Below are 72,089 nucleotides of genomic sequence, written 5' to 3' on the forward strand. Positions count from 1 at the left end.
GATACCTTTAAGTATCTCCAGGATTCTTCCAGGTATACAACCTTCTTTTATGATTCTTGAACCAAGTGTTAGCTATGATTAAGTTATGCTCTGTGCAAAATTCTACAAGGCGGCTTCCTCTTTCATTTCTTCCCCCCAATCCATATGCACCTACTATGTTTCCTTCTCTCCCTTTTCCTACTGACGAATTCCAATCACCCAACACTATTAAATTTTCATCTCCCTTCACTATCTGAATAATTTCTTTTATGTAATCATACATTTCTTCAATTTCTTCGTCATCTGCAGAGCTAGTTGGCATATAAACTTGTACTACTGTAGTAGGCATGGGCTTTGTGTCTATCTTGGCCACAATAATGCGTTCACTATGCTGTTTGTAGTAGCTAACCCGCACTCCTATTTTTTATTCATTATTAAACCTACTCCTGCATTACCCCTATTTGATTTTGTATTTATAACCCTGTAATCACCTGACCAAAAGTCTTGTTCCTCCTGCCACCGAACTTCACTAATTCCTACTATATATAACTTTAACCTATCCATTTCCCTTTTTTGATTTTCTAATCTACCTGCCCGATTAAGGGATCTGACATTCCACGCTCCGATCCGTAGAATGCCAGTTTTCTTTCTCCTGATAACGACGTCCTCTTGAGTAGTCCCCGCCCGGAGATCCGAATGGGGGACTATTTTACCTCCGGAATATTTTTCCCAAGAGGACGCCATCATCATTTAATCATACAGTAAAGCTGCATGTCCTCGGGAAAAATTACGGCTGTAGTTTCCCCTTGCTTTCAGCCGTTCGCAGTACCAGCACAGCAAGGCCGTTTTGGTTAATGTTACAAGGCCAGATCAGTCAATCATCCAGACTGTTGCCCCTGCAACTACTGAAAGGGCTGCTGCCGTTCTTCAGGAACCACATGTTTGTCTGGCCTCTCAACAGATACCCCTCCGTTGTGGTTGCACCTACGGTACGGCCATCTGTATCGCTGAGGCACGCAAGCCTCCCCACCAACGGCAAGGTCCATGGTTCATGGGGGGATGTAAGCTATAGAGAGAGAAAGGTAATATACACTGCACAACAAAGTTTGGAATACTGTATCGCAAAATGTTGTCTACGATACTAGAGGTCTCACAGAACTAGGCACTTCATGAATTACCCAGTTATAGCTTAAATATTGGATAGTGTTTACCACTGCCACGTTTTGTGGCCATTTCCCAGTCATGTAAACATATCGCTGCCGCAGCGGCACACGAAGAGCTCCCCTGTACCAACATTAACTTCATTCAGTTCGTGTTCAGCACTGCAGTAACTTGCCACGTACAGGCGTGCAACACTTTTATAGAGTTACAATAGTGGCTTTACTTTCAGCATATCATGCACAGCAAGATGTTTCCGGTCGGTAACATGTCACACAAAGTGGTGTGTCTAAGGTGATGAGAATGTACAGAGAGGCGGAAAATGTGAACGACAGACCTCACAGTGGTCTCCTCGTATGACATCACCTATATAGGATCGTTTCGTCCAGTTATCAGCTCGCAGGCGCCCAACATTAGTTGCCAAAAATATTGGAAATGTCTTTTCCTGGGCAACAAGGATTCGTATCTCAGACAAAACATTGTCGTCTTCATTCCAGAAGACCAATGCTCTGAACCAATGGAACTGACGCAATCGAAGCACTTGGAATCTTGCACATCGACATTGGACCATTGCAGAATGGAGTAATTTCATGTTTGCTGACGAGACAAGGATTGGTTCGCGACCGAACCATAGACCTGTTAGAGTGTTTTCAAAGTTGCAACATTAACCGAATACACTGACCAGCAGAGCCCTAGACGTGAATGCAATTGAACATGTATAGGACCTGTTGAATGTGGCTCTTGCACAGTGTCTGAATCCACCTGACAAAATTCAGGAACTCACTCAAGCTGCCGTTGAGGAATGGGACCTCACCCCCAAGACAAAATTGATGGTCTCATCCAGATCATGCTTCGCGGAGTGGAAGAACATCCGTGTGAGGGGAGGACATACTAACTACTAATGACTGATAATCATCGTCATCAGATAAAGACTTCCATTGTTTTTGTTTTCAAGATGTACACTTAGGAGAGAGATTTTTGTAACTAACAACAGTCGTTCTTGTTTTCAGAAGGAATTATGCTCATTTTTTTAATAAAGCATTGTATAAGCCTCAATGGGTGTACCAAAAGAAGTCATTGTAGTAAACTCTATGATCTTCCCAACTTTTGTTGAGGTGTATACAATATGTACAAGATCAAAGAGATGTAAAGGCACATTTGAAGGATGGGCGTTGATCTATTGCAGAAACCTAGATATAAGTTGAGAATATAAATAAAGAATTACTTAAGATATTAATTGGTATAAGCGGTTGTATTGATTGTGCCATGAAACCACTAAAACATGAGAATAATTACGCAGTTCAATTGTCTTGCCGACAAGACGGCACATTTTTTGTTCACGTAGCGATCCAGATTGGACGCATACTTGCCATCGCTGCATATAATTATTTGGCACACCGCCATTCTTACTATTACTATTTTATTGAGACGCATTCTCACTAGACGTACTCGTAGTTGTACACAGCAACGGAATCAATGCAAATGTCTATGTATTTTAATTAAGTGTAATATTTTGTGAATACAAAGATATTATTAATGTTGTATTTCATTTATGTTGCAGGCTGTTGTTCCAGTTAAACGACTTCTTGACATGGCGAAAGGTTCAGTGTTACAAATCATATGAATGGTCCAGCACGAGCCAATGCTTTGGAATTATTCAATCTACGAAGTCCTATAAAGAAATATTTTCAGAGGTGTCACTCACGGTTAAACTTACAAGGAACGGCCCTTACGCAAAAAGCCATTGTCAAGCGCCCACAGTTTGCATTAAGCCCATTAGAAATGTATACTCTGATCGCATACTATTAGCATTATCTATTATTATTTGTCTGTTGTCTGATAGTCACAAACCAGACTGAAAAAAGCCAATAAATTAAACTGGCGACTTCGTGTCTGGACATTTTACTGTATTTGGTACACTGTTTTTCTTTGTCACATGGAAAATGGTATTATATCTGATAATAATAATGATGAGCGTATGGCATTGGTGGCCGGGAGACCCCTCGCGGGCCGGTTCGGCCACCGCTCCACAAGTTCTTTAACGCCACTACGGCGACTTGCGAGTGAATGAGGATGAAAGACACACAAGTCATCTCGAGGCAGAGAAAATCCTCGACCCCGCCGAGAATCAAACCCAGGACCCCGTGCGCGGGAAACGAGAACGCCACTGCAAGACCACGAGCCGCGGACATTGTTTCTGATAAGCCATTGCCACTGAATATTTGTAAAGACCAAACAAAACGACGAACCATTGGAATTGTTGATGAAATCTGGAATCTACACTGCATACTTGGATCCAAGATAAGACAGCGAATTTTTATATTAGCACGCTAGTCTTAGCGCTTTCAATAATAGTAGCTCGCTTCCTAGCTTAGTAACCGTGTCCGTATCATCTTTGCGCAAGATCGCGTTTTCCAAATTATTTTTATTATACAGTTTATTACAACAACACAATCATACCGTTCCACAAAATGGCCGAATAGGGTCATGTGCAACGTAAAATGGCAAGCAGCCATTAAAGTTAATTATTTCACTATTATTTGCAATTCTTGCTCAGTTAAGCCAACTTTGTTGCCATACGAAATTAATTTCATGAATTTATTCTCAAACGAGTTTAAAGATATTTCTTGCAATCTACATTACGTGTAGCATGGCGGCAACACGTAAACAAGTAGCAAAAATGGAACACGACAGGCAGTAGATGCAAACCGAATCCGACTTGGACATTGAAAAAAACCTTGACAATGACTCCAGAGTTGACGCCAGTACTCACGATCAATCAGCTGTTAACATGCCTAGTGACGGAAATTTCGTAAACATGCCGACCAGTAGTCGAATAGCCAAATACATCTCAGAGCCCATTCTTGTCCGTGAGATCACATCAAACGAGGTGGCTTGGTCGGAGCAGTTTCAGTTGACAAATGTTGCCAGTACGTTTGACGCTATTATCAACCAAACGACTGAAAACAAATATCACATGACATCAGTACAAGATGAGATCACTAAAAACAAGGAATATATAATCAGATGACTGAAAACAAAATAGACATTCACGAACACATGACAGTTTTAGAAACGCGACATGACGAAATTAAGGCTGAATTAATAGCACTGAAAACTTGTAACGACACTTTGTGTCAAAGAGTGGACGAGATAAATACATGTTCACATGCCATTCCCATTTTAACAGTTGTGTTTCAGACTACTGTCAGTTGCCTAATTTCAAATGAGTGGAGCGATCAGTTTCCAAAGTTTTCATCTCAGCAGCTGTCACATGATGAAAAGGTAAGAGAAGTACTAACCACGCTGACGCAGATTGCTAATGCAAGAAACAGATACTGATCTAGTACTATTAAGGGAAAGCAGGAATTCAAGGTAGGCCTGCAAGTACTATTGCGTACTCACCACATATCTTCTGCACTAAAGCGGCGCAACGCGAAGTGGTGTCTGCTGTATGATGGTCCACATGTAATTGTCAACATACCGCATCCTGATGCATACCTGTCGGAGAACCCAAAAACAAATAGACACATTGGGCTTTACGATCATCGAGACTTGGAGTATTTCATTAAGCAAGAAACATACATCTATAAGTAATGCGTAAGTAAACTGTGTATTTATAAAACACACGTCCTCTAAGTGCTACTGAAAGGAAATTAGGTAGCATTAGAAATTTTATTTCAGCTGATCCAGCCAGCAGTAGAAGAAGAAAGATGAGATTTCGTCTTCGAGGGACTAACATAAACATCAGCCTAAATTTTAACGCAAGTTTATGATAACATTTACGCAAGTGTGATAAAAATATTTTTGAGACAACGTGATTTGACTACTTAGCGTCGACCAAGGAATATTCATGACTGATTCATGTGTACACAAAACTACACGACAACCAAACACTATCACGTAGGAACGGATTATATGCACATCATACTATATGTGAAGCCAAGGCCACATACACACTCTATGCTCACTCGTAACGCGAGAAATCTGTAGGTTTGATTTTAGTGTGTTGCTGTAGACGTTTGTCCATATACTAATACGTGCACTTGGGCTTGTTTTCTGATGTAACCAGACCTTGTGTCTAATGTTTCCAAAGCCAAAATGTAATATATTTATGTATAATTATCTGTATTGACGTAAAGCAAAATGTAATATGTTTGTATCTGAATGTGTCAGAATTTGTAGTAAGTATCAAAATGTATAAAACAACGAGATGTATGTGTAAGAGAATGCTTTAAAGACATTTTACATACATCGCAATGCCTGTAGCCGCGATGAAGAATGTTCGGAAAATTATTAAAAACTATTCTTCACACATCTCCATGGGAATGATCGCGATGAAATATTTATGTAAAAACGTGTTAACAAACATACTTTGTACATCGCCAGATGAATTGTGAGCGCGATGGAACTGCATGTGAGGTGGAATAATATTTGTAGTGCATAGCCTAATGACATTTACCGCGATGCAGCTGTGCAAAATAAGGAACTGGTAAAGCACTGGACCTACGGTCGCGACGCACAGAAACACTGAAGACAACTCCATGGGTGGAGGGATTTTGGATGGGACTTCAGGGAATGTAATGTTCTCGCGATACGACGACTACTCTGACCTGGACAAAACGAGGATTGATGCCACCATTTTGTAGTCTGAAGTCTTGCAGCCATGCCTTCACGGTACTTATGTTGTGGAATGGAAATCCACAGGTCTTCAATCACGCGACACATGAGCTAGGAAAAACAGTGCAACCAGTGAAAATAAACAGTGCAACCGGTGAACATGCTCCGTATCGGTTATCAAATCTGTGAACAGTGATGTCGCTATGCAACAACATTTATATTATGCAAACTACCGAAACAATGCTTACCTTTGCGTTGTTATTATATATATTATGAACATGAACTGCAAAAGACGACACGTCGTGCAAAGACAGCTGATGTGTAACAGAAAGACATTTTAAATGCAATGCTGTCCGTGAGATACAATGACCAATAATGAAGTGTATTTTGCTTTAACATATGTAGTAGTTTTCAGATTATTGTACCAGTTTTAAATGTTAGCGCATATTTTTTGTAAAATCTTCATGGAATGTCCTGTCATAGTGATGCATATACGAACTGTATTATAACCTGTAATCACCGGGTCGCGAATTCAACTAACACTGTAAAGGCTACTGCGACACTGAAATGCACATGACTGCGCATGCACAGCAGTCGGCATACCAACATCGAATGTTCTGGGCACACGCGCCTCATTCAAATATTGTATACCATGAATTTTATTTGGATATGTATGTAAATATTTTACTGAATGAGCTTTAGGGTGAATTGCTAGCTTGCAGGTGCGTCCTTTCGCCTCGCAATTCAGGGGGCAATTTAAAGGCACATTTGCAGGATGGGGGTTGATATACTTTAATGCAAAATCTAGATATAAGTTGAAAATATAAATATAGAATTACTTAAGATATTGATTAGTATAAGCGGTTGTATCGATTGTGCCGTGAAACCGCTGAAACATTAGAATAATTACGCAGTTTACTTGTCTTACCCAGAAGACGGCACATTTTTTGACTCATAGCGGTCCAAATAGGATGCATATCTACCATCACCACTCATAATTATTCGGCACACTATTTTACTGAGACGCAATCCCACTAGGGGGTATTCATAGTTGAACACAGGAACGAAATTAATGTGTCTATGTAATTTAATTTAGTGTAATATTTTGTGAAGACAGTGATTTTATTTAACGTTGTATTTCATATATGTTGCCAGCTATTGTTCCAATTAAACGGCTTCTTGGCATGGCTAAAGTTTCCGTCTTACAAATCTTGTGAATGGTCCAGCACGAGCCAATGCTTTGGGATTATTCAATCTATGAAGTCCGATAAAGAAGTATTTTCAGAAGAGTCACTCACTGTCAAACTTACAATCAACGTACGTTACACAAAAAGCCATTGTCAAGCACTCAAATTTTTTATTACGCACCGTTAGAAATCTATACCCTGATCACTTACTATTATCATTATCTATTACTATTTCTCTGTTGTCTGATAGTCTCAAACCAGACTGGAAAAGCCATTAAATTAAGGAGGGTACAGTAAGTAGTGGTGCTATACCACCTTCTGCACTTCCCTGACTTAAGCCCTCGTGAGTTCATCTCGATTTCTAAACTGAAGGAAACACTTCACGGCAATCGCTTCAGAACTGCGACAAATCCGTCGGGCAATAGACCTTACCGTTTGAACTGTCAACACAACTGGGGCACTGCCAAGAGTATACGACTTCCACATCGCTGGCAAACGGGTTATACACACTGCTGGTGACTACTTTGAAGCTCAGTAAAACACTGAAACACGTATCTATTTTGTACGAGCTGAAAATAAATAGTTGCCCCTATTAGAATTCCAACCCTCGTACAAGTTACAATTCAACCACATGCAAAAATTAAAAAAAAAAGTTTCCTATGTCACAATACTGAGCCTATCTTTTACATCCCTCGCAATGAACCCATTTTTTTGATTGGTTTCAAGCAGCAAACACAAAGGCAATATTCCTCTTCTTCATCAGACTGCTGCAGGTTATAAGAGAAGAAGAACTGAAGGACATTCGTTGCTAACAGACGCTTTGGAAGGACTTGTCTGTGAAACGAGATGGAGTGGAAAGAGGAGATACAAGATGATAAATAGCGTGAAGGGGGGCGCGAATTACGTTGGCCTGAAGAGGATGTCAGGAAACGGGAGAGCATGGAGATATACCACGTGGAAACCTGCCTTTGGGCGGCGGTACGCTAATGACGACGTCAGAAGTAGACCTGCCCATTTTTCCATCTTCTAGCTTTTGGAAATGTCTGTCATTTATCAGTCCTTGCTCTCGTTGAATAAATTATTTCTGTTTGAGGTTTATTAGGTCGAAATAGCTTTGAGCAGTTTCTACCATTTATTCTCTTTGTCTCCAATTTTTAGATTCATTTTGCAACTGTTATTGTCTTACAGTTTCATTGACTGCCCCAAGACAATTGCGTAAACATGCCCCATCATCACGTTTGAATTACTTTCGAAATTACTGTGGTGGTTATAAAAATATACTCTGTGAAGTAGAGTAAACTTTTATAACCGATCATACGTTTATCTGTTCTCAATTCTAGAAGGTATGCTTCCTGGGAGCTGGCCGATGTGGCCGAGCGGTTCTAGACGCTTCAGTCTGGAACCGTGCGACCGCTACTGTCGCAGGTTCGAATCCTGCCTCGGGCATGGGCGTGTGTGATGTCCTTAGGTTAGGTAGGTTTAAGTAGTTCTACGTTCTAGGGGACTGATGCCCTCAGAAGTTAAGTCCCATAGTGCTCAAAGCCATTTGAACCAATTTTATGCTTCCTGGGAACTTCGATATTTGAATTACATAATATAGTCACCTAGCACAGAAACGAAAATATTTTGTTGGCGCTAAGACACTCACTCACCTGGTCCCGTTAAGCTTGTGAGAGCTCCCAGTAGGTGCCGGCCGGTAATAGTATCCCATTGTCCGTACCGCTGCGACAAGAATGACTCCCGAAGAAAGTTCTCTGCCTAAACGTGCAATGTGCGTAAACGTGACCCGGTCTCCCCCAGTTATCAGGATTGAGGATTCGGTATGTTAAGGGTTGGTCATACTCCTACGATCTGATGTTATTCATATTGTCGGATGACATGAGTGACGTAAGGAAAATTTTTAGTTAGTGTAATGTTTTGGCTTGTCCTTCTCTGTGCCTGAGTGGTCAGCGAGGCTGACTGCCGTGCGGGAGAGACGTGTTCGGTTACTGGTATCACCATTTTTCCTTGTTAGGGAAGACTGGAACAGGGTGCACTCAGCCTCGTGATGCCAGCTGAGGAGCTACCTCACCAGTAATGGCGCCAGGTCTGCAAAACCGGTCGTGCGGTAGCGTTCTCGCTTCCCACGCCCGGGTTCCTGAGTTCGATTCCCGGCGAGGTCAAGGATTTTCTCTGCCTCGTGATGACTGGGTGTTGTGTGGTGACCTTAGTTTAGTTAGGTTTAAGTATTCCTGAGTTCTAGGGGACCGATGATCACAGATGCTACGTCCCATAGTGCTCAGAGCCATTTGAACCATTTTTGATAATGAAGGTGGAAGTATAGGATGGCTGAATTGCTCCTACCGATGTCGTTTTATGCAAACTGTAATGTCATATCTGGCCTTTAAAAACCACCTTTAGTTCTACACTAGAAACTAGTTAAATTTTGTACTGAGATACGTTTTCGCTAGAAGCCGTAGTTTTCGAGTTATTCGAGAAAATCGCACGAAAGTGACCTTCAAACGCATCCCCACTCGCACTCTCAGCCCCCACTGGTCAGAATTTCTAGTATTGTTGTTCGTGGCACTCCCTCCCACAACCATGCAAAATTTTGTTATTGCGAGAATTATTTTTCGCAATCGACTCTTTTGGTCTTCATTGACTGGCCTTTTTGCGCCATCAGCTAAGTCGACCATTTACAAATAGCAAAATTGACGTTTGTGTGAGCTTTACGTAACAATTTTGTGAATTTTGATAGCACAAAATAATTACGTCTTGTATTCGTCAGGGCTTTCAACTGCGAAACTATTGTGTTTCTAAGGGTTAAGTTTGCATCGAATTGTCAACGTAATTAGTTTCAGCGTGACGTGTACAAAAGTCGCTTTTCCTTAATTACCGTCTAGCGCACGTTTGCATCAATAACGCTAACATAGTAAGCGACTTTGGTGATAACGTAATAGCCCAATCAGTAGCGGTCAAAAAAGGTCGAATATACGAAACAGCAGGTGTAGTCAGAAATTTTTGTACAGTGGAGGAGCGAGTGCCACAAAGAACATACTGGTAATCATGACTGGCGAGGGATGAGTGTGGGGTTGGAGAGACGTTTGAGTCATTTTTGTACGTTTTTCTTGAATAACTTGAAAACCGTGGCCTGCAATGAAAACGTATCCTATTAGAAAATTTAACTACATAAAATTTCCTATAGAAAAGTCCTTTTAATTTTTTTCTGTGGGACTAATAATTTGTACATAGAAAGTGAGAGAATAAGAAAATCTAACACTTTGTTTTTGAAGGCCAGAACTAACATTGAGGGTTGCATAAAACAACACCGGTAGTAGTAGCTGAATCACCGTGTATAATCATTGGTGTTACAGCTGAAACACAGAATAAGTTAAAAGGGTCTAATGATCTAGAGTTAGACGGTACTGTGATTTGCAACAGAGTACCGCAAAACAGAAGAGCATGTTGTGGAATAGTTACACTCAAATCAAAAAGAAAAATAATGAGCTATATCTGCTTTAATGAAAGGATAACGGTTCCAACCTTAGAATGGTGGGAGCCCTGGGGAAAGTCGAATGAACGACAGATCAGATGAGCTCAGATAGATCACAACACCCAACAAATTAAAATTAACTGGCACTTTCTTCCGGAAATAAGATTATTATAAATACAGCATGAGGGCGAGTGGGCGGAAATGTTACAGACCATATAATCGCAAACAGAAAATGTAAAACATCTTGTTCAAGATGCACAAGTTCATAGAGGATGTGACAGTCATTCAGACTCCCATCTGCTAATGTTTACATTCGCATTACTATCCAGATAAAACATATGGAGGCATTAATATGTAGGATGTTGCATACAAGATCTACTCACAGTTATTGAACAACAGAATAACATTTCTAGCTGAAGCATTTCTCCAAGAAGTTCAAGAATTAGGAAAGAACGTTGACTAAGTAAAGTAGTGGGAGTTAGATAAATAAACATGAACTTGACAGAAAACACAAGCTGCAGAGATGAGATTACTGAGGAGAGAGAAGGACTCTACCAGAAGAAATTTAATGAAGATTGAAGTTGTTAGAAATTAGCTGAGTGTAGACTATGAGAAATGAGAAAAAACCAGAAAAAGGAAGAGGTGGAGTCACCATGTGAACAGAATGTGAGATAACAGACCTTAGGGTAATTTAGATTAAGTAGTGTGTAAGCTTAGGGACTGATGACCTTAGCAGTTAAGTCCCATAAGATTTCACACACATTTGAACACAAGGAAGAACCGTTTGCCTAATCTGTGCATGTAAGACAACGACGGCTACAGGGTAGAAACATGTCATGTCCATAAATCCTCTGAAATGTATGATCTCTTCCAAGACCAAAGCGGCGCAAAGCCTCTATAAAGCTAGGAAGGTATCTAGATAAGTGAATAACCTACCTTTAATTTGAGTCGAAGACCTGCTCAGTTGGTGTGGGAATGAAATACCCGATAAAAGCATGAATTCTGGATCGAGTCCAGATGTGGCACAAAATTCAATGTTGTCGCAAATATGTTTGTGCTGCTAAAAAGCAAAAATATGTGCTCTGTAAAGAAATCAATAGTTCCGTGCTTTGATGAGTCTAACTTTATGATTTGTTAACATTACCTGGTGCACTGACATATCTAGTTGCCTTTTGCCGCGTTCATTTATTTCAGAAAGTGGCAGAAAGAGATTCTTTCATTTTATTGTTTTCGTTTTGTTAAGAATAAAAACGGATACATGTCCGACCGGTTGAAATGCTTAAGCAATAAAAATGAAATCTGACACGGGAATTAGAATCCCGTTTTTAACTTTCTAAATAGTTCGGCTTTTAGTCCAAAGATAGTGGCACGATTTCGTGATACACAATAAACTTCCTGGAGTTTGCTCCTATAAGCCAGTTACAATTACTTTTGACAATGACGGCAAAGATGGACAGTGGCTTTCCTGAATAAGGCTCTGAAGTATCCAGGTGACGAATAATTGAGGTGATGTTTTGTATGGATACTATTATGTATCTAATTCAGAATGTGATGATTTTAAAACTGACTGCTTTCGAACATAATTAGTAGACAATTCTCCTGATGGAACGTTGCGTTATCTTCAGCCGAACGTTGGAGTCCTCCTGAGTGTTAAGCATCTGTCGATCCAGATACAACTCTGCATTACTTGTAGGTAAATGACACGGTTGAACTCTAGCGAAAGTCCCACAGTTACAGAAGTAGGAAATTGGTAGTCAATTAAAATTCATAAAATTTTTCATTGCTCAGGTATGCTTTAATAATTGTGAAAGAACATATAATGTAAACAGATATAAGAAAAAATAAATTAAAAGTCTATACATCATAAATAAATAAATAAATACAAAAAATACAGCACGTGTCCGTATAAGTGTCAGTTTTGTAATATGTCTCCGTTGTCGTCTTGTTGATGGTGGCTTAGAATTGTTATCTTTATGTGGTCGTTTTCCGTCTCTACCGCTATTTTCTGTCTCCAGTGCATGTTGTCGCAAACGATACTAGGTAAATAAGTCATTCGTCATTGTGTTCTTGTCGTCTCATTATGTTACTGCTCTGCTCTCATTATGTAACTGTATTCGCGGTAGGCGTGTAAATTGTCACAGTAAGGGCATTCATTTACTGTCAGTGTAGTCATAACTGTCTTCCGCCAATAGGTGTATCGGCATGCATCGCCACTGTACTTTGTCAGTCACTGAGTACGTCTACAACAGGCCCCTTAATTGTCATGCGTCTTTCTACACTCGGTACTGAGCGTCGCTGAAGCCCTAGAGCTATGGGTCGTAGTCGTCTATCAGTCGTCTACCAGTCGTCTAGCAGTCGTTTACCGGTCGTCTAGCAGTCGTCTACCAGTCGTATAGCAGTGATCGAGCAGTCGTCGGTGTTCGGCCTGTGGTCGCTGTCTTCAGTCGTTAGTGTTAGTGGTGTCGTTGTTGCGTGCTCGCTGTCGTTATGCCCCACGGATGTTGTCCACGTTGCTGCTGTAGGCCCTGTACGCCATTGGCTGCGCGTCTGAGTTGCCACTGTAGTAAGGGATCCCGCCTGGTACGTACGAAGAATCACCAGTGGAGTCGTACTCTGTCGCTGACTTGTTGATCGCCTCTGCAAACAGACAGAGAACATGACTTGCTGGATGCCAGCACTATAATGCTAACTTGATTTAGCCGGAAATACCATATACTTCAATATTTTAATATGAAGACTATGCTACAAGTGAACTTTCAGCAAAGATGTGATGTTGAGTATTTACATTTGTTTATGAATAAACCACAATTGAAATGTACCCAAAGTTCTTATTGCAATATTCTTGTTTAACATGGTTTCACCCTCTTTGAAAGTAAAATGGAGATTAATTTTAGCATAGTATCTAGTTTCCACGTTTCACCAGATGTCTCAAACAGTACTCTCTCCGACTGATTGTTTTAAGGTACCGGCCTACTTTGTTCTTACAGAAATATTGTTATTGATGGATTGTTAACCTTTTCCTTTTTGAACCACTAATAGTTTCAGACTTTCCAAATTACAATAAATGTCTATTAAGACAAAATGTTGATAGAATCAGGAATGAAGCTGTAACATCCAAAACGGTACAGCATCAAACTCTGCTCAATAATGCCACATATGTGGACAAAACTGGCGGACTGACAGTTGTAGAAGATTGCAGAGTCGTAACACAGGAACACTGTTTTCGTTAAACTGTATCCTTTAGGTCTTAGGAAAAAAATTAGAAAATAAAAACACGCTCGGGTTCGATTCCCGGCGGGGTCAGGGATTTTCTCTGCCTCGTGATGGCTGGGTGTTGTGTGCTGTCCTTAGGTTAGTTAGGTTTAAGTAGTTCTAAGTTCTAGGGGACTTATGACCACAGCAGTTGAGTCCCATAGTGCTCAGAGCAATTTGAACCATTTTTGAAAAACACGCCCACCTGTGGTTGTTTTTGTCTGTGTGAAAGAGATTTCGCGTGAGGGTTTGTGATTAATTTAAAACAATATGAAAACTACGATTGCAGACAGTGTGGATGCCTTTTTATACCAACAACTTTCTTTTACAAAATGAAAAGTTCCCAACTCGTTTGGTCTTTCTTTGCATTCATTTTCTGAATTGAAAACAAAAGCACACTCTAGTTTATGCAAAGTATATTGTTATAAACTACATTTGGCATTTTGCTTTCGGGTGAAAAGATGAATGAATTTTACTACCTCGAATGTTTGTTATTGATAGTCATACTATACACTCGTCATGCCGGAAAGTAGAACACTTCAAAGATGAATGCTTAGTTAACTGAAATGTGCCTGAATACCGCCTTTTTCCTTTCTGGTTACTGTTTCCGCATCTATGATATTTAAAAGTTACTTTCTGAGGACACAGCTGTAACATTGAACGAATTGAGGAATTATGTTGGGAAAATTAAACTTTAGTTTTCGTTCATTAATGTACCAGTAGAATAAAATATTTTTTCTTCCCACTGGACGCATATTCTGTATTCTCTTTTTGTTTGGTGAACTATGTAATTATTTTCAGCTAAACTCGCTGGCTCATACAAAATTTATTTGTTTATGTACTTTATCTTTTAAGCAGATATAATTTTTGGATAAGGTATTCCTCTGTCTTCAGTAAGTTGAAGTCATCTGTTAAAACGATTTAGTGCGATATGTTCGTTTTCAAAGTTATGTTTATGTCATTCTAGAACGTTCTAGAAAGTTATAAAAAAATTCGTCAACATTCTAGAATATTTGCAGAAGCTCTAGAACGTTATAGAACACCTTACATGTTCTTCCCTTGAAAACACATTGATGTGGAACAGAGGGATAATGTCACGATGTGATGCCCGCCTCTTCAGACACTTATACCCCCACATCCACAACAGCTAGTACCGCACAGCCACTACAGTGCACAACAGGAGCACTAAGTGCGGCACAAACACAAAATCTTGAGTTTAGCAGTAGTTGCTTTCGAAGGTAATACTTCAAATTCTCCGTAATGAGTTTCATTATTCGTTGAAATAACTTCCTATGTCTGATTGGTTTTCTTGTGGCGCTCATGCATCTCGCTGTTCAGATCTGTGCACTTCAATAGGAATAGCAAGAAAGATTTTCTAATAGAGGGTGTACGGTTCACGGGTACGCAATATGAATATCCCATATTTATTAGTAACCAACTGACGAACTGTTCACACATGAAACGCTAGTCATAATGTCGAAAATTAGTCGGAAACGGTAGCATCCTATTACTTTTTATTGGCATTTGTATCCTAGATTTGTGTGACATGGCGTATTATTAAACAAGAAAACCTCAGACTGTTGCTGTGAACTCCTCTTGGTTGTATTCCGACACCTAATTTACTAAATTGAACATGTGTTAGGTAGCCAGACAGGGAAGGGGTTAGTGTAAAAAATTTTTAGCTCCATACTGATAGCGGCAAACAACTCAGAAGGTATTTCCTGCTAACGATCGTTGGCAAGAGGAAGGGAAGATTACCAAATGATATAGATGCTGACTGCTCAGTCAGCCAGCTAAAATATTGAGAAAATCGAACGTAGGAGGATAATTCTAGTCCCTGATTGGATAAATCTACTTTTGAACATACGAACTTCTACGACAAACCTCTCCGTCACCTGCTAACTACTAGCGTTGCAATTGTCCCATCCTTAAATTTTTATATTTAGAAAGACTACAACGCAATACATTTTCAAACAAAGATTTCGTATAGCGGTTCTTACATCAATTTTATGCTTAAATGATAAATTACTTGAGAGGAATTGTATTCATGGTTGTTACACGTTGGACGATAATTACCATCGCTCTTAGTGACATTCTCTTTGAATTACCTAAGATATTCCATTCATTGAGAGGATGTTGAGCTTATGTTGTAGAGGGAACAAATTAGATTCCATGTTGATATGTACGACTCCGGTGAAACAAAAAAGAAAGAAAGAAAAAAATTCGGAAAAGATGGTTACGGAAAAAATTAGCATAATTCCTGAATAACTAACTAGTAAATAGTTAAAATGAAGTTGAACGCATGAGGTACCTAACGGGGGAAAAGCGAAAGACAGGAATGAAAAAGTGACGTTCCGAAGGAAACAGCGAAGAAAAGGGAACTGAAGTTGAACTTCATGTACAAGGTGATCAAAAAGTATGGAATAAAGGTACCTTCATGTATAAGAGAGGTTTTGTCTCGTCGAACACGTGAGGATGATCTTATGAAAAGCCTTCTAGAGGGATGGCCGCGTAATATTACAAAATAGTAAAATTCTAAAGTGTCAACTATCAGTCGCCCGTGTTCTTAATACCGACTAGTAGTATTTTATGTCCAATAAAAGATTTTTGCGTCAGTAGTCACCTAACATCTGAAAAAAACGTAATTCATTTAAGCACCCACTAGCCATCTGAATCTTTCTACAGCTGAAGGAAGGCCGCTACGACACCGTCGAAACGTTGGATATTTAATATCTTAGCGTTTCGGTGTTTCAGAAGCTGATGAATCATTAGAGATGAAACGGTTTTAATGTGGTTGATACCGGCCTCGGGAGCGCACGTATTTTTAAATTGAGGAGGAGTGTTTTCCGATTGAACAAATTATTGAATTCACGATATTACTGAAAGTTATACACAAAATAACCTACAAAGTTATCGGAAAGCAAACGGCACCTACGTAGTTCGGCTTTAAAAATGCTGTCGGTACTCAAGAGGCTCTGTTCTATATTTAGATTTTATTCCAGAGGTGCAGAGACGTGAACGTCGATGTCCATACCTGTTGTATCGATTATCAGAAAGATTTTGATAGAGGACAACATTACGAATTCGCCAAGATGTTAAAGAAGAGCGGAACAGATGACGAAGACCTCTGGATCATAATTATTCAATGTTGATATCAGTATGCTGCAGTGAATATAAAATGAGAAATCTGACATATAAGAGGTGTGACAGGGAGTTAAATAGAGCTCTCTTTCGGCGCCACTGATATTTCTTCTTTGTTCAGAATACATCTTCAAAGAAGCGCATGAAAACGACAAAGGAGAAATCGAATGCAGAGAAACTACCAGTGTTCGCTAATCTGATGGTACTGCAATATTTGTCGACAGCTTAAATAGTCCTCTACATATTGTATCCCGAATGAACTAAAGTAGTGATTGTTATTCATAGAAACGAAAATAAGTAAAAATTGTTGGTCATCAGCAAGAAAGACATACAGAACTGTCAACTAAACATTAACGGTAAACTTATTGAACAAGTAAAGGAATACAAATATCTGGGAATCAATATGAACAAGCAGTGGTATAGCTCGCAAGAAATGAAACTCCTTATTGAGAGAGTCAGAGCAGCGTTTTCGAAAACGAATAATATTTTCAAGAACCGAACACCTGTCAATCAACACAAAAATAAGATATTTACGTAGCTACAAAGGAACATTTCCCATCCTTTTCTCCACAAAATGATGGGAAAACAAGAAGTTCTAAAGATATTAAAATGGAGAAATCTACATGACCATTACCAGGAAATATGGAACGGAAATATAATAGAATACTGCAGCGTTCTTCAAGGAAAGATAACCTGGTGAAAGAGGACAGGGATGAAGAGGAAAAAAAAGTGTGTGAAATCTTATGGTACTTAATTGCTAAGGTCAGCAGTCCCTAAGGTTACACACTGCTTACCCTAAATTATCTTAAGGACAAACACAGACACCCATGCCCGAGGGAGGACTCGAACCTCCGCCGGGGCCAACCGCACAGTCCACGACTGCAGCGCCTTTGACCGCTCGGCTAATCCCGCGCGGCGATGAAGAGGAGTATCTCGGCTCAGAAACTTATGGATGTGTGATTAACGCACGAGCGAGGAACGTCTTAGAACAAGCAAAGGTGGTTACAATTAAAATACGGTTACTCACAGATGTACCGCGGAGACTGCAGTTATCTTATGGCAGCGAAACTCGGTATATATCCTAATGCGTTAATGCGGAACCAATATAGGCTGAAAAAAAAATAGTTCGAGTTTTCGCCACCAGATGCAAATCTGGCGCAGTACAGCATCTCGTCGATGTCTCCAGTGCTCATATTAAACAAATTGCGTAAGCGGTGGTTAATAACGACTTCAACATTACCCTTCTCATCTTTCACTTGATTGACCTCCTCTGCCCTTGTCCCGTTGCTAATCCTTTACATATGGACACATTTCCTTGCGTTCACAGTACCAGAGATGATACTGGTGGCCAAAATGGGAAATAATTCATTTTCTATCGTAAATAGGCTCCCCGTTAACGCAGTAGAATATTTACCGAGTTTTGCTGCCACAAGATTATTATAGACTGCACTAGACCCCTGCGAGTATCTACATTTTAATTATAACCACTCGGTAGCTGTGATGGTCTCCTACGTCCGAAACAGATACACGCTGGAATAATAAGAAGAAAACATGTTCGAAACGTGTACGGGATCCGTGATCCCACGAACATAGATGCTAGTATCCGACGCCCAGGTCGATAGCAGACAGGAATCGATTGTCGAGCGCTGCAGTGAGACTAGTGTTGAGTGCGTAGTAGTACTGGAGTGAGTCGAGTGAGCGGTGGTGCGGGAGAGACAGGCAAGAATGGTGGTGGAGTAACATTCACCGGAGTATGTCGAGTGAGCACGTCCCCCTGATCGTCGTGGGGTTGACCCTCACTAATACCGATTCGCGAGTAATATGAAACAAAAGTGACAAGTGCCGAATTACGTGTTTCGCGTCAACCTCGTCGGCCAGCAGCAACCATGGATTGCAGTGAAGATTGTTGTGAATGTTAACCATCAGCATTGCGTGTGACGAACTACTGAAAATCAACAACCAATAAAAAGATATAACTGTGATTAGACGTGTAAGGCGAAGGTGGCTACTGCCTCAGCATTTGTGTGTTAGTAGGAAATATATATATATATATATATATATATATATATATATATATATATAAGTTTGTACATCGCAACCTTTGTGATCCTTAATAATAGACAAACTTTCAATCATTAGCTATTCCGCCTCAGATCAGCCGCATTCGGTTGAAATACTCCCGAAACCACAGCAGAACAATCGATAGCCTTTCATCCATTAAGCACACCGTCATATATCATAATAATTAACTGTTTGGCGGCTTCGGTAAATTACCCAAAATCCAGTAAAGGAATTAATCGGGGGTGTTTCAAACGGTATCACAGGAGGGTGTCGTCGGGGTGGGCCGCTGCGGGTTCTGGTGGATACTGACCGACAGGGTCGACGCTGAAGCTGCGCCCGTAGGAGGAGTGGCCGTAGCCGTGGCCGTGCTGCACCTCGGAGGAGTGCGTGTGCTCGTGCGAGTAGACGGGCTTGCTGACGATCTCGTAGGTGACGGACTTGCCGCCGCCGCCGCCGGCCAGGCTCTTCAGCCCGACGATGGCGGCCAGCATGAGCGCCAGCAGTGCCGTGATCAGCGCCTTGCCCGCCAGCAGGAAGAGCAGGCCGCCCGCGCCCGCGCCCATCATCGCCTTCATCATCATCATCATCAGCAGCAGCTGGCCGCCGCCGCCCTTCTTGCCGCCCAGGCCGCCACCTCCCTTGCGACCTATCGCGAGTTGGAAAATTGAATTAATGACAATGTTGAAAAACAAATGCCTTTCGACAACATACCTCACCATTCAACTCACATGCTACGAATCACCGGTATCGATAGTCGCGCAGTTCCGGTAGTGACACTTTTGTTTTGACACACGAGCGGCTACACTGCACAAACGAAAAGGAGAGTACCCCGAAAAGATGGGCGAAAGAGAATCAAAAATGTGGCACCACCTGCTGAGCAAGCCGTCCCACAAGTGTTGCAACCGGTTCTTGATATTTTGGGTACTGTCACTGGGACTCAACTGACGAAGGAGATTATCCCACAATGTTGTGTTAAGGGCGGATCTGAGGATCTTCCTGGCCACGGGAGTACCTCAGCATCACATAAACTGTTTACAGACAATCGTGCGATGTGTGGACGAAGTAGTCCCGTTGAAAATTGGCTGCACGATACAGCCTTATGTGGGGTAACACAATATGGGCAGAATGTCCAAGTCGTACCGTTTTGTGGTCCGATTCCCTTAAATCACTACGAGCCATGACTTGAAGTCATACCCGATGGCTTCTCACATCAGACGCCAGGAGTAACACCACTGTACTTCTCCAGAATATTGGAAAAAATCGGAACTTTCCACAGGTAGTCTCAATACTGGCTGACTATAGGCATCAGAGGTATGCAGAACAGTGATTCGTCACTGAAAGCATTGCGACGCCATTTATTAGGAGTCCATGCTTCCCAGTTAAGCCTCCACTGCAAACTAAGACGTTTCCGCTGTAGTGTTAACGGCAACCTCTGCATGGACGATAATTCCCTAGTTCGGCTGCTGTTACTCTCCGACCAGTAGTGCGGAATAATACAGTACATTGTGGAGAGTCCCTTACTTGTTCCGTCTTGTGAAGGGGTTATTATGTGTTTGGTGCACAATACGGTGATCCTCTTTTGACGACTAATATGCCTGCTCGAAAGTTTCAATACAATCCAACATTGGGCCATGTCAAACCCGAATGCCCCACAAAGCTGGTTATTGCGTGATTCGACCACATGGCTAAGTGGAGACCCCCGATGAGATCTTTTTTCAAACTATTTTCAGGTGCTGATAATGCTGTCCCAGACGAGTACGCAACATCTTCGTGTCCTCCACAGTGATAAATCTATATGTGAGAACCTTCATGACAGTTATATGATCCTACTAGACTTGGTACCGAAACTAAACGCGAAAAGAACTAATGCCCTAATGCCCTTTGGTGGGTGTTCTAAATTTCACAGAGAATTGTAACACTGATCATTTACAACCCCCTCCCCCCAAGTCGTGTGTATGTCTATGAACTTAGGTCGAGTCTGATCATGTCTTCTGGGAGCTTTGCTCTTTATGACACGCCATGTGGGAAGAGGTGGGAGAGTCGCTGTTAAAGACTGCTGGCGACTGGCAGGCTCGCCTGAGCAATGGGAACGAATTTGACATCAAAAGGTTGAAACTGGTGTATGAAAGCACTTACTAACGTGTGTTTACGCATATATGTCGTCTCGTTATATGCAGACGGCTTGTGGAATATAGAGGGTTAAACCGAATCGTGCGTGATACAAGCCGATACCGGTTACCACTTATGAATAAAACTGTTCTATGTAATATTTTTCTCACGTGTATAATTCCTGTGGGACAGCAGGGAAACAAGGAACTAAGGCGTTTAAGATAGAGATTTGTTAAAATGGAGTAGACTCATTTGCTAACAGACGGCGTTTGTAAGACTAATTGTTGGGTACGATATTGTCGGAGGACGGAGGTATCAATTGTAAGGCGTAATGAGATACCAGTATTGAAATGCCGCTGAGCTCGAGTTCTCTATTACGCTGAGTCACCGACGGTTTAGCCTTCGTAGCTGCCATCAGACATTAAAGGTGGCCGTTCGCAGCCCCACTCATCGTTTGTACGTATCTCGAAAACCAGTTCGTTGGTTTCACTGCTGTGTTACAACGTGTACAGCGCTTTTCCTGAAAGAAGAACCTACTGTAACGTCTATGTCCCCACAAGTCAACAGTACATCACCAGTTTATTCTGCCCTTCTGTGGCTACCAGGTAGCCGTGGCTAATTTGACACCACCTCCTGTTACCAGCCATCAAGCGCACAGTACCAGAGACTGAGCTCGGTTAGGGTGTTTTGTTGGCATCAGTTTTCCAGTCCTTATGCTTTTCTTTAAATGTTTATTAGTGAGTTACAAGACTAAAGAACATTTTTCTACAATTCCGCTAACCATAGATGACTCATGGATCTACTCAAACAGGATACACATGGGCTTAATTCCTTATACGAGTAGAAAAATGTCATTGTGCATCACCTATGTTCTGTCTTATTTGACAGCCTCTTCGTTATTTCCTCTTTATGGACCGATTTCTAATTAGCACACAACAAAATAAATAAATAAAGAAAATATGTGACTTGCTTGACACCTACATCATTACCACAAACAACCATTTTCCCCTCACTCCAACCACTTCGCAGGCTAACGCAGTTTCGAAGATATTTAAAAACGACTCTGTTCCGAGGGTTGGAAGACCGTAGATAAAAAGAAACAATGGAGTGATTGTGGCAACAGCAAACTGCTTTTAGTTGCTAAACAAACACTATAGAAACACTGTAGAGACACCACAGAAACTTTGCTCAATGGAAAATAATACGTAATATTAGTACATAAGGTCTCACTCACATAATATCTGTAAAATCTACTCCACTTCGGCAGTCTGCTAGTTACCATAAGGTGTGGGAAAGAGGGTACATGTTTCACAAAAATAGTCTGCTTCCTCCCCACATATCAGTTCCATTCCTGGGTTGTGAACTTCGAGAGATGGATAATCGCATCACATTCTCCCTCGTCGTCACATCGCGAACTTTACGTTGGAGGAAAAGGGGTTTGGCTCATATTGGAACATGTGCTCTGGGAATATTACGAGTAGAACTCTGCGTTGGACATCCCCTTCATTAGCGTCCTCTAGTATAGTTTGATGAGTATTTCATGATCGTTTTCGTGCTGACTGAATCAACACATTACGAAACGCGCAACTTTTCGTTTAACCTCCTTTGCCCATTTCGTTAATGCAGTTTGGTAAGTAGGACAAGCACTATGAAAAAAATTTAGTGGCAGTTCAAAAATAAGCCTAAACTAAAGAAACCAGTGGAAACATAAGCCTTTGTGACAAGGAGGAGATTCGAGTACACAGGTGGTGGAGAGGGGACCAAAACAAAAATGGCCTGGAAAATATTTGTGGCACTGACGTGGATTTAATCCTCGTTAATGAGAAGATAACTGCTCATTACATAAAATGCTGAAAACCGATTTCGATGCACCAATGGGTTGCTGTCACATGCCTGCATAAGTGCATCTCCCGCATGCCGTGACCTGAGTACTTCGCTGTGTCACCGCGTTTGAGTAAGAGATCATATCAGATGAATATACCACAAAATGATGCTCATGATAAAACAACATGGGTTTGTTGTCGAGTGTTGCCTGAAGCACAATTTGTGGAGATTGTTTACTGACCTCTTTGCGCGAGAGTTTAAGACTGGACCTGCTGTGGTGAAACGTCCAGCAAAGTCTACAGTCAAAACTTAGTGACAAAATGACGTGAAGCGGGCTCTTTACCAAATAAAAACCATATCCGAAAAGAGTTCGAACATCAGAAAATATGACTCAAATGAAATCTGACGAAACCTCAACGACATTTAGCTGTGCAAGTGGGAATTCAGAGATCGTGTCGAAACATTATCAAGGAAGACCTTCGTCGGTAGCCTTACAAGTATACTGTTGAGAATACAGACGAACTTTCACGTGTTGTGTTCTGCCAGTGGTTTCTGAGTGAAGTGGATCCTCAGCTTTTCATATCTTCAGACGAGGTCTGATTCAGTCTGTCAGGGAATGAGAACTAACAGAACAGGCGGCATGATGAATCAGAAAACCCACGTTACTGCTCTTTAGAGCCGTTGCATAGTCTCGGAATGGTGACTGGTACACAGTATTTGATGTCCGCATCGCAACATGGTTCTTTCAAGAAACTTCAAATGCTAACCGACACTTTCAGAAACTGTTTAATCCCAATGTGGATTAACTAACAGGAGATGAACGACAGTATGGATATTTTCAGCAAGACGGAGGAAGAGTATAGCGCCTTGACAATATTGTCACGAGTGCATGAGGTGTTTAGGTGAGGAGAGGACAATCAGCAGGGGTAATGCAGTCTCCTCGTCACCTAGAGCGCCTGATCTCTCTCTGTGTGATTTTTACCAGTGGGGCAAATAGAAGGGTCAGATTTGCTCAAATAATCCTCACACACCGATAGAGCTACAGAAGAACACTGAAAATGCTACTCTGATATGGGTTAAGCATTGCACAATCTCACAAATTATAGTTTCGAGGTTAACAAATTAATCGTCAGTGATTAACCTCGTCCATTCTGTTTTTGTATACCAACATATTGTTACAAATAAGTTACAGACTCACGACGTCTGAGTAACCTGCAACATCCCTTGTTCAGGTATGACTCGAGGCCGCTTAGCTACCTCTTAATGCGATGATCACGGGTTCGAGTCACGCCTTAATTTGGTTGTGAGTTTTGAATATGACATTACCGTACATGTTGTACAAATTCTTTACCATATCATTCATAACATATAATGGCTTCGAACTTCAGATGCGGGTTCCGTTAAATAAATTAGAATTTGTAATCCACTAAATACGTGCAACTACGGCTCTTGATCTCTGACTGGGATTCGAAGGAAACATAAAAGAGGGTACAAGGCCTTCCTTATATGTTTAATTCAACGTCTCCAATTGCCTCTACGTCGATGAAAGGTTGACCTTCAACTTTCCTTTGCTGTTAAAACGTGAATTATTACCGAGTAATTATAGGATGCGACAGACGAATTTTATAAAAACTGGAAGGACATCTAAACAAAATGTCACTCTAGGCGTCTCCATATCCAGTGATAACGGAGTCATAAGGATTTCGCCATTCGACAACTTCTGAAAGCTCTTATTGACTTACTGACACAATTTGTAGCTAACGTACTGCACTGTTTTGCTGGGGATAGGTTTTTAACAGTCTATTTGATCAAATTTGTCTGAAAATTCGTCTAAAACATTCAGGAAAAATGCAAAAAGTGAAATGCATACATACAACGTGTGGAACACGTTTAACTTTGTTGCATTTTCAAGGCTGTTTCTAGGCACTTCCCCATTTTTTTTAGTTTCTAGGCATTGCCACCATCATAAGAGGTTACATTTCAAAGATGTAGTGTGCTCGACAAAGTTGTTTGTAGTCCTTTAAGTCTTCAGTCGTGTTTATTTCACGTAACAATATGTATGTGCAGAGTCATCTGATTTTCTAGTAGGAAAAAAAAACTGAGAACTAGAAGAGAAGTAACGGGAGGGATACATCTGTCAGCCTTACGTGGATTGCACAATACCTGTGAGTTGTGTGTTGTGAATCTAAGGCAGAAATGAGGCAGAAACTCAGATTTTTCTGATTTAGTGTAACGGTTGAAAGGCGCCACCTACGATATCTGGAACCGTCTTCGAGTTACAATGCCCATTTTGAAGAAATGATTGATTACTCTCTCCCTCTGGAATATAGGTTCGTTATTTCCTTCGTCACTTTTGTGCCAATGGCTGCGTTGTGGAATGTGTCGCTCGCCGGTGCTGGGCGGGCAGTTGAGGTTGTGATATCTGACATATTGAATTAGCTAGCTTATTGTAAGTCCTGCAGGTAAATGTGCTTAGCATACGCCTAGAGAGATAGTGTTCTTGTCAAATACTACAAACCGATGATTTGTTAATTTTGCCCTCGCTTATTCGCAGCTTTTGTGTCGTTTTTGTTACACGAAAACCGATGTAACTTGTTTTCTGATGTACTGGCAGGCTGCCTTACAAATTTAATGGTGTAGCCTTTCAAATCAGGTATTATTCGAGTCCATTTAAACTGATGTAACACGTTGCTCTATCTTGTGGCTAATACTGCATTGTTTCAGATTAACATTTTAGTTATTAGTTATGATGTGAAACTAAGAATGCTGATAAGGATTGAGTGTTTAGCGGCCTACATGAGTAATGAATCCAGGTTTAATATCAGCGGAATCAATGAATAATTATGGAAGGGAACTGTTGTCCCTAATCATTTGACTTTTATGTTATAATCATTTGGAAGTCTTGTTGAAATGTTACATTTGGTGTCATTAAGCTGGCTTTTGAAGGTGCTCTGATTTTTAAGTATGGTTTTCTAATAATTGTTAACTTTTCAGAAATTGTTAGTCACACTAGGTTTTACAGTAGGTGATGGGTGTTACGTTTTTGTTTGATGTCAAGTGAATCTCGAGACTTAAAACTGGCTTCTGGTCTTTTGTTACGTATTTACAAATTTATTGTGCAAATTATACGTACAAAATGTCACTATTTGCAATTCAGTAAGTCGAACGCAGCCTAAAAGCCTACTGTCCAGTACCACCACAACTTCAGAAATTCCACACTGTCCGTTGATTTCTTCTTCTGTTTCTTGTATTTTTGTCCTGCATCGGCGCAGGGTCGGAGTAGTTATTTGAGCATTTGGCATGGTTAATGTAAGGGGTGGCGGAATGGCCTCCCTGTCGTCAGCCTCCCCACAACCCCCACCCCCCACGCCACCATTCCCGAATCCCCACCCCACGGGACCGGAATATGTGAACCTCAACTGTCTGCGTGTACTGTTATTTATAAGGAAGTGACCGAAAAGTTTCAAATTTCGAATAGCATAACTGAGGCTGGCCTTGGATACCAGCCCGGTATTCATCTAGTGGGATGCGGGAAACCGCCTAAAACCCACATCAAGTCTGGCCAGCACACCGGTCCTTGCCGCTAATCCGCAGGGCGGATTCGATACGGAACCGTCGCATCTCCCCGTCCTTGGAAGCGACGTTTTAACGAGCACGTCTATCCTGCCGAGAACTTTGAGTTCGAATTTGCGTATGATATTTTTTTTGTGTTCAGGAAGACTGTTACTTACTGAATAGGCAGCGAAAACATTAAAAGAAGGCAATGTCATGTTGAATCTTCGAAACTGTTTTTAAACTTTCCACTGAAATTTGACTGGTGTGCCGTTACTTTACGTTAAACATAGGACACAGTAACATTGTTGAGTAGACCATAAATGTATAACCTCAGCAATTCATTTTAAAATAAGTTTATTGATTGACCGTCCAAAACCACTCGTCTCTTACGCAGCGTACTGTTTGTTATTTTGTGCCGGTGGACTGCAGCTGCAACCAGCTCACACGTGTGCAGGCCGTGAGATGACTTTGCAGCCTCCAAACGGATGCCATTACCTGCGAGTGCTTCTTGAAAGATCTTCCTTTAATTGGGATTCTGTCACAGTGGTGCCCCTATACGTGGTGCTCACATGCGTGACGTGTATTTCTGCAAATTGCCTTTGTAGTTACGGAGCATGATAAAGAATTATTTCTACAGGCCTCCTTTCCAAGTGGATGAAATAGTCTGTAATATCATGACTTTGCACTTTCATTATGCATCCTGTCGGAACAGAAGTGAACTGTACTAGTTCCTGAGAGGACATAGTCTTTTATCTAAGTTCACCTCTTCCACAAGTGCAATACTAAAGTAATGCACTCTTTTCAGATCAAGTCATAAAGGCTGTGTAGACCGAACAAATTGCTCGTACTGGTACCCGTTGACAGCCTCAGTAACTGCCATTACCAATGCTGAGGTTCAAATTGAATATTGTATTGCATTTCAAAGATTTTGTTCTACTTTCAATATCGTCTCCCGCATATTGTTCAAGTAATTCCACTGCACAGAGTGCGCATTTGATTCCTTCGGTCCCTTCGTTCCTACAGATCCCAGATATATTTGAAATGCTTCTACGTCCAATTACTCGTGAATTTCGGTTCCTTTAGAAACATGATTCTCCATATCGGGTTTTGAAGAAGAGCTCTCTTCGCGCATTGTCTTCAGTGCCATCAAAAGTATTTTTTATTATTTCTAAACAGCATAGCTCTGATTTTTCATCTGCCTGTCATTGCTAACCCATAACTGAAAACTAAGGTTTCTCTCAAATACCTTTCTGTCTCTTATATTACTTACGATTCTACCCATTCTGTACTTCCTCTAGCGATTTAGGAATCACATTATCGTAATGTCTTCTGTGCTCGTCTATCCTTCTACGTTTGGCTGTACCTCATGCCGTTTGTCGGTTATTTTTGGCCCATTGTTATTTAATTAACTGAAAATTACCGGTTTCGGACAGTGTCACCCACCTGCAGATCATTCTCATAACTACAGAATAACGTGTCTTAATGGACACAGAATGAGTTTCATTTTCATATATTGTAGCATAATATAAAGCGGTATATTACATCAGTGGAACTAACAGTGCTCGTTAAGACCGGTTACTTTGTAGCTACGATACTGATTTGAAGTCTGGAAACACTTTCCCGAAAGTGAAAGAGCTATCGACAGACGGCAGACATGGAGCTATCTGGAAGTAGTGATCGCGGATCACTTCATTGCGATAAGTATGTCAATTTTGACAGAAGGTGTTACAGTTACTACAGTTCAGCACCGATGGTTAACCAAAGGAATAAAAATGTTGAAAACCGTTGTACTGCAATATAAATCTGGCACCAGTTTTACTAAGACAAGAAAATAATTTACAGTTCTCTTAAAGTTCAGGAATAGCATGCAAGTTAAGTGAATTAATATGCTGTCAGTCTATTTCAGGTCTGGTACTTGTACATCTTTAATCTGTCAATATCATTTTCTTCTCAACGGCGTCACAGCCTCGATAAATCTGGAGAAGGATGCCATTCCACCGGGCAACATTTACTTTGTATTACTGTGAAGAAACTATCAGTATTAGTTACAGTGTTAAAATATTTTATTATTTTCCAATGACACGGTTCACATTCATTCAGGCCTCTTCTGACTGGCTGATATATCGCAGCGGTGGATGTATGGGGTATCATGTATTAAATATCCCAGAATGTAAATGTCCATTGTCAGAGATTTAAAAACACTGCACGGTGTCCTTATTAACGGCATGTGGCGCAGTCAGATGCAAACAAAATGGGATCAAGCCCCTAAGTGATCTTTACATCTTTCTCGCAGTTACGGACTAACCAGTCTTAATGGAAATAGGAGTTTCACATATTGTAGCATAATATACAGCAGTACAGGTCGATTGCGTCTGGTTTGGTTTGGACAGCGCTACATTCCATAGTAAGGACACCGTGCAGTGCTTTTAAATCTCTGACAAGGGGCATTCACTTTCTGGGATATTTTACGCACGGTATCCCACGTACACATTGCCAAACATCAGAAAATCCGAAGATGCCCAAATGAAGGTGGACCACGTAATTGGGAAATGATAAGAAATGTTAACACTGCAACCAAGCCGGCCGATGTGGCCGTGCGGTTAAAGGCGCTGCAGTCTGGAACCGCAAGACCGCTACGGTCGCAGGTTCGAATCCTGCCTCGGGCATGGATGTTTGTGATGTCCTTAGGTTAGTTAGGTTTAAGTAGTTCTAAGTTCTAGGGGACTAATGACCTCAGCAGTTGAGTCCCATAGTGCTCAGAGCCATTTGAACCATTTTTTTTTGACCACTACGAGGAAATCAGAGAACTCATAGCTCAAAGGTAAACTTAGCGACTCGATGTTCCCACGCACCACTGGCGAATGGAGCAGAGAACATAAACTGGTAATGGTACCAGAAGTTCCTTCACTACTCTCCGTAAGGTGGCTTGCAAGGTAATAAATGTCTCGTGATAATAATATTTGTGTCATGAGGCTTCTTAACGTTCCCTTCCAGACCATGGGAATATACCTCGAGTGAGACGTCAGCCATGCACGTCTCGATAATAAGCTAACCAATACACTATATGTCATATATCTACTTCAAACTGCCTCCCGCCAGAAGCTAACATTGAAAGAGGACATCATAGAAATGAATTGGACGAGTGCGAGTAGGACTCGGGCTCTGGAAATTCCATAAAAACTTAATTACGTATATAGACAACAACAATAGCTATTTCCTGGGCTCAGTTGCCTCGTACAGCCTTTCTATTAGATGCCGCTTCGGCGACATGCGTGTACCTGACCTACCACAAATACCGAAAGGGTGAAAGGAACCTACTGTTTAACTTGGAATCTGAACTACGTGTAGTTTCTGGCGTCTCCTCACATCGTTTGAAGTTGAAGGCCGGGCAACAACGAGGACTGAAAAATCCGTGGTCAGAGCGAGATTCGATCCCTCGACCTCTCGGTTTTCTAGGCATTTGCTTTACCATTAGACGACGAGAACCAGCATGCACGTGCATCATGCGTTTCTAGGTTTTGATGGACGAGTTTATCGAAATGTGTGGCATAAATGACCCTATCTTTTGATTGCCTTGAATTACACTCTAAATTTTTTATTTCAGCAGAGGACTGTACACGTTAGTACTTGACATGAATTTCTACTCAATACATAAAACCGTTCCTGAGAAAAAGGGGTTTTAACAGACTGATGTACAGACGGACACTCGGACAACAAAACGACCCTATGAGTATATAGTTTTCACTGATTGAGGTACGGAATCCGCAAAACGGTTTTTATAACCAAGCCGAAAAGGGTATCGGTTTAGTATCAACCTGAAGAAAGGCGAAAAATGTAATCTATGCTGACTGATAGCAAATTTACTCAGAATAATATGTCGTTAAAGTGAAGAAAACTATTACTATTTCCAGCGTAAATTTTGAATTCTTTATCAAGTCACAGGTCTCGATGTTAGGTCATCCTCAGGCCCCTTGACAAGAGTAGAGATCTGAGGACACCGGTTATCTTATTACAGGTCTTGCAATGGCAATATGCAAGTGGATTTTGTCCGATGTCCTTTTCTCAAGGGGCCTGATGACAATGTAATGTAACATTGAAACCGGTGGCTTAATAACGCGTTCAAAATTTAAGGGTGAGGATGCACTGCTGTTTATTTCCTATTGACCAGCCGACGTCCAGCCATCTTCTACAAAGACAGGCAAACAAATAATTATCGTTAAATCACATTCAAGACTATTTCACCATTCACTGTGAACTAACGTGCAACTCCGCCCTCGTTTCTGCCCCGGTTCCTGGGTACGCTATTAGAGGCCATGATCCCACATCTACATCTATGTACGTCACACTCCGCAAGCAACCCAACGGCATGTGGCGGAGGGTACCATTGATACCAATGACTGATCCATCCTATCATAATCAGTCGTCAATGGCGCGTGGAAAGAATGATTGTTGGCAGGCCCCTGCATTGGCTCCAATGTCTCGAATTTTCTCGTTGTGGTCATTTCGTGAAATGTATATGGGAGGAAGTAAAGTTGTTCGACTCTTCACGGAAAATGCTCTCCCTCCGAGGTGCACAACGCCTCTCTTGTAACGTCTGCCAGTGGAGTTTCTTGAACATTTCGATGACGCTCTCGCACAGCCTACACAATTCCGTGGCGAGACGCACGGCTATTTGTCGGATCTTCTCTATCTCTTCTATCAACCCTACGTGGTAAGTATCCCACATTGATGAACAATACTAAAGAGTCGGTCGAACATGCGCCTTATGAACAATTTCGTCCGTGGAAGAGTTACATCCCCTTAAGATTCTTCCTGTGAATCTCAGCGTTCCACCTGCTTTTCCTACTTTCCGCAGTGCCGAGGGCGTGTTCGCGATACTGACCTGTCTCCTGAGAACCCTCGGCGGCGGGTAGGCCGAACACCTCGTGGCTGAGCTGGCGAGCCGCCGCGAGGCTGTCGGCGTCGAGGAGCTTGACGCTGATGGCGTGCGTCTGCAGGTAGCGGGCGACGCGGCGCGCCAGGTAGGCGTCGACACGAGCCTCAGAGTCGTGCGGGAAGTCCCTGGCGACGGACGCCACCAGGTCTGGGGTGGAGGTCGTGCCCTCGGCTGCCGCGCCGTCCCCATCGGATCCGTTAGTGCGCACCACGGACACGCCGGGCATCAGCTGGTACTCCTTCGCAGAGGACATGCGCTCCACCAGGGCTGCCACGTCCAACTTGAGGCATGTCAGAGTGAAGCGCTGCGCTCCGGTGCATCCCTTGTTGATGGCCTTTCGGGGAGTGGACGCCGCCGCTGACAGGGTGTCGTCGCCAGAGGGAATCTGGTTGACGGACGAGTGCGGGAACTGTCGGGCGTGTCTGGGGAGTAGCAGTGAAGCGACGGTAGCAGCGGCGGCGGGTGTCGCCACGCTAGACGGAGACGTAGCTGCGGTGCTGCCGCCGACATCGGCACGTAGCGCCGGAGACAGTAACACCAGGAGTAACCACACAGATCGTCGCAACGCGCTATTGATACCTTCCATTGATTTACTTACACAAGACGGTTAAATTCACTGTTTAACGAACACTGTTGCTCTCTTCACGAGACGGAACGACAAGGCACAGCTGTATGTTATCAGCGCCGCTGATAATGCGAGAGGCCGTCCGTTCTCAGTGGAGAAGGACGGTGCACTGCGATGTTCGGTGGTCGGCATCTGCTCTTTTGTACCCCTCGTGCCGATTCACTGTCATCGACGTGGCACGCGTAAAAGAACTCTGCTCCTGTTGGGAGAGGGGGCGGGGAAAGGTAACAAAAAGGACAATAATAAAGTGACGCTAGTCAGTCCGCATTATTATCTGGGGCACGCGAAATAGAGTACCGTGAGTTGGCATCTTGCGCAAAGTAAAAGGCAAGACTCTTCGCAGCGGAGGAGGTGGACTCTGAAGCTATGGTCTCAGTGGTAGGGGGAGAGAGAAAGAGAGAGAGAGAGAGAGAGAGAGGGGCTCGTTGCCGCGTCCATACAATAGGCGGCGGCGCGAGGTGAAAAACCTTCGTCTAGGCGACTGCTGTTGCTGGCGTCGGCGGTCATTAGGCGGCAAACGGCGAGAGGGGCTGACCGGCTACTGCCCGTCACAGCTCTTAGTGGAGCATGACTACGGCGCAAGAAAGAAAGGGCTGGCGAAAATAACCCGGGGCCTTTCACGGCCGCCCCGCCGCCGTTTGTCACTGCCCCCCCCCTCCCTCCCTGCCACCACGACCCCTACCCCCCACAATACTGTCACTGTCTTCGGCGGAATGGCAGAATCAGAATCTTGGTGAAGATTGTCGCCAATTAGCGGCTGTTCTTCTGTCACCAAAATACGTTATTTCATCTTCATTGGATATTCGCTTTAGGATGCAACCAGACAATGGAGTGGCTTAAACTATCAAATAAGACCTATAAAACATCTAACGATAAGTCATTATACATTGGCAACAAGCAGACTTATTAATGAAGAGATTAGATGTTTTTGCCCTTACTCTGCACAGACGCGTGAAACACAATATAGTCTGTAAAATGTAAACACTTGAGGTTACAGTCGTCTCAATCTCAATAAATTGAGTATCTCGATAAATCGAACTAGTTGCGTGCTCCCCTGAAAACATTTCCATCGAAGATATCCTACGTATGTTGGGAAACTAGATCAGTTGAAGCGATTGTCATAACAGACCACCCACAAAAAGTCTATAGTACGATTTCAGCGGTAGTTACAATAGTCAGTAACTCGAATTACTTTGTCAGCTGTTTCGGTAATTGTTTAGTCATTTAATTTATTGAGAAATTTCTTTGTTTACTCATCATAATTATGTACCAAAATACATAAATCAGTTGAAAAAGTGGCTTCAACGAAGGACATTTGCTTTGACAGTCGCAGAAAGGAACAAGTTTTTGATGTCGCGTAATACGGAGTGAAAAAGATAGGACATAACAAAAACTTTTGGGATCCCTCCATCGACGTTGTCGACAACCCCGAAGCAGAAATACTGTATTCCTGAAAAGTGTTCATACAAAGGGAGGAAGCGAATACGATGAGTTCTCACGCCTTCTGTAATATTTATTAAAATTGCTTAGTCAACGTAGCGGGAAAAATCTGTCGAAGGTTATATGCTTACGTTTATACATTTTATCAAAAAGAAATTGTGACTATGATAAAGATGACTCTGAAAATGGTCCTACGCCCAACGTAAGTTTTGGCAACGATGACCATGACTGATAAGAAATGGAAGAACGATTTCGAACTGTTTCATGAAGAAACTACAGAATCAACAGCAACAGTATTAGTGCGAAGAAATAGATTCTGGCCTATTTTCTGACTCGATGATGATCTCGTATGTTTTGACAAGCAAGTCTGCGGTGGCTTGACTGAAATTTTGCGTGTTTGTGAAAAGAACGAATACGAAACAAAAGAAGAAATACGATATACCCTTTGAACGAAAGTAGGTGATGGTCTATTGCAGCTTTGGTCACAGTAATGCGCCTAAACAAGGACGTCGCTGAAGCAAGAACAGATCGCTGATTTCTCTGAACATTAAAATTGAACGTTTCTCATGTATTTTAGTAAATCTGTAGATATTATTAGTTAAAGATGTTAAAATAAATGTTAATGAATCATATAAAAATCAAAATTCTTTTCATTGCTATCTTAATGTTACTTTCTGCGTCCCTTTGCAAACAAATACTAACTAAACAAATTTATTTGGATATTTTTGGTTAAACTCTGATTTTGAATTCCTCTTGATGATGCCTTGCTCATTCAAACTTTGGTTAACTCGATCTTTGAATTATTCTGAACTTTTCTGAGGTGTCGTGAACTTCGAACTATCGAGAGTCGACTGTTTTTCCATACGCCAGAGTCATTCAGATTCATATCATTTCCACAGCCATAGTACACGGATGTCAAGTAATCAGTGGAAATAGGTCCTCGACGCAAATTAAACGAGGCTGGTCGCCTTGCTAAAGAAGTGTTCGTTGTGGTATAATAGCGCGCAAGTACTTTCCTGCCTTGAACTGTGTTTTATGCACACACATTTTAGCAAAATCGAGCTCCTCAGTGACAATAGAAGACCATACCACCAGAAACCTGTTCTCGCACAGCCGAAAAGTAAGTGCTTGCGGACTTCACGTGAAACGACACCTAGGCATCTTGTTGTTCGTGGAGCCACCGCCTATAGATTGGCACGGACGCTGATAGATTGCTATTTAACAACAGAGCAATCTGCGAACTTCTGAATATCCAACGTCAATGTTTCCTTTGTTTGAGACTTCGAATAAACGTTAGGGCATTCCAGATCGGAACTAATATACGGGGTGATACAGTGATGTTGTTATAATCTATCACGGATGATGGAGAAGGGTAAATGTATCAATCTGAAGGGACCTGGTCTGGAAAAACGGGCCGAAAGTTACAAGTGAAAATAATTATAATACTTCTGACAGTGGCCCTCTTATGCTTCAAGCTCTTTGCTTTTCACATTATGGTAGGAAGTAGTCAGCATCAAACCAAGAAAAAAATGTCCAGTAAACATGGGTCCCAAACTGCATGGCTTAAGAACTATGTGCACTTGTTCACCTTTGCTACTGTGTAATACGTATTTTCTCTTGAACGAGTGCTCATGACTCTTAAGGTGAGCATTTTAGAGCCCATCTTTACTGGACAATTATATCTTGTTTTGGATCATACTGCCTCGTCCAAAATATGGAGAGCAATGTGCCTGTGACAGAAGAGATCCATTGCGAGAGGTATTAGAACAGTTCTGGCTAATAACTTTCGAGTCAGGACTAGGATCCCTTACCTCAGAGTGATACATTTACCCTTCTCCAATATCCCTGAAAGTTTGTAACACCATCAAGCAATCACACCGTACAAGGACAAATAAATCTTTAGTACAGTGACGAGTTTTTCTGTTACGTTTGCATGCGCGAGTTTGAATGTATGTGTGTGTGTGTGTGTGTCAGGTATTATCAGATGCCCTACGTAACAGAGATGAAAGCTTATAGGTAGGTAACTGATTAAATTTCCTTTTTTTATTTCCTCTTAAAGAAGTTTCTGCTGAAATGCTCTGGTGCTCGCCTTTCTCATGCCTGCCAGAAGCAATACAGCTACTAGTCGATTTGCAATTGCTACCGTCGTTCAGCTTCTATCTAGTGGATCTGTTCTTCTTTGTATTAGATATTTGTGGAATTTCGTTCCTAATATAGGACTTATAAAGACACAAAAGTTTTTCTATGACCGTGGTGCTGTAGTTGCAGCTACAAATGTATGCTTGATTCTTAAATATTACTCCATACTTTTGAGTCACATGTTCTCTCCATCTCACAGAATATTTATGTATGAACTGCACTAAGAAAAGGTGACCGAGCGAGGTGGCGCAGTGGTTAGACACTGGACTCGTATTCGGGAGGACGACGGTTCAATCCCGCGTCCGGCCATCCTGATTTAGGTTTTCCGTGATTTCCCTAAATCGCTCCAGGCAAATGCCGGGATGGTTCCTATCAAAGGGCACGGCCGACTCCCTTCCCCGTCCTTCCCTAATCCGATGAGACCGATGACCTCGCTGTCTGGTCTCCTTCCCCGAAACAACCAACCAACCAACCAACCAAGAAAAGGTCTCCGACTCGCATCACTCAATGGTTGTAAAGCAATAAGCAGTATCGGATAGTAAATGTATGGCGTTCTTTGCTACATTCCCGGAAATTGATCCGAAGATGTGGAATGTTGATAATTTTTAAAACCTGTTTATTTGCAATGTGGGTTCACACAAAATATTTTGTTTTGTTCCTTTAATGTTTTTGTTTGTCACGTTGCGCAGAACTGCACGAATATGACTGCAGTATATTAACAACTGCATCACATTTTTCATAACGATTTTGTACGTTGATTTATTATAATTATCGGCGATATTTCCGATGCCACTTCATCTATAAGCTCTTTATTTTCAACGCTCTCTATAAGATCCTACACGCAGGTTAAAAGGACGCAGCATTGTCTGTGTTACATTACAATTTGTTGAAATACTAAGCACAAAGTAACTTCATGTAGTATACTGTAGTACAGTGGGAGGAGAACTTCTGAGATACGCTTGTTTGCCATTTTACCAGTGGAATTACAGAAGTTGCCTGAATAAATATGTTTTAGAAGAATTAATAACGCGACGATGTGAGTAAACGTTTAATAAAATAAATGCTGCACGCCACTACAAAAGTATAAATATTCTGCTTTCTATTCAGTTTAGTCACACTTTGTCCTCTAAGTTTCCGAGCCAGTTCTCGCGGAGGACAAGGCCACAAGAAAAGTACGCCGTTCTTGTAACCAATGCTTTCACTGCCACACTTACCTGAGCATCGTCGCAGAACGAGCCCAGTAAAAATCTGTCGCTTTTCCCACAGGAGACAGTGAAACACAAATAGTAGGTTAAGGCACAGAATTCCGTGGAGATGCAGCTTTCGAAAGGAATGAGAAACACTTACTTGATTACGCTTTGCGCTAAAAATTCGTAATAGGTGGCATACATACAGTGAGCGCGTGAAATATTGGGTCATCTACATATTTCAACTTTCGAGAAATCCGATAACTCCGCTGCCTATTATAGACAATGTAGTGCCGAGTTTGTATTTGCGTATGTCAAAACCATTGTATTCTGGTAAGTAAATACCTAATCACCTCGAATTTTTAGCCTTCCTTGTATATTAGCACTGCATAAGGAATTTATGCCAATGCAGAATTGAGCTTCGAAGCGCCTTTGTACCAGGATATTTTTGTTAGCCTTCAGATATATTCGAGTGATGTTCGTGCAAGTACATGACAACATAAGAGGTGAGGCTATAGCATAACTCAACTGATCCTCTCACATAGTAAATACGTATGTGCCAAAGATTAACGACCAACAGCTGTGAAGCGTGAAGCGTTTTCAGTCGAATGCGCCATGTTGAATGCGACGTCCCTGGGATGTACAGAGGAATCAGTGTACCCGTGGCTTTTCTTTGTGCAAAATCTGTTATTTTGTTTTGCAGGAAAAATGTACAAAGAGCTATAAAATCTGATGAATCTTTGGTTTTCACTTATGAACCAGAAACTAAACGACAATCGATGCACTGGAATGCACCCAACTTCACCGAGAGCAAAGACCGGTGGAATGAGTAAATCAAGCTTCAAACCGTTGAAGACTATGTATTTTCAATGGGTTCCCGAAGGACAAACTATTAATCAACATTACAGGCTTTATATTCTTGCTCAACTTCGTGAGAAACTAAGAAAAAACCGACCCGAATTGTCGAAGAATCCGTCATGGATTCTGCATCAAAACAACGAATCGGCTCATATGGCATTGTGTGTTAAGAGGTTTCTAACGAAGTACAGCATCCCAGTGTCAGACCACCACGAGACTTATCCATTGCCCAAGGTCAAATCTGCATTAAAAGGGAAAAGATTTCAGTTCGTGGTGGCAGTGAAAGAAAAAGCAGCATGCGTCATCAACGATGCATTTCCACGCTGTTTCCATCAACGGAAAATTCGCATGGAGCCTTGTAAGGATAGAAGAGGGTACTGTATTGAGTGCGAAAATAACTAAATATTTATGTTTCTAAAATGAAATATTTAATAGCAATAATCCCTTTTATTATACAGCTACACCTCGTCGAAAGTTAACTGGATAGTTCTCGTTAAGTCTCCTAACAGATACCGCACTTGAAGAAATTGACCACTGATATAAATTTTATTTTGCTCGTCAAAATAGATCTTATCTTCAATTTTTCGTGTTTAATATGAACAATTAAAGTAACACGACATAAAATCTGCATTTTTCGTCCTTGATAACAATGTGAATGGTCTCGTACAGAATCTCGAGAGAGGGGAAAAGTGAATCCCATTTCGTTTTACTCTTACACTAGAAGTTCCAAGATGTCGAACAGTGTCAATAAAATAATGTCCCTATGATTGTGTCTGGGTTGGAGGACCACTTTGGGGTACTAGGTACGATCTGATAATGTCGAGTATTTCCGGATCGTACTATTATTATACATGATTTTAAATGAGCGACTATAGACTGGATATTCACATAATTAGAGTCGATGGCAAGTTGAGTCAATTCTGTGATGTATTGAACATTTTATCCGAAACCTACCTCTGTAAACTAGTTAGAGAAATCAATGACTGCAATATTTAAAGGAATATTGAGTAAGGTAGGAAATATTTTGTTTAACAGGATGCATATATGAAATTATCTGAACACACTTACCAAATATTATCTTAGAGGAAAGACTTTGAATATAAATTTACAAAATGCCATTGTATGTTGTAGACAAGAACGCTTTGGGCAGAGAATGGCAGATGGCGCGGCAGGACTGTGCCTTACTGGACACAAACAGATGGAAATACCCACTGTCATTCCGCAACACGAGAGGTGAGGAAAAACCGAAAACAGACAGAAACATAAATTTATAAAACTATCAAATTTTAAGTGCAAGGGCTACAGAGTTATAGAAAGACACTAGCCAAACTATGACTGAGTGAACAAATCCTAAGTAAATGCTTCCCGTTAGGAGTATATGTGAGAACGTAATCTAACTCCAGTCGCAGACGCTACAACCGAAGAACTGTGAACCACGGAGAATTTTAGTAACATTCGGAGTATGCACATACCAAGGAACGTAAAGAAATATATTATTTTTCTGATATATGTATCGCAAAATGACATAGAGGTAAAATCAGAGAATGTAGAGCTCATTCAGAGGCTTACTGATTGTCGAACTTGTCACGCATCATTCGCAAACAAAGCATGCAAGGTAGGTAATGACAGTGCTCTGCCAAGAACTGCGAAGTTATCTGTGGACAGTAGACGTAGATTTAACTACTGTGTGGACGGTGAACACCTTAAATTTTATTTTCCATTGGATCGAAGATTTCAGCTCCCAAGAAAAAGATCCACAGAAACGTGCGTCACGGTAACTCATAACACCTTTTCACGTGTGACGACTGAACAATCACTGACTTACCTGCCTCGACGTAGGTCAGAAGTTTACATCACCAGGAATTCATCTGATAAACGAAGTTCAAAGGTCCACAAACGTCAACGTATTCAAATATTTTTTAGGTATCTAATGCAATTACCGCTCGTACAGCCATTTGACGTCAATTGAGTATTAATGCTGGCGTCGTGGGCATAGGACAAGTAGAAGAAAATTGCGCATTGTGTGAGATATAGAGCGGCTGACGGGTATTCACCATAATTTCTTAAAGGTAGGGTGAAAAATGTGAAGCAATTCTCTCTTGATGGGTGCTTGTCTCACTTGAAGTTACTCCAAGAACATTACGATGTTTGCCCTTCGGTTCAGCTTCTGGAAACTGCTCGTGTGCTTTGATAGTACAGTAATGTCAAAAAGGGCCAATAAAGCATCACTAGTGTCTGCACTTCAAGACGCTGTTTAGCAGAGTAGAGTCTTCGTAACACTTGAAACTGATCGGCCAAAGACTGTGGTTATATCAACCATTAACTATTAATTATGGTAACGAATTCTAGAAAGATGAAAAGACCGTAATGATCCAAAATAAGGTCAATTAAGGGTAAGCACTTTACAGCCGTTGCAGATATATCCAACCATATAGCTTCTTCGTGGGTTTGTTGTTACCCAATAAAATGAACATCAGATGACAAAAGTGGTTGGACAGTTGTCCATACATCAGTGCACAAACGAGCCCGTTAGCTGCTGAGTTTACAGTACAAATACACAAAGATAACAGGTTAATGTTCGTTGGTCGGCAGAACGGATGGAAATTTTTAGCAGGTTCAATCACGGTTCGGTTTCGTGGTCGTCTAGGACATCATTATTCTTAACGGATGTATGGAACGTTATGCCTTTATTTGTGGTCTGAAGAACGCCCAGATGCACAAAGATGAGCTACCACGTTGGCCCCTTTCTAAACTAAAACGAAAGCCCGCCCGAACAGGCTATGAAGGCCTAACGATACCGACCATCCGCCATGCCATCCTCAGCCCACAGGCGTCACTGGATGCAGGTATGGAGGGGCATGTGGTCAGCACACCGCTCTCCCGGCCGTAAGTCAGATTACGAGAGTTGGTCCCTTTCAGAGACGATAATACCAACGTGCGTGCTCTCCTCTAATGGAGGAATCTACCGCATGTACTGGCCTTCAAGGTCACCGGCAAGGTCAGACGAACGGCAGGCCATAATTCATCAAGGGCTCATCAAAACCTTGACATGGACGCGTCACTACGTCTGTGTAGTAGTTAAAGGTTTTACTGATGAGAAAGAGGTTTTCCAGTACTAATATCTGAAGTCAGAACTCTTGAAATATGTGTTATGGTCATGGTCGTTTGTTACATGTCCAGTGATTATACATTATTTGTATCCTTTCCCGAACTTTCGTATGTTTTTCGCATTTGTCTAGGGGAATATCCTCTCTTTTCTTGCTTATGCTTAACTGCGGACGTTAGTAATTTCCACATCTTCTCTGATGAACTATGTGTCATTAGTTTCTCAGAGTACTCATTATCCAACAGTATTTCCACAATATTCACAGATCATATAAAATCATAACTAGCACATGTCGAAAGAACTACATGCTGAGTGAACAGCTACAATGATAACGATACATTCTGTGTGTTCCACGATAAATATTTACTTAAACTTTAAAATTTTTATGTGTATTTTAAAGACTTGAAAATCATATAACCGTGATCCTAATGGAGTCTCAGTTTCCCTTCACCTTGCAGAGCAGCTGTACTGCGTCGTGGTATAGAATCTCCAAATTCTGGATACTTGGTTGTGGAGTAGATGGAAGCGTAAGTTGTCCGATTGAGTCCAGTTTCTTCAGTCTGATATGGCCATAATTGTTAATAAGAACCACTAAATTTGGAGGCCACCGTGTTCCTGAAACAACCGTAGTAATTATGCTTTGGGAGCTTATCCAGTTGCGCCTCTCCTTCAGATGTTCGGCTGGATGCGCCCCATAACATAATACAGTCATTATTTGATTTTCACGTCTCACTGTTAATGAACTGAGTGGGTACTCTGTTTTAATGTAGTGTACCCTCACACGACAGTTCACGTGGCGCAATAATAAGTGTAACTCGATGTACAGTTTTCATTTTCCATGATGGATTCACTCATCTCTTGTGATCGCTGGAATCGTAGTTGTCAATGTCATTATTTAATCGACGGTTGACTGCTCCGAAGACCCACCGTAGATTGTGGAGAGGCTATGCATTTCATACAAATAGTGTAACGTACAATATACTCGGGCGGTTATCAAAATGCCTTAAAGAAGCTAGACACTTAGACTGTGTGCGTTGGGCTTTCGTAATGGTCTCGGCGAGTAGGTATCGGGGCCAATTGCAGATCAAACTCCCTGCATATTCTTCGAAATGACCATCTCGAAGGCCAAAACATTGATGCAGGGTTTCTTCAGCGAACGACAAGGACAACTAACGTCCTCTCAGGTGAGGGGGGCGGGGGGGGGGGGGTTAGCGAAGGATACTCACCAAATACTGTCTCAGCAAATCACAGAGTAGAGATAATTAAACGCACCATAATAAGAACTAACTGTTGAAAGAGAGAAATAGCAGCTTCCGATAGACACATCTGAGACAATAAAACTAAATTTCAACATAAGCGTGTACTAAAAAGAAGTGTAAGCTCTGATTACATTTTATGATTACATCCACATTGCTTTTAGAGTACCATTAATAGGCACATGGCTCTCAGTAATTCTTCCCGCAAAAATCTCAAAATTGTAATAGAAACATAAATGTATTTAGCGACCAGTATCATATTTCAACGCCGCTACCATTTATCAAGATTGCATACCACTCTGCCTTCTTCAGTATACCAAGCCATCATGAGAAGCCAAAGTCAACAAGTCTCCGCTAGCTGTGAACTGCACAATGTCTTCCTGGGTAGTGAGACTGAATGCTGGGCAGATGTAATTTTCTGCTAGGCCAGCGCCTCTTCTGTAGTGCAAGCCAATCATACGGCTATTTAATTTTAATGGACGAGGACTATTCGGAAAGCAAGGACCGATGGGATACAAACAGATGTTGTATGGCTTCTTAAACAAGCTACACAAGTTTATAGCAACCTAACTTTTCGGAGAAGTTAAACTAACAATGCTCGAGTAAAGCATTTCGGAATGGTAATGAATTCTTCTCGCAAAATAACCGGAGTAATACGTTTGTTGATGATTATGTGGATGTAATACGCAACCACTCGCTTTTTTGAGTTTGATACGATTTAGTGTACTGTCACTTGGTTGGGCGAAGACAATGCAGGTACAACATTAGATGGAGATGTAGTAACATTATCCGGTCTGTGTCTAATAGTATCGGGCTGCTGTCGGAAATAACGGAAAACTAGCTAGAGAAATGTTTATCCAACGAAAAGGTCGTTAAGATCGTTATGTTGTAGATGACTTCCACTGCACTGCCTCGTGGTATCCATGGTAAGTTCATTCTGATACTGCACATTTAGCCAGATTATAAACACGCACGCGGATGCACGCACGCACGCACGCACGCACACACACACACACACACACACACACACGCGCACACGCACGCACCGCACGCACACGACTTGTGTCGTGAAGTAAGGCTAGTAGGATTAAATTTTGTCTTACGTCAGGACACTGTAGCTCCTGGAACGTAGGCCATTATGACGACGCTCGATCTTGATTTCTACACGTGTCTCCTTTAGCTGAGAGAAAAATAAGTTGGGCAGAATAGAGAGATAATCTGTGCTGAAATGACTACTGGAAGCAAGTTTCATTTATAAGAATGCAAAGAATTTGGAAAAAACGCATTGAGCATATTTGAGGTTGTGTAGAGAAACACGATTTTGTTTCTGCATGAAATGCCAAATACGGCTTCTTTTCAGCCTTATTGAGGATCGTACATCAGACATACCTGTCAATGTACATGGTACAACTGCCAGACGATGATAACCTGCTCTTATTCACAGGAATTCAGATCAGAAGCTGACGCTCCCTGTAAGGAAATCATCCGAATGATTTCTAAGTGTATAGGACTTGTCATTCATGCCACGACATCTCCGCGCGCTCTGCACGTACAAATTTGCAGTATTTTGTTTCATACATGGTTCAAAATAACTTCGTTAACATAAAATGTGTTATTTTATATTATCCAGAACCTGTTAAAATGTGCAAAGTACAACTGTCAGTTCGAATTTGTGTATTTCATTACGACAAGAAGCCGGAAAAATGCGCTCTCCTTTTGCGTATGTTCATCGCTGGTAACTCACGGTATACAGCCTGTAAGGGAAAGCGTTTGTTAATTGTAGTACCACTAAGATCCTGATTTCAGAGAGTATCAAAATGAGACGTGAGTGCAGATGCTGCACCGATTAAGTAATTAGTCTCAGACGTGCTAATCAATAGTGTTTGCAGTTCATACCCGTTTGAGACGTAAAGTATGGTGTTCTCCGAGCATGACATCTGTACCCATTCGGCAGGCGAGAGAATAAGTGGTTTTCTCAACGGACAACCTGCTAACGCACCTGTTGCTTCCTGCGCGTGTCTTAGGAATGTTTCTCGCGCGCGGACAAGTGTTTGGTGGACGTGGAGATCAGTTAGCGGATACTCGGTGCTGAGTGTTGGGCAATGGGGCTATGAATGCACCTGTCGGTGAAAATAGAGTATGACCTAATTCACTATAGCGACACTAGTCTCTAAACGGATGCATCTCCAGCTTTCGCGCAGCCTGGCAGGCTCAAGCTAAGCAGGTGTGCAGCAAATGCTTTTCAGGGAACAGTATTGCTACTCTATGCAAAAAGGCCAGTAACAGCAGATAGTTACGAGAACCTTCAGAGACAGATAAAAGTTGGTAACAATTACAGTTTTACAACTACACATACCACCAATTAGTCTACCTCCAGCCGTTTGTTTCTCACGAGCGATATTCACACAAATGATGGAAATATTGGTACAGGCAGGTCTAATGAAACGCGGTGCAAGGTGGCTTTGCAAGGAGAACGTGGAAGATGCGTACACCAAGACTAGTCTTTGATACTGCTGACTATGGCCCTCCAACGCAATTCGTACTGTAACTGCTGTTTCTGCGAGACTGGATTCAGTTGGCTGCATGAACTACACTGGACAAAAAACTGGTCACCTTGAGGAGCTATCGCGCTAGTTTCGTATAACCTTGAGCCTTAATAACGACCTCAGTTCAGAGACGAAGATAGTTCATAAATGTCTTCAAGTTTACCGTAACCTCTCATTGATAACTGGATCCTATGGATTTGCCAAACTGAGAGAACATTGATTGGTACCCCAGATAGTTCCATGCCTATTCTGTGAGTTTAAGAGCGGTTGATTTAACGTGCCTGGATGCCTGAATCTTCATCAATGCTCAGGAGCAGCTAAGTGAACACGGTTGTAACAGGGGTCATGAAAGGTGACTGTGTTTGCAGTACCAAAAGCCGAGTGTGCCGTGAACACTATCTCTTACTTGTCAGGTGCTTGTGGGTATGGAGATTAGTCTGTTGCTGAATCTATCACCATAGATCATTTAAAATGATAGAGTTTCCCCATGTAGCTAATAGGCTACTTGAAAAAGTCAGTTGCCTCCTACATCGGGAAACGTGTCAGAGGCCTCGCCTATTGCTTACGGTTGGAGATACAGGGCGTTTAATAAATAATTGACTTTAATGGTTGCTGAATGACAGAGTTTTGATTTGGTAAAATAATATTTATTCAAACAGTTTTTAAAAATTACCCCAACGCATAAACGTCGAGGTACTAAAAAAATTTGAGAATGAATTTACATAATTAAAATACAACAATGACACAAAAGTGAATGGTTGTTAGCGCCGCCACCAGCATGATTCTGGAAAATTGAGACTGAGATAGTTCCCAGACACATAAAGGACAAAAATTACCTTTCAAACATGGTTGCAAAACTACTTAATTATACAAAAAGGTATAAATTGGAACAGAGCTCACAACTATCAGTGAATGAACGAAGAATCAGAAAGAAACATCACTAGGTGACTAAATTCCAATGAATTATCTCGATAATGGAACTAAAAGTGAGTGGTTACGAAAAAAATTCCCTTAAAAGCATGAATTACGTTGTAAAAAAGCTGGCATACTAGTGCGTGAAGTACCTGGATCAAGCTAGGCCGACTAAAACTTAGCAAGCGGGAATGAACTCCTCGTCCTCCACTATATCGTGATTTCCGAATTCGGGAATGCGCGTTGCAAATGCGGTACATCGTGGCTGTTGGAGAGGAGGCTGGAGCAAGTCGCAGTGCCCAGAACTGTTGCTTCGGTGAATCGATGTGATGTGAGTGTGAATCCCGAATCTTGTCATCGTCCTGATAGCTCGTCGTGGATGTGCGTACGTTCAGTTTGAAATTTCAAAGACTTGGCAGGAAAACGGAGTCAAGAGAAACATGCTCGAGTCCGGAGTCCAGGGTAGCATCACCAAGTCGAAGTTCGAATCAGAGGATCCATCCGAATCCGAATGCCTCTCAGAATTTTGATAGCCTTCCTACAGTTCTTGGAAAGTTACAGAGCACAAACTTTTCCAGCCAGTCCCACAAGCAGGATAAGCGCTCTCCCAGTGAGGGATCTGGAAGTCCTCCACTAACTCCCACTGCAAAGTTTAATCGTATCCCTTAAAGAGATACGTGCATATGGATATTGGAAACTAGCATCGCCCCATTTCCACATCCAGATTTGTTTGTCGCAAATTCTGGATATTTTATTCAGCTTTGGCAAATCGGTTTGGAAATTTGCAGACACACGATTGGCTATATACACTCCTGGAAATTGAAATAAGAACACCGTGAATTCATTGTCCCAGGAAGGGGAAACTTTATTGACACATTCCTGGGGTCAGATACATCACATGATCACACTGACAGAACCACAGGCACATAGACACAGGCAACAGAGCATGCACAATGTCGGCACTAGTACAGTGTATATCCACCTTTCGCAGCAATGCAGGCTGCTATTCTCCCATGGAGACGATCGTAGAGATGCTGGATGTAGTCCTGTGGAACGGCTTGCCATGCCATTTCCACCTGGCGCCTCAGTTGGACCAGCGTTCGTGCTGGACGTGCAGACCGCGTGAGACAACGCTTCATCCAGTCCCAAACATGCTCAATGGGGGACAGATCCGGAGATCTTGCTGGCCACGGTAGTTGACTTACACCTTCTAGAGCACGTTGGGTGGCACGGGATACATGCGGACGTGCATTGTCCTGTTGGAACAGCAAGTTCCCTTGCCGGTCTAGGAATGGTAGAACGATGGGTTCGATGACGGTTTGGATGTACCGTGCACTATTCAGTGTCCCCTCGACGATCACCAGTGGTGTACGGCCAGTGTAGGAGATCGTTCCCCACACCATGATGCCGGGTGTTGGCCCTGTGTGCCTCGGTCGTATGCAGTCCTGATTGTGGCGCTCACCTGCACGGCGCCAAACACGCATACGACCATCATTGGCACCAAGGCAGAAGCGACTCTCATCGCTGAAGACGACACGTCTCCATTCGTCCCTCCATTCACGCCTGTCGCGACACCACTGGAGGCGGGCTGCACGATGTTGGGGCGTGAGCGGAAGACGGCCTAACGGTGTGCGGACCGTAGCCCAGCTTCATGGAGACGGTTGCGAATGGTCCTCGCCGATACCCCAGGAGCAACAGTGTCCCTAATTTGCTAGGAAGTGGCGGTGCGGTCCCCTACGGCACTGCGTAGGATCCTACGGTCTTGGCGTGCATCCGTGCGTCGCTGCGGTCCGGTCCCAGGTCGACGGGCACGTGCACCTTCCGCCGACCACTGGCGACAACATCGATGTACTGTGGAGACCTTACGCCCCACGTGTTGAGCAATTCGGCGGTACGTCCACCCGGCCTCCCGCATGCCCACTATACGCCCTCGCTCAAAGTCCGTCAACTGCACATACGGTTCACGTCCACGCTGTCGCGGCATGCTACCAGTGTTGAAGACTGCGATGGAGCTCCGTATGCCACGGCAAACTGGCTGACACTGACGGCGGCGGTGCACAAATGCTGCGCAGCTAGCGCCATTCGACGGCCAACACCGCGGTTCCTGGTGTGTCCGCTGTGCCATGCGTGTGATCATTGCTTGTACAGCCCTCTCGCAGTGTCCGGAGCAAGTATGGTGGGTCTGACACACCGGTGTTAATGTGTTCTTTTTTCCATTTCCAGGAGTGTATTTTGCTTCAGGAAACATCAAACAGCAGCATAATGAGTAGTGGGCAGCTGAGGATCCGAACCGAAATTTACTAACAAAGCAAATTTCTCACCGAACTGAGAACACCAGTCTTTCGTTCCGCCGCCGCGGAAACGGGGCCACAAGGATAACCCCTGCAAAGGCTCGTCTGACTGTCCATGCGGCCAATTAGCATGAGACCCTGCATACTAAATGGCCAGCAATTCTTCCAGAAAGTGCGAAATTTACTCCTGTTTTCGACCCAGCGAAAAGGAGTCCCCATGGTCAAGACAAGATGCATTTAATGGAAAAATCTACTACAAGAATGAAATGTTAGATTAGGTACAGATGGATGGGTTATCTGTATTGCTACACGCTATCCCGGAGCCCCTTACGTAATCAGCACAGAATACATGCGGGAAGTCCACAAATCTCGTACACAAAATAAGTATGCAAATAGTTCAAAACGTGAGAAGAGAGTCCTGAAACGGGCAGCCACCTCATAACAGAATACTAATGATTAAGATGCAGACGAAAAGAAAACAGCTTGCTGACCTTGTTGAAGTACGAAAATCAAGTAATTGCCGCAGTTCTTCTTTATGACGGTGAGGATGTGTCCAGCGTCAAGATGCGAAAAGTTAGGCACTGAGAAATGCCTTAGAGCAGTGCCTGAGACCCATAAAGTAGAAATCACCAAGGATGTACACATCAGTTATGAAAATCAGAATTTTGTTTTCTACTCACAATGCATATTATTAGAAATACTAATTGAGATCTTTTACTTTAAAATCAGTTACATTAAAAACCAGCAGAAAAATACTCCTGCCGGAGCACAAAAAAGGAGAATATCTTCTTCTTTAAAAGACTATAATGGAAAAGTGGGGAACAAGCAGTCTCAATCGTCATTCTGCCAATCTCACAAAAAATTTTGGCGAAGTAAATTATTTGCGTTCTTTTAACGCAGAACATTCCATTTACCCAGTCTATCTGTAGTTAATCCTTCATACTCATCATTTCCGTCTCATTCCTAGTGTATGTATATTTTTCTTCGAGCTGTATCATTTTCTCCCACTGATTTACAGGCCAGCCAGGCAGCAGCAACCAGCCTAGAAAAAGTAGGAACGAATAGAAGCGAATTATATATTGACATTTGTGGTAAGGTCTTATGGGACCAGCGAATTATATAGTTCTATCTGTGTGCTTTAGTGTTTATTAGACACAATTCTTGAGTTTTCGTCAGTGTCTACAGCAGAGTTCGTTTAGATACCCATTTGTTCGTCTGCGTAGTGTTCCGCGGTCTGCCGGCCGCGGTGGTCTCGCGGTTCTAGGCGCGCAGTCCGGAACCGCGCGACTGCTACGGTCGCAGGTTCGAATCCTGCCTCGGGCATGGATGTGTGTGATGTCCTTAGGTTAGTTAGGTTTAAGTAGTTCTAAGTTATAGGGGACCCCAAAACAGCAGGGAATCTCCACCATGCTGCATTCGCTGGACAGTGTATCTAAGGCGTTCAGCCTGACCGGGTTACCTCCAAACACGTCTCCGACTATTGTCTGGTTGTAGGCATATGCGACACTCATTGCTGAAGAGAACGTGATGCCAATCTTGAGCAGTCCATTCGACATGGTGTTGGACCCATCTGTACCGCGCTGCATGGTGTCGTGGTTGCAAAGATGAACCTCGCCATGGACGTCTGGAGTGAAGTTGCGCATCATGCAGCCTATTGTGCACAGTTTGAGTCGTTACACGACGTCCTGTGGCTGCACGAAAAGCATTATTCAACATGTTGGCGTCGCTGTCAGGGTTCCTCCAAGTCATAATCCGTTGTTAGCGGTCATCCAGTAGAGTAGTAGCCCTTGTGCGGCCTGAGCGAGGCATGTCATCGACAGTTTCTGTCTCTCTGCATCTCCTCCATGTCCGAACAACATCGCTTTGGTTCACTCCGAGATGCCTAGACACTTGCCTTGTTGAGATCCCTTCCTGGCACAAAGTAACAATGCAAACGCGATCCAACCGCGGTATTGATCGTCTCGGCATGGTTGAACTACAGACAACACGAGCCGTGTACCTCCTTCCTGGTGGAATGACTGGGACTGATCGGTTGTAGGGCCCCCTCAGTTTAATAGGCGCTGCTGATGCATCTTTGAGCAGGTTTAGTGACACCTCTGAACAGCAAAGGGACTGTGTCTGTGATACAATATCCAGTCAACGTATATCTTCAGGAGTTCTGGGAACCGGGGTGTTGCAAAACTTCTTGTGATGTGTGTGTAGTTTCCACAACGAAACCCTGTCTCTAAGCCTGGCAGAAAATCCAAGGGCATTCTGGTCGTATGTAAAGTATGCTAGCGGCAAGGCAGAGTCAGTGTCTTCTCTGCGCGATAGTAATGGAAATACCATCGATGTCAGAGCTGCTAAGCAGAGTTACTAAACACAGCACTCCGTAATTCCTTCACCAAGGACGACGAAGTAAACATTCCAGAATTCGAATCAAGAATGGCTATCAATATAAGTAACTTAGAAGTAGAGATCTTCGTAATAGTGAAGCAACTTAAATCACTTAATAAAAACAAATCTTCTGGTCCAGACTGTATATGAATTAGGTTCCTTTCAAAGGTATGCCGATTCACTAGCCCAATACTTAACAGTCGTATACAACCGCTCGCTTAACGAAGTATCCTTACCAAAGACTGGAAAGGTGCACAGGTCACACTAATATTCAGGAAAAGCAATAGGAGTTATCCACAAAATTACGGGACCATATCATTAAAGTCGATATGTGGCAGGAATTTAGAACGTATATTATGTCCCAACGTTATGAACTGCCTCAAAGAGAATGGTCTATTGACACATAGTGAACGTGGATTTAGAAAACATCAAGCTTGCGAAACACATCAAGCTCTTTACTTACATGAAGTGTTGATGTTATCGACAAAGGATATCAAATTGATTCCGTATTTCTAGATATGCAGAAGGCTTCTGACACTGTGCCTCACACGCTTTTCTGTCAGAGAGGTCACAGTTCGTAGCAATTGAGGGAAAGTCATAGCGTAAAACAGAAGTGATTTTTGGCGTTCCCCAAGGTAGTATTATCTGCGTAAACAATTTAGGACACAATACGAGAAGCCGTCTTCGATTGTTTGAGGATGGTGCTGTCGTTCACCGTCTAGTAAAGTTATCATAAGATCAAAACCAATTGAAAAACCGTTTAGAAAAGATATCTGTATGGTGCGAAAATTGGCTGTTAACGATAAATAATGAAAAGTGTGAGGTCATCCACATGAAAGTTAAAACGAATCCGTTAAACTTCACTTACACGATAAATCAGTCAAATCTAAAGGCCATAAACTGAAATAACTACCTATAAATCACAATTACGAACAGCCTAAAATGTTGTGTAGAAGGTGAACCACAGACTATGTTTTACAGGCATAACATTTAGAAGATGCAACAGTCCTACTAAAGAGACTGCCTACACTACGTTTGTCCGTCCTCTTTTGTAGTACTGCTGCGTGCTTTGGGACCCTTACCACGCTGGATTAATGGAGTCCATCGAGAAAGTTCAAGAAGGGCAGCACGTTATGTACTATCGAGAAAGAGGGTAGAGAGTGTCACGGAGATGATACTGGATTTGGGGTGGACATCATTAAAGCAAAGGCGTTTCTCGTTGCGGCGGGATCTCCTTACAAAATTTCAGTCATCAACTTTCTCCTCCGAATACGAAAATATAATGTTGACGCCGATCTACACATGGAGAAACGATCGTCTTAATAAAGTAAGGGAAACCAGAACTCGAACGGAAAATATGTGTTCGTTTTTTCCGTGCTTTTCGTGAGTGGAATAATAGGGAATTATTTTAAAGGTGATCCAATGAACCCTCTGACAGGCACTAAAGTGTGAGTTGCAGAGTAATCATGCGGATGCAGATATACCGCTCCACTGTCTCCTTTTCCAATTACACTGCCCCATTTTGTCTTTCTTTCCCACTGCCATTGTTTTCGCCATAGCTCGGCAGCTATAAAGTTCTGGGAGGTAGAAATTACTTTTTCTGCAATAACAACGTGTTTAAAAGTCCCAAAAGTGCCCTCGTCTGTACGTACGCGTTCAAGTTACCCAATCTGGGAAGATCTAGCCCCAATACTCCAGGCCTGTGTATGGCCTCCTCTCATCTGTATCTTTCATTTCCTACGTCTCCTCTCTATTTTGCTCTCAGTGCTTCTGTCTGGATCCACCTAACTTTTCTTTTACTGCTACTTTCACTCTGCCACCATTACTGTGTTTTCTGTTTATCTCCTATAGACACTGTCTTCTCTCTTTTTCACCGTCACTGTTTCTCTGCTAATCTATTTCAGCACAAAAAAGCACGAATACGTTCGGATACCCAAATGTTTGGTGAGGAAAGCGGACTGATGTTTGAGGCAGCTACTTCACACTTCTCTGTCAAAGACTTTTATAGAAGAGCACATTCGTATTTTCTGTGGTTCGATAGCAGCGCTTTCCTGCTGGTTTCCTTCTTCCCCTTGCAGCAGCAGGATGTACTGCTTCTATAAAACAAAATTTATAGGTCAGTGAAGTTTTGACAGTTTATTTATATACTGTGACACATATAAACAAAAAATAAGTACGCATAATATAAGGTTAAGGCCAGATCGTTTGCTTTAAATTTTTTCTGGACACTTTACTCATCTATGGCAGTTCATCGAAAACGCCCGGTTTATGACTTGTATCTTAAAAGAGTAAAAGTTTTATTAGAAAAACTTTACTGAATTTGTAGTCTCTCCACTCTTATGTAATTTTTGGCATTCATTTCAAATTCCTTTAGGGCTTGGTAAGGCCTTAGGGCCTTGTGTAGCACATTGTCTGATGACCTCAGAACCCTTGCGATACCCATAGAACCCTTGACATGTGTTCTCTACGATGGTTAAAACTGATTATTACGAGCATGTTTTACGTGGATAAGTACAGAAAACTCTTAGTAACAGATATGATAAAAATTTCGACGATTTGCCACGAACAGAAATTGTAAGTTTGTCCATCCCCACACTTGGTAAGTTTCGAACCTAAAAATCATGGTCTTCGAGGTTTTCTCACGAGCTGCCCATGAGCATTCGGTGCTCTTATAAGATGCCTGATGTCCACCCTAGGCCACACCAAATGCAAAAGACCCAACTGAGCTGTTCAATGTGCCTGAGATAGAGCAAGTGTGTGATGTTTAAATTTTGACCCTGTACTACAGCATAGCTGGAGTATGCACGTACTTCCGACAGACACACATGTCCCCCCCCCCCTCCCCCCCTAGGACGAGGTCATCGAAAAACTTGACCTTTTACCTGTGTGGTCAGTAGAACCCGAGAGATGAAGTCCTGAAAAATCTCATTATCGCGCGGCTGTTTGGAATATACTAGAACCGCGCAATGTCCGATTAAAAAGAGATTCAGGCAGAAATAATATGTATTATATTTTGATGCTTTTTTCTTACCTTGGGATTGTGCTGATTCGTTCGTCTGGTTGTCATACAATATTTCTGAATGGTTCTCCTTTATATTGTTTAACATGTATAAAATATTTAAAACTGTTTTAGTTCTGTTATTCATTACATTTTGTCCGCATCGGACATTGTTACGTCTCAGTATTGATTCTGAACAATAATTATACAGATTATCAGTATGTAATTCTTTAAATAGGTTTTAGGTGAATCCCTTTAAGCGTAACTTTGGAAAAGCGACCGTTCAGAATTTTTTTTTATTAAATCTGCACCTAGGACAATTAATGCAGTTTGCAGTGCACGCACGAGTTCAGTATTAACTGCCTAATAACCTTCTGACAGAGACAAAATAATTCATCGTTGGTTGTTAATTAATCACAGACTTAACGTTGGGAAGTTGAGGTAGGAATTACTGTCATTTACGAGGTTAATCTGAAGTTAAAACATAGCTTACCAAAAAAGTCGAATCAGAGTTAGGTGCACATTCACGTGTCCTCGTAGCTAACCAACCGGAGCTAAGGGAGTACGTCACGACTATATCTAACATTCGAAGGAAATGAGAATATAGTAGATGCAAAAAGAATGACAATAGAACGTTTCCAGGGGACAAACTAAGTAACGTCTTTTTTTCTAGACTTGAAGAGAATTTTATACTTTTAGTTATTCACATATCCCAGCCGATTGGCGACAGCTATTGATGACAGTTTTATCGTCAAGCCATGTTACGAATAGCGGAAGCGCCATATCGGAACGAAGTCATGCAGGCACATTTGTATGGAAAACGTGCACAGAGCAGACCATGAAAGGTCTACCATTTCTCAGCACAAAGTAAGAGGTCAGGATTATTTAAAGCTTCCCCGTTAGTGATACATTTTAGCATGTGCTTCATGCAGCTGCACCAGGATGTAACACAGTAACGGTGCAACACATCTGCCTCGCTACACGGTGTACTTTCCGCATTCCTCTTCGCTTAACGGAGTACCTTTTTGCTATATTTTATGACTCAGTAATCCTGTACGTAAAGGAAAAGGTAAATACAAAAAACCTAAGATTTATGAGTATAGCCACACTCCACAGCTTAATACTAAATTACTCTGTGCACTGTAGGACAGGCATCATTATTCTATAAATGACATACTATACAGTATTAGAGGAATACTTAGCCTTACTACAACTAGAAACAAGGCAGAGTTAACCAAGAAAAATTATGATTAAATACATTTAAGTTGTAATAATGCTATTAACGTGTTACAGAAACCGTTAACTAGCTTCCAATTTACGAAATCGGTTTCTGTAACAGTGTTCCCTACACGATCAACAACTACAAACAGATCCGGTAATATAAATATTTGATACTAGTTGCGCAGTCGGATACCAATTAAATGAGCAAGTAGACTCAGTCGGAACTAGGGGAGAGCGGGGCTGTAAGTTCCGATTTTTAATTAACCTCAAAATTCGTTTAGAATACTTGATTTTAGTAGTTTTGCGATGCAATCAAAATTAACTTACATATGTAACTTTGATGTCAAGACAGTTATTTGGGTCATTTGTTGTCATATTCTTTTAGTAATTACGTTTTAATGTCTAAAACCGTAAAATAACGACTTACCCTGACTTGGGGCAAATTGTTAACAAGCCGGGGTAATTGATTGGCGACTCCATGGAGTGTCCTGTGTACCACGACCAGATAATGGATTTACTTAGAAGGAGAGACAGCATTGGTCGTATTTTTTTTATGTGATCGCTCTAAGCTTGTTGACACCAGTGCCTACCAATTTAAATTGTATATTACAGCACTGAGGATGGTCACTAAGTGACCGAAAATCGATTTTGCGGGTAAAAAAAAATATGACCAATGCTGTCTCTCCTTCTAAGCCGGGGTAAGCTGTTACTATATTTGTTAAAGCCATTATTTGTGAAATAAAAAACAATAAATTATTAAACCATGTCTGTCTATTTAAGTAATAATCGACAATGTCGTACGAATCATCAGGTACACATTTGTATGTTATATAACAAGTAACTATAATTTGTGCTTAAACAGTTATTAAGCCTTTAGTAATTAACAGCTTATCAAATAATTTGTAACTACTCAGCCCTGATAATTCAGTCCTCAACCACATTGGTTTTGTCTTAGACTGAAAATATCTATCATGTTGCCGTCATAGGCAGAAAACAGATATACATATAATTAATTAATCGTCAGAAGATGTACCACAATCACAGTTCGGGTATAGGTAGGTTAATAAGGCTTGATTCTGCCTACATCCGGAATGGGCCTAGTTATTACATTCTTAACACTGAACCCATCCTTCGCCAGAACGTGAATCAGAGTAACTGCCACACTACACTAGACAATAATACTATAAACTGTCCTCTTCACTCGCAGACCTTTCACTTGTCGTTTGTAAAACCTGTTGTGTAACAGACTTCCCCTTCCCTTTGACTTTTCCATTTCTTTGTTTGTTTTATCTTTCCATTTTCCTTTATCTTTTCTCACTTTTTCATTGTTGATGTTCACTTTCCTTTTCTTGCTTTGCTCTTTTGCTAAGGCTTGTTTTACTGGAGTATCGGTCAAAATAGCGGATTTTCTAAGACGTCTCTTGTTTGTTCCAATCCTTGGTGGTGCCTTCGGAAAAGGACGTACTGCTTCTGGAGGGAAAAGGACTTGATCTCCGAGTTGTTCTTCTGTGGCACCAGAAGATACAGGCAGATTAACAACTCCTGATGGCCCTGGTGCATCAACGATTTGTCATGTATCTGTACCAATGTTTACTATTTCAGATGCATGAATTGGGGAAAGTTGTTCCGAGGTCACAACGTGACCCCGAAAACCGGAACATCTAGTCCCAGTCATACATGTTGAAATAAAAGCAAGATATTGGTTACGTTACGAAACATAGGCAGTTTACCCACTGTGTACTTCAACAGTAGATAAATCCTTACAATAAAACACTGAAACACTAAAGGCTACTAGTTAAAATTCGTGAGATAGATCAAAAACACCAAATATCAAAATATTTACTTACGTGAACCAGCGACGCACGTGCTGTCGTTCCGGTGTTCCGCGGACCACTAGCCTGTTTACGATGGCTGCTGTCGGTGCGCTGTGGCGTTTCACTTCACGACGTGTTTACTTCATATTCATCTCTCTTGCTCTAGCGGAATTATTTCAGTCGGAACAATTTACCTCGGTGATTTCTAGCCCCGCTCTCCCCTATATAGAAACTACCTCATCTCAGCTCACTGTCTGAAAGACGGTAAAACGCGATTTTTTTTTTACAGCAGCCTTCTTACAAATCTCTTACACGGTTCCGATGTACCTAACGATTCCTTGGCAAGTATACGACCCCCCATGAATGTAATTATGTAGATCCGGAAATCAGTAACTTTAGTCGATATACCTTCTCCGATCTCTCAGCATGTTTTCTTATATACAAGTGCCAGTTTTGAGAATATTCTGCTATTAAATTAAAAATGAATACGGTAATTTAAGAGACGATCTGATTGGCTAATTTCAATGCTAAATAACTCGGAAACGGCGCAACGTATCGAATTTTTTTTGTAACATTCATATCTCAGTACAACATGCCCTGCAACATCCCTACAAGCGTTTCAGACATTTTCTGACCACACTATATATTATGACTTTGGAACACTATTAAGGTAAATACATTGTTTGTTCTCTATCAAAATCTTTCACTGGCTAACTATGTCTATCAGTAATTAGTGCCTTCAGTAGTTAGAATCTTTTACTTTGGTGGCAGTATTGGCGTTCGCTGTATTGCAGTAGTTCGAGTAACGAAGATTTTTGTGAGGTAAGTGATTCATGAAAGGTATAAGTTATTGTTAATCAGGGGCATTCTTTTGTAGGGATTATGGAAAGTCAGATTGTGTTGCGCTAAAAATATTGTGTGTCAGTTTAGTGATGATCAAATAAGTAAAGAGAGAAATGTGTGAGTACGTTCAGTTTTACTCAGCTGTCTGTATGAAATAACGTAAGAGTTTTTCCAGCACTGTCATTCGTAATTTTCAAAGTGGTCGTTACAAATGCTAGAAACTGAATAGGATTTTATCGTCGTTTGTAGGGAACAACTGTGTTTAATATGGGGAGTACTGGAAAAAATATAAATTCAGATTCTCTGAACCAGTGGCTTTGCAAACTAGACAGAGTATTCCTATTGATATTGTAATCTATTGATGTTGTTTAAAATATCGTCTTGTATAAGGAACAATCTCTCTTAACCGAAGTATTTAATTGTCCTACTCTGGGTCAAATACCTCAGTAATTTCATAAATTTTTTTTCTTTTTTTTTTAAGGATCAAGGAACAAGTACAGCAGTAGTTTCATGTCATGCTTGGTAGAATTAGCCTGTCAAAGATGTCCACAACAACATCTGTTACTGTTGAGATGTATAGTATGAAGACTGGTTCGATGCAGCTTATAAAATAAATAAAATAAATAAAATATTAATAATTGTATATGTATGATAGTGATTGGTTGTAATTAATATTTGCTTATCTGGAACGTGGACGTTTAATTATTTGGTATCAGACGCTTGACAATGGATTTTCGTAAATGCAATGTTATTCGTAGTTGACCGTGAAATGTGATGCAAATAATCGGACTTCGTATTTAAATCGTTTCCAAAGACTGCTGCGGTAGGTGCGGACTCAAAATCTAAATCTCAATATTAGAATAATTTGCCAGCCATGTCAATACGTCGTACAGAGGTGACTGTCTACTAAACATAAAAAAGTTTACACAGTTAGTTAAATCAGATATATTCAACGAATAAGCCTACAGTTAAATAATTCTACTTACTTTCATAAATATAAATTCTTTACAGAATCGAGTGCCTAGTAAGATTGCAACTCGCAGTGTTCTTATATAACTTCAAATATGGCGGTGTGCCAGTTAATGAAATATATGTGCTTCCCGCACCAGTTGTTCTGCAAGACCTCGCTATTCTTAATCAAACATAAGAGTGTCCTAATTGTATTTTGTTTTATCAGCGACATAGCGCTGCAGTTCTGTGCCATAGGCTTTATTTATTTATCAGAGATTAATTATTTAATTAAGATTTCGCGTTTCCGAGGAAACTCACGCACGGCATGCAAATGTGCCTTTATAAGCTCAACACCAATTATAACTGGGAATAAAATATGATTATGACTTTCAGTATGTGTTAGTAAAGTTAGGCATAAATTACGACAACTTGAGTCATACGATGAAAATTGATACAGGAAATACATTTAAAATAATTGATATGACAAATTACAGGAAATAGTAATCAATTTTATGTGGAAGCCGATAGTCACGACTTCCATGTGCTTAACGCTTTCAGGAATTTATTGGTTAAAGCTTTACTTCCATTAGTAAATACGAGGGTCTGCTACACATCCCTTAACCCACACCATTGTTGTTGTTGTTGTGGTCTTCAGTCCTGAGACTGGTTTGATGCAGCTCTCCATGCCACCCTATCCTGTGCAAGGTTCTTCATCTCCCAGTACCTACTGCAGCCTACATCCTTCTGAATCTGCTTAGTGTATTCATCTCTTGGTCTCCCTCTACGATTTTTATCCTCCACTCTGCCCTCCAATACTAAATTGGTGATCCCTTGATGCCTCAGAACATGTCCTATCAACCGATGCCTTCTTCTAGAAACAGATAAAACGTGAACTGAAATAATTTCTTGAAATAGATGTAATAGTAATTTACAACAACAATTCAATTACGATAGATAAAACTGAATCACAACAGTTATAAACGAGTGACATACACAAAAAAGAATAAATTTGTTGCTATAATAATCATACAATATGCTCTGTATGTAGTGATTTTCAAAACATCTTGTACTACAAATTTTATTAACAGCTTGTATGTGAACTTGAAATATTTGTGTAAAACAAAGCAGACAAACTTCGCTTGCGCTTTTCTGTTTTTTTTTTTCTGGGAAGACTCGTCCAACGTCAGTTAAATAAGATCCATGGTCGCAGTACTAAGTAAAGTGAAAAAATAAGCACTAGTTGCATATTATAATTAATCTGGGCCAAATATAAGTAGCAAACGAATGTAAGCTATATATCCTAGTATGTGTCACGCAAACAAGATGCAGACTTTAAAATCTCGTGCAGCAGTAATCATGTAATACGGTAACTAAAATGTAAAAATGATTTCATAACTAAGGAAGAAACTGTTCTTCACTTATGTGATCTATATGAGAACAATTTTTTTCTCAATGTTATTTTTATCAGAAATGAAAGTCATGGATGAAGCGTGGTAGCAGAAGTATTTAGGTTTTTAAGAGTTCCCATTGTGGGCCTTGTAGTATATCAGTAGGCATTTCTCACATTCGCTTTGCGCAGAGATGATTTTGATCTCAGAATAAAATTAAGCTCCCAGTCTTGACGTATATCAGTAGGTGGTTTTCCTGCCCGATATCCGCTATAGACTGTTTTGGTCACAAAGCGTATTTAAGAGCACAATGTGCTCACAGCGCAGACGTACATTACAAGCTTGGCAATACCGTATGCCGGCCGTAGTGGCCGTGCGGTTCTAGGCGCTACAGTCTGGAATCGGGCGACCGCTACGGTCGCAGGTTCGAATCCTGCCTCGGGCATGGATGTGTGTGATGTCCTTAGGTTAGTTAGGTTTAATTAGTTCTAAGTTCTAGGCGACTGATGACCTCAGAAGTTAAGTCGCATAGTGCTCAGAGCCATTTGAATACCGTATGCACTTTCACTGGGGTCATTTGAGAATCGCATTATGGAAAGGACGTCTAAATATCTGTTTGTTTAGTGATAAATCAGTCGTAAGAAATGGGGATAAAGTGGTATAGCTGCGTTACCTTTAGAGTTTTGACTTAGTGGTCAACATGAGCGTCGTGTTTGGCTGCTATTTTTCCAACAGCAGACCGAAGATACGAGGAAAGAAACATATCTGAAAGCAAGAAATTGAAGTACCGTCTTACGTGTGTTTGCTTTTGTCTTATGAGAGCTACTAGCAGTTTTAAGTAGTTTATATACATTTTAAGGTGCCTGATAAAGCTGATGTTACTCCTGCCCTTATAGGTAGAACGTACCAATTGTCGTTGATAACAAGTGTGTTTATTCATTTGAGGATTCTTACGAAAACAACTTTCTGCTTTGAACGTCTGTATATGTAACTTGATCTTGTCACAACATGATGCTAGCCCGCATCTCGTGGTCGTGCGGTAGCGTTCTCGCTTCCCACGCCCGGGTTCCCGGGTTCGATTCCTGGCGGGGTGAGGGATTTTCTCTGCCTCGTGATGGCTGGGTGTTGTGTGATGTCCTTAGGTTAGTTAGGTTTAAGTAGTTCTAAGTTATAGGGGACTGATGACCATAGAAGTTAAGTCCCATAGTGCTCAGAGCCATTTGAACCATTTTGAACATGATGCTACAACGTTTGTGTTAAACTCAACTAGACACAAACATTTGCATTTGCTCCACTGCAGAACTTGTTTAGACCATCTCATAAGGCTTACAACGTCATTTAGTTTCAGACAGTCGTAGTAGTACCAAACACAAACTTCCTGACGCCACCATCTTACTTCACCAAACGTCAGACTTTAGTAAAAAGATGCGCCTTTGTCAGTGTAGTAAGGTACGTCTGTAGCTCAGATTTATCTGTGAAGTGCCTCTGTTCTTTATTCGGTAAATTTGGGAAAGGAAAGAAATCAGCTTCGTTTGCGAGATCCCATCGAGAGAGGGGACGTATTCTATGAAGAAAACCCTCTAGCTAGTGTAACGTTCTTTTAAAAAGAAATGTTTACGATTACATTGAGTGCCTGAAATGAGAATGCATACATTACTCGAATTATCGTGTACCGTGTTGTAAGTGCAAGCAGTGTGTTTACTCTGTGTTATTGTTAGCAAAACTTTACACGAATTGATTGGGCAATCCAACTCCCAGTACCAACAAAGAAATACAGTCACTGCAAAATACATTCAGCCCCTTAGGCACTGAATCCTCTGACCCTGTTCAAAACTGATAACTTTGGTCCCTGTGCACATAACAAATAAACTGAATTGTCTTACCTCTGAAGCAGCAACGGTGAAATGCGATATATTCTGATCTCTCACAAAAAACAGGCTCTGCGGTGTGCAATGCTCGCTGTAATACTTGCACATGAAAAAAAAAATTCAGTTTCTTTCAAAAACAAATGACCAGGACAAGGAGGCGGTACTGATTGTGGAGGATTACTAACACTGAGTTTTTATTCTTTTTGTTTTTTTTTTAGCAAAATTATGTTGCAAGTTAAGTTCCTCTTTTCAAAAACGTCTAACAATTGAAGTGATATTACTCAGAATTGATTCACAAACAATGAGACTTAAAATGTAAGTATTATCAAGCCCCACTAATCCAACATAAGTGCAAATCATTAAATTACATATAGGTCTCTTAACAAATCTTAGAAACATTACAAAAGTGAAATATGTAACTAGCCTTTTCGTTAAATGAGTATACGTACATACTGGGGCTACTCAACAATTACAGATTATCAGCCAACTCATCTATATTAACGCGCTGGCATAACAAAAATCATAATTATTTAACATTTTTACCTTGCTTGCATGAAGACTTCTGCTTCCATGTTCAACAATACTGACATACCTACATTAATCCAACACTTGGTGGTTTCACACAGCACACCAAAAAAAGTGCCTACTCCATCGTCTTTCGGTCACAGACAGCTACCTACAACTGTGCGCCCAACACTCTCTTATTCCAACACTACAATCTCAAACCAGAAACAGTATCTTTGGCTCTGCGGTCGTGCACAGTCAGCGATCCGCATTATAAAGCCTATCTGAGACATACATGTTTATCATAACAGCAAGACAACTGAACTCCATATTATTCTCCTCAGTCATGTGCAGAGATACATGAGGTACTCATCAACAGATTACCAACAACCATAGTCGGCAATTACCATGTCAATAATGTGATGACCTGTAAAATCACTGCTCTTCATAGTAGAAATTCTTCAGAGATCCAAACGACATATATAGTCACTTATGTTGAAGTATGACTACCAGTAATAAATTGCTCCAGTACCATGAACACAAGTGGGAGACTGGATAATGGAAGGTATGGAAAAGTAGCAAAAGTAAGGTAGTGGAACATAACGAAATCTACCTATATCAGCATGAGTAATCTATGTGATCAGAGAAATGAAATTACAGATGGATGAAACAACAATGCTTCACATCAGAGTGAATAGGTAAAATTGAAAGTGAACTCTGAATAATACAAAATCAATGATTGTATCATCAAATTATGCTGTGACCCTCAGAGGCCTTGTATATGCGATATTGAGACACAACTACTTAAGAAAACCAATCAGTTAAATCAAGAACTGAATGGCTCCAGGTGGCCCTGTACTTGAAATACATGCAGATCTTAATAACTAAATCAATTGTAGAGAAAATATAAATCAGAGGCTCCACATTGCCTTTTTACATATATAAATGCCAATCTTAGTAGCTAAAAAAGGTTACAGAAATCGTATTTGTGGCTCAAAGTGGCTTGGTTTTACATGAAATACATGCTGACCTTAATAACTAAAAATGTTACACAAATCATCTTCGTGGCTCACAGTGGCCTGGTTTTACACGAAATAAATGCTGATTTTAATAACTGAAAATGTTGCAGAAATCATCTTTGTGGCTCAAAGTGGCCTAGTTTTCAAGTCCTTGATGGTGAAATAGGCGTGCGTATAATTGCGTTCATAATCACAGCCGTATTCTTGTCGATAAAACTTATTGGTATATCAGTAATTTCTAATTATTGTTTTACAATAGAAATGGAAATTCAGTTCATAGCATTCAGGTCTGCATAGCGACAAAAATAAAAAAATGGAGAAATTCAGTGTATTAGTGTCAAAATCGTGTGTAACGTCGCAGTCCGGGAAAGTAAAATCGTAGAAAAGTAATTTATGTGATGGCAGAATCTGCTATGCTGTATTTAGATAGCGCAGTATAATTGATACCGCTGTGTGTTTGGCTTTGCATAATATTTTTGAGATGAATGTAGATGTGACTGGTGTTGGAAATCGATATTTCCAATAAATATGCTTTACAGTATGGTGCTGGTGATATTGAGCCCCGGTTATTTTATTGTGGACGTTTGCTGCTGATGACTTGGCGATTAATTTCATAGGATCTGTGCACTGTTGTTAAATCAGATGGGCATTGCGAGTAAAAGAAAGTACCTTTGACATCAGTGGGCCTGATACATGCGGAGCAGTGTTTTGTTTTAGTCGCCGTAGCGCTACATTGATTTGAAATAAGCTGTGGCGTGCGGCCCCACAGTATTGTTGACTGTGTAGCTGCTGGTTTCAAGGACGGCATCACACGTACCTGTTGCGGATATCATACTCTGTCCGTGACCTTTATGTTTTCAATAGGTTGTACTACACATTGCTCTGAACTTGACTAATTTGTAACATTTGCGAAATCTTAGCGTTATCAGAACTGTTTGCAGTTTGTATAGGATATATAGGGGTCGGCATGTCTGAATCTGTGTGTTTGCTTATATTATATATACGGTGAATTGAACATAAAATATTTTCTTCCCCTTTCGTAGTCTGTTGCGAAAATAATTGGAATTGTTTTTGGCATTATCTTGACTGGCTGTCTCGTTAGATAAAACTGGCTGACCGTAGATAATAAAATCCTGTTCACACAAAATGAGATCTGCATATATAGTGGTCTTCTGAATATGCTTCCTAAGACGTTGCTTCCGTGGCTTAGGCTTTCCTATATTGGTGTTGAAAGTACTGCTCTGTGCAATTTCAGAAATTTTATCTCAACTATCACAAATATTTTTTTGACAGTGTAAGGTCAACTGTGCCAGAAGATAACTTTTTTATGAAAGCTGCTGTCCATTGTAGTTCTTTAACGAAATCAGAGTGGATATGCTATTCGTTAGAATTAGAAGTGGGCTGTTGTAATATATTCGAACTATTGTGAGCGTCATTTTTACGGGCTGTGACAACAGACTGGGCTGGCTTATAGTCGACAATAAAACTCTGTTTGCTGCATCCGTGCTGGAATTCTGAATGTGACTTCCACGAAGTTGCTGTGTTTTATTTTGTTTAGTAATATACATCGTCTTCTTGTAGTTGTTAATTTAGCGTTATGACTGTAGGTTGTCGTAATTATAAGTAGCAGCTTTGAAAAATATAAACGGAATGGTGATATATTGCGTGGTTTCACAGGAATTCGTAGAAATAATAGATCGAACAGAAGTGTTGTTAGAAAAAGTTTGCTTCTCAGAATGGGCTGCTAAGTACGTCACTGGGCTGTGAGAGGTATACATAGTTTGTTTTTGCGCAGTATTAGTTATACGATTCAAAGCTTCATTGTAAAGGATATCATCTTGTTCTTCAAAAAATTTAACGTTGTGAAGCAGTGACAGTCTAATGTTTCTGGTATGCGTCACGAAAGGAAACAAACTCTGTTCTTTGTTGAGACTCATTGTGGGCGTCTGGTGTTTGATTGTTCGCATAATTAATCTGAGGGAAATAATAGTTATTTATTGACGCTGATATTGCTGTATGAATCTGGTCTGCAAATCAATCTGTGGGAAAAAGCATTTATCAGCACAAAGTTTGACTAAAGCAGAAGTGTTTGTACACAATGTAGCGGAAAGCTGTGGTGTGAACGGAAGGTTTTCATGACGAAAGGCGGCGTTGTGTGTACCATTTTTGGGTTGACAGGAAACTTCTTTACTGTCAGTGTCACCATGCTTAATATGGGGCTTGATAAGTTCACAGACTGCCTAAGTGGCTCAACAGGATGGTACGTAATCGTTTATCATACTCGGGTGACACGTACAAATGTGCCCCTGTAGACTCCTTTCACTAGAATCGATTGAGAAGAAACATACATGACAGCATTATCGATCTGCATTTGATTTGATCATTTGATTTGGTCTGCATTGTGTCATTAAGTGTGAGAAAACACACTGTTGTATTTAAGCGACAATAAAAGCTGAAGTGAGGTGTTGATGGAAAAGGAAATTTTTCCTGGTTTCTTCATTCTATATGAAATTATATTTAGCTTACGTTTCGGAACATTTGTCGGTCTACGGTGAAGCAACATAGAACCTCCACTTTAAAGTCCTGTTTGGGCTGCAGTTCATGAAAGTTAAATTGCAATACCACAGTTGCTAAACATTGGCTGTCAAAATTATCGTGCATAGCCTTACGCGTGATATTGGTGGTGTAAACCCTATGCTTTCATTGTTTATGTTTAATATCTATTAAGTTTCATGTGTCTAGCGAAAGGACTGTACGAGTTTCTTAAATTATTATTTTGCACGAGAATTACACTATTGATGATGTATACAGTAATATTTTTCAATACTTGCCCACCTGCTTTATGATACCTGACATTCATCATAGAACGATATAGATGTGGAATGTAATTAGTTTGATGCTCTGTTGTTGTGCCTGACACCATCTATGGTAAAGAAATGGAATTTTGCACTTCCACAAGTGCTGCTTCAGGTAATTTTTTGAATAAATACGTTGGAATATAGGACATGTTACAAAAAAAAAAAAAAAAAAAGAATCAGAGCGTTAGAATACTTTCGAGTATTTTCCGTGTGTGTGTGTGTGTGTGTGTGTGTGTGTGTGTGTGTGTGTGCTTGTCTACGCAGCTCTGAAGCCAATACCGTAGGATTTCTCAGAAATAATGCCTATCTACCTCAATTGGTAGAAGAGAAGCGCCAATTTTCATAAATATAGCTTCAAAATTTTTTTCATGTAAAGAAATATTTTACTAAAAATTTTCATCCTCTATTGCACTCCCTTCGCGACTGAATTTCCGTAAAACACTTGAAACACTTTTTGTTTAATTTCGAACGGTGAAATCAAATACCAGTTGTCATAGGCGGTAGACTTAAAAATCCTTCAGTAATTCTTCAGTAATCATTTATTTTCAAAGAAACTCTCAATCACTATTTTAACCCCTTAGTGGTTGAATTTCCAAAAATGCTACAACACGTATATTTTTTTGTTGCTTGACTGATCCCCTATTCACTCCCTTAGGTTCGGAATTTCGAAAAATCCCTTCTTAAACGACACCTTCAGTATATGAGCCACATCTCCAAATTTGAAGTTTCTGTTCTTAGTAGTATGGGCTGGGCAATGATGAGTCAGTCAGTCAGTCAGTCAGTCAGGGCATTACATTTTATATGCAGAGACTGGATGGAAAAGGGGATAATGATGGAAAGAGGAGGAGTCAGAGGGTAAGCGGTTCGGTTTGACACAATATGGTTACTGACGAGGACTCTACCCACATGGTGCAGAAAATAGTCTTTTGGTCACGGGGCCATGTATATACTGCACTGCGCATGTGTTGCTTTTGTAGCTTCCTTTGTCGCGGGATCACACTGTTACGGCGTCCAGTGCGTTAAGTTTAGATGAAAAGTTTCTTAATCGATCAAAATGATCAATGACAGTGATACGTCCTGCAGCAGTAAAAATATATTACAGGAAGAACGTTGATGTCGCTATGTGGTAAACTATTCACTGAACAAGAAGAAAATTTCTCATTATCAGGGGCAACCATTCACAACATCTATACAGATCGCAGCTCGTAAGACTGGGCCGGCTTGTTGTATTTTTTTATGTGGTTGCTACAATCCCGTTTCACTAGCGATCTGAGTATTTTATTAGTTATCAGTTGCGGATTAGAGGTTATGTTTGTTTACGTGTCGTGTATTACTTGCAGGTGTCGAATGAGACGCTTTGGTATATGCTTTAATGACCAGAAACTGCAGGTAATTGCCAGAATGAATGACTGTGACCTCATAAATGATCACGATTCTTATTTACAATCCCTCATTCAGTATAAAGGTCTTTCAAGACCCAGTAGCCGGAATGAAACAATGGATCTTGCTCCGAAACACGAGACGCATCCGTGTGATTGTTATGTGATGGTGAGCGCTGAAACAAAGGAAGTATGTAAAACAGCGTTAATGAATTTATACGATGTTTCAAAGAAACGCGTAAGTCGCTTTTGTAAACGCTAATGATTCAAGATGAAGCATCGAAAGATAAACAGACACAAGTTTCGGTTCCAGATACAAAGTAATATTAGAATACCCACAACTTCTTAATGTCGATTCCTGTACGTGAAGTGCACTACAGTGACACACGAAAGCTCTATTTTGCAAGCAGTTTCAACACGGGAAACCTGTACAACACTTATAACCCGAAGTATCCCCAGTTCGCAGTGAAATACGGTTTCTTTGTGAAGTACATGGATGACTATTTCAACTTCGAGTTTGACCAAGCACAAGTCGATGTTTGCGAATGCTGTGATGAAAGAATCACAAAGCTGCGCAATCCTACACTATCTGATTCGATGAAAAGGATTGCTACTGGAGAACTGAGTATTCATAATCGTAGAGGAAAGGAGTTCTACCTCAAAATTCTGTTAGTTGAACAGTTAATCAAAGAAAGGGATGATGTGACTGGGTTTGTCGTTCATTACATTCAAAATATCCCATTTCGCAAATTTGTATCCAATATATTTTATACTTTAGCCAGCTTCGGGTGTACGAATTATGTATTCTTAATTTGAAATCACAAGAAACATTCTTTTATTCCTGTCACGAGAGAATTGCTAAGAAAGGGCCGAATGAAGTATGTTCTTATCTGCTGCGCTACATCGTGTAAAACCAACCAGCCAACTTGAAGCATTCATGTCTGTTTGCCGGACTTTGGCCTAAGCGTAATAAGACTGTACTATTCTTAGATTCTGGCTAACAATGACGCACTTCACTTCCAAAATCTAGTGTTATCGTCCCGTGCGCCGACATTCATTCAACAAACGTAATCGCTGCTTCGGTGATGCGAACGGACAGTGTCCCACCTAACTCTGCTGCCTCATACATAGGGTGGTTTGTTCCACCGTGTACAACCTCCAGGGATTGATCAATGAGAGTATACGGAACAAAAAAGGTCTAATGAACTTATGTCCGGAAATGCGTCGTTTCCATGGTAGAGACCAATCTTCAATCATATTTTGTTGCAGAAACTGCGTTATAATAGGCGTTTACCAGGCGTCAAAAATGGTTTCCATGTGCCTCAAGGCACTACAGTATCACGGCAGAAACTGTGGCACCGTTTCCATTATTTCCAGAAGGGAAAAGAAAAAGAAACCTAACTTTCTGTTAAAAGTGATGTTTGGTTACCTTTAGGGATTGTGCATTCCTGTCCATTGGGTGAGCCTCTGACATAGGTTCATCCCTGGTCAATTACATTTTTCACATTTTGTTTCATTCTGTAGGTATATGAAGTAGCAAAGTTAGGTGAGACACCCTGTATACTCGCTAGGGGCATGAAACTTTTATGTATTCATCATCTCAGAAGTAGGATTCTAGCGTCATAAACATAGAAACAGAAACATTTTGGGTTCCAAGACCTGTTGGCCAAATCACTCGTAATCGAATGGTATCTCAGTGTGGTCTTACGGCACAAAAACAAAAGTGAAGTTCCAGATATCTACGTACAACTATTTCATTCTCCATAGCGACTGTCTTGGAATTATTGAAGCCAGGCTATGCACTGCGGAATCACTGGTTTTCAAATTCCACCGTTCAAAGGAGGATGTAACGCAGATCTCCTAGATAAACGAGCATATAGTGGACCTGTACCAATAAAAAAGTAGAAACTAGACGCTGTAAAGAAAATTCTACAATGCATGTCTGACGTGCAGAGACTATTTCATAACTGCATCTGCCTGTTACCAGCGAAGGATAGACAAGATACGGATGATGAAGTCTTCCCGGGTTATCAGCCGCGTGAAGGCGTCCCTCTACGGCAAAGTTTCGTCAAGTTTCCTATTCGTTATGGCCTTCGTCTTCGCCTGAAGATGACGAGTAGAAAACTTGTCGAAACGTTGTCTCAAATCGAAGCCTTGACTCGGCTGATAAACCGAGAAGACTTCATAATCGAAATTCGCTGGGAAGACCTTCCGATAAAGGTAAGGGTGATGGAAGCGTTTCCTCCATTGTCTGTTTTGCTGTATTATATGAATAATATAAACATGCGTAAAGCAATCCTTCGGCTGCAAATAGAACGACAGTTGCCTTATCAACACCGACCATATCCGATGGTGAAGGGGGGCGGGGGGGGGGGGGGGCTAAATACGTCGTAAGGGGTTTGGTGAATTGTGTGCAAAAGGTTTGGTTCCATACGTTTTGTTGTTTCTATTATATTTGTTAGGTTGGTAACTTGGTTGGCTGTAGTGCACACGTGATTCTTCGAATAGGATATCTATCGAATCCAATGTAGCTAAAAAATCTTCCACGTGTTGTTCTGGCACATGTAGAAAATTTTCCTTTACTTATAGTGGAAGTTTGGCCCTTAATATTCGAATAATGTCTTGTGTCGGGATTGGTTCATTCCAGTATTTGCTTTTATTTATGTATTTGTCGAAATACTTTCTTAAAGTTCCGTTTTTGAAAGAAAATGGTTGTGGGTCAAAAACTTCCTTGCGTAGTCTTTCTTGCGCTCCATTACTCCAGTATTTGTGCAAGAAAGCGTTTTCAAATTGCTCATATTCTTGACACCATTCGGATGCTTCTGACACCCGCATCGATCCATCCCCATGTATGAATAATCCTGCAACGTACATAATTTTTCGTTGCTCAGTCCATATTCGTAGCAGTATCCCTCGAAATTGCTTGATATAAACCTCGGGATTGATCGACTTTCTTTCGTGGTTAAATATCTGAAATTGACGATATTTAAGCATTTTTTCTTCATTCATAGTCATAGGCGTATTCTGGTGACTATTTCGTGGTGGATGATATTCCTGGTAATTTGGTTCCTGTTGATTACGTGAATACGCACCAATACATGGATATTGTTGCATGGATCCAGTTTCACTGATTTCGTCAGGAATAATGTCTGCTTTTGATAAACTGCAGGTAACAGGTGCCCCTGAAGAATTAACTAAAACTTGATGGCATGCTTTGAGTTCAATCTCAATCTTTTTCTTCCAAGCAGGAAAGTCTTCTCCTACATTTTGATTAATCTCTTTAATTTCTGATTTAAGTTGTTCTTGTGCAGTTTCGTTGTTATCTTGTGCGTTAGCAACCGTTTTTGCCAAGGTTTGATCCACATAATTTCTCACCGTCTCGATTTGCACTTTCGCCCATTCCTCTATGTCATTAGAAAAAGTAATCTTATGTTCGTTGAAACGTTTCTCTATATGTTTCTCACCTTCGAGACTAAGAGTGTCTATCCTCCGTGTAAGATCAATGATTGCTTGCTCGTTTTCGTGCTTGATTGTAATCACGTCCTGTGCAACGGTGTTCTGTACATGGATAACCTCTTGTACTTGATTAGCTTGACGATATATCTTCGTATTTGGTTGTTAATTCTTTGTATTGCTGTTCTTGTGTGACGATGAGTTGTGTTTGTCCGGCCATCAAGTGACTGTTATGCTTCCAAATTTTGGAATTTTTCAGTAATATTATCATTTATTGCTTTTAATTTTTCGGATTGCTCCTGAGCGAAAGTGGACTGTGCTGTAGCAAAGTTAGTTTGCATAGTTTTTATATAATTTGCAAAAGTGGATTGTGCTATTGCAAACTTAATTTGTGCAGTTTCCAGTACTTGGACCTTATTCGCTATTACTTTAGTCTCTTGTGATCTGACGGTCAAATTCGACATCAGCTGGGATAAAAAATGAGTCTTCTCAGCAATTGAGGTTTGCACTGAGTTTATTGAAGAGTGAACCGACACAATTTTCGGAACAGTTACTTCTTTTTCGCGCGTAGTTGTGGGCAGTTCTCCCCTAGCGAGTGCTTCTGTATCAGACGTCATATTCAAGTTATTATTTGGTTGCTGCGTATGTCTTTGGATTTCATCCGACATATGAATGTCGGAAATTGCAACCGTTTATGTCGCCGACGTGAGCGCAGAAATTACTGCAGGTCGCTCAGCCCTAACCGATTCTTCGCTACCTATGCCTGGTTGGAATTCTGTGGCACTATTTGAGGATGTAATTACATTACTTATTTGATTTTGTACCATCGTAATATTACATGTTTGCTCATTGGCTTTAAACATAGACCTAGTTATCACCATGTAAATAAGCAACAGATAGTTTCTCTACTAAGTCTTCTCACAAGAGTCTATATTAATCTCTACACACGCAAGAATGTTAATGTCGTAATGCTGTTGATGTTCACTTTACAATGTAACACCAACACATTTAATTTATCTACTAAAATAGTGAAATTCTAATCAAAGTTATGGAGAAAGTCAATAAGTAAAAGGTCATTAGAATGCATAAATGCTCCAGAAAGCTAGTAATTCAAATGTCTGGCCTTTTTGAAGTTTCAGCCTGGCTGCTAGGACGGCTACACGTTCTCTTCACAAGATGCTCCCGCACGTTCAGTTAACATGAAACATACAAAGATCCATAATGCAGTTATACTTTCTAGCTATACATACATGCACAGAAAAGAAACACTAATTACTTAATTAATAAGATAACTGATTTCCCTAAAGATATAAACTATGTCTGTTACAAAGTATGTTACAGTTATCAGTAATCACAAATACGTTTGACTGTTAGTGTCGTGTCTACCTGTCATCAATTAAAGTGGTATTGCAGGTTATAGTTCCTTTTTAGTGCTGTTGTATCAGGATCGAGTCCTGTCTAACGGTAGACAATTATAAAATCACTCAGCTATCTTCACTTACTGTTATTTGTATTTTGACTACACTGAGACATTTATACTGAGATGTTTCCCACACCACCTTGTGTTATGGCTTTAGGTATATGAGTGATTGTGTGTGTGTGTGTGTGTGTGTGTGTGTGTTCTGTTGTAGTGAATACATACAACATTGGTGGGACACAGGGTGATGGGTGAAACTGCTTTCACACTAGACGCTTCTGTTGTTATGGCGATCTGCTCCAGCGGCTGCAGGTGCTGTATTGAAGCTGAAAGTGTTCATCAAAGT

General features: G+C 41.1%; 1 protein-coding gene across 1 annotated transcript; it reads right to left on the reverse strand.

Moving 5' to 3' along the window:
- Positions 1–12,189: 12,189 nt before the first annotated feature.
- On the reverse strand, positions 12,190–32,018 carry LOC126251722 (uncharacterized). Its single transcript, XM_049952323.1, has 3 exons — positions 31,241–32,018; positions 19,181–19,516; positions 12,190–13,053 (listed from the first exon to the last, which is right to left on the reverse strand). Exons 1-3 carry the CDS (start codon positions 31,878–31,880, stop codon positions 12,902–12,904), a joined length of 1,128 nt encoding a protein of 375 aa, XP_049808280.1. The 5' UTR covers positions 31,881–32,018; the 3' UTR covers positions 12,190–12,901.
- Between the last annotated feature and the right edge of the window lie 40,071 nt (positions 32,019–72,089).

The sequence above is a fragment of the Schistocerca nitens genome, chromosome 4, assembly GCF_023898315.1.
Source record: "Schistocerca nitens isolate TAMUIC-IGC-003100 chromosome 4, iqSchNite1.1, whole genome shotgun sequence".
NCBI classification, from domain to species: Eukaryota; Metazoa; Arthropoda; class Insecta; order Orthoptera; family Acrididae; genus Schistocerca; species Schistocerca nitens.

What these genes read in the sequence shown, in the direction of transcription:
- LOC126251722 (XM_049952323.1), bottom strand. Translation starts at nt 31,880, where the DNA reads ATGGAAGGTATCAATAGCGCGTTGCGACGATCTGTGTGGTTACTCCTG. An exon ending in CGAGGGTTCTCAGGAGACAG is followed by an intron (nt 19,517 to 31,240) that starts GTCAGTATCGCG and finishes AACTCGCGATAG; the next exon opens with GTCGCAAGGGAGGTGGCGGC. An exon ending in CTTCAGCGTCGACCCTGTCG is followed by an intron (nt 13,054 to 19,180) that starts GTCAGTATCCAC and finishes GTCTGTTTGCAG; the next exon opens with AGGCGATCAACAAGTCAGCG.